Below are 69,426 nucleotides of genomic sequence, written 5' to 3'. Positions count from 1 at the left end.
TCGCATCATGGTCGGCCAATAATACCCTTGAACGACTAACTTCCGGGCGAGCGTGTGGGCGCCCTGGTGCGCGGCACAAATGCCTCTATGAGCTTCGTCCATTATTTTCTCAGGCCTCAGGTCTAAGCAGGCACTTTAGTAAGGGTCCTCCGAACGACTGTTTATATAGCTGCCCGTCGATGATCTGGAAGGAAGGGGCTTTTCGCCGAACTCTAGCGGCGATTCCTTGGTCACTTGGTAACTCGCCCGTCTCCTTGAATCGCCGGATGTCTTCCATCCAAAACATCTCAGGGTTTTTCTCCCGATCCCATTCCTCGATATTTACTTGCTGGACTTCCAGTGGTGTCTCTTCAACACTCGGCCGATTTAACTCCTCCTTCCGGCAAATTCTTATCAGGTGGTCCGGTACCCCTTCCAGGGCAATTTTGGACAATATGTCGGCTTCCACGTTGTCCGCTCGGGAGATGTACTCTATCTCGTAAGCCCCGAACTCTTTTAACATTTCAACTGCGCGCTCTTTGTATAATACCATCCTTGCATTCTTAGTCCTCACACGTACCCTGAGATCTGTCCGACTACCAGTTTGGAGTCAGTCTTGATTCGCAGCCGCTCGACTCCCAGGGCCTTGGCGAGTCGGAGGTCGTTTAATAACTGCTTCATACTCGGCCTCGTTATTTGATGTCGAGAACAAGTATCTCAGAGCGTAATATAGCCGGAATCCTTCCGGAGTGATGAGCATGACACTGCCTCCACAGTGCTGTCGACTCGATGCTCCATCCGCGTGCATTTCCCACCACTCGCCCGGGCAGCTCTCCGGGGCGCGTTCCTTTTCTTCCTTACTTGCTGTACATTCGACCAGGAAGTCGGCCAAGGCTTGACCTTTAATGGAAGGCCGGGGTTGGTATTCAATCCCATACTGAGTCAACTCTACGGCCCATTTTACAAGTCGGCCGGAGGACAAGGGGTTTCTTAGCACACTCCCGAGCGGCTGGTCTGTCAGGACTCGGACGGTATGGGCTTGGAAATAAGGCGCCAGCTTGCGCACGGTGACTACCAATGCATACACAATCTTTTCCAGAGCGGTGTACCGCGTCTCAGCGGCCTTCAGCGAGCGACTTACGTAATAAACCGGGTGCTGGACTCGGTCCTCCTCTCGGACCAATACCGAACTCACTGCTTTGGCCGAGGCGGCGAGATACAGGAATAAGGGCTCGCCCACCTGGGGGGTAGACAGCACTGGGGGCGTTGAAAGGTACTGTTTCAACTCCTCGAACGATTGTTGGCATTCGGCAGTCCAAGCGAATCCCTCCTTCTTCTTCATGGCTTCGAAGAAAGGCACGGTCTTATCTGCCGCTTTGCTCAGGAAGCGGCTAAGGGCGGCCAACCGACCAGTCAATCGTTGTAGGTCCTTGACGGTGGTAGGAGGCTGCATGTCGATGATGGCCTGTACTTTCTCCGGATTAGGCTCAATGCCTCGTTTGGTGACCATGTAGCCCAAGAATTTTCCACCTTGGACGGCGAACGCACACTTTTTGGGGTTCAGCCGAATGTTGTACTTTATCATTACCTTGAAGCAGTCGGCCAAGTCCTCCGCATGCTTGTCCTCCTCCCGGCTCTTGACGAGCATATCGTCGACGTACGCGGCCATCGATTTCCCAAGCAGGTGTTGGAACAGCCGGGCGACCATTCGGGTGTACGTAACCCTGGCATTTTTAAGTCCGAAGGGCATGACTCGGTAACAATAAACTCCGTCCTGTGTCAGGAAGGCGGTCTTCTCCTCATCCGCCGGGTGCATAAATATTTGGTGATACCCTCTGAAGGCGTCCATGAAACTCAGTAGTGCCGACCCGGCCGTCTCGTCGACTAACTGGTCGATCCGAGGTAGGGGAAACGGGTCTTTCGAGCAAGCCTTATTAAGATCGGTGTAATCCACGCACATTCGCCACGCCGGGGGCTTGGGTACGAGGACCACATTTGCCAACCACTCCGGGTACTTAACCTCGCGGACGTGCCCGGCCGCTAGCAGCGTGCTAACTTCCTTCTTCACAAATTCCCTTCGGTCGTTGGTCAGGTATCGTTTCTTCTGTACGACTGGTCGGTGCTCTGGATCCACGGCGAGTCGGTGTGATATAACCGACCGATCGACGTCGGGCATATCCTCCGGGCCCCAGGCGAAAACCAATCGATGTTCCTGGAGCACTCTCACGATTTCCCCCTTTAGTTTCTCAGGAAGGCCGACCCCAATTCTCACCCGCCTACTAGGCTGTGCGGGGTCAATCTCGACTTCCTCTAGCTCGACGGCCGGCTCGGGGCGAGGTATCACCGTTTTCCTAGGGGGCCTCTCGGTAATCTCGTGGACCTGCATCTCACGTTTGCCCATCCCTCTACATGCTTGTAAATAACAGTCGCGGGCGGCCTTGCGATTGCAACGTACCGTTCCTATTCCGTTCGGCGTGCGAAACTTCAAGCACAGGTGTTCGATCGAGATTAGGGCTCCGAGGTCCTCCAAACCCGGACGGCCGAGTATGGCGTTATGTGAGCAGGCCAGATTTACCACGATAAACTTCATGCTTAACTTCTGTACATCCGGGTAACTACCAATCTCCACGGGAAGGGTGATCGACCCTTCTGCCTCCACCGAGTCCCCGGTGAAGCCGGCGAGAGGGGTTTTGACAGGATTCAGCTGCTCTCGGGTTAGCCCCATTTTGATGAAGGTTTCCAGGTATAGCACATTGACGCTACTCCCGGTGTCCACCAGGATTCAGCGAACGACTACACCATTGACGTCCATAGCAATGACCAACGCATCTCGATGCGGGGTCTCTCCGGCGGGCAGGTCCCTATCAGTGAACACGATGGGTTCTCGGCATACCTTTTTGGAGCTCTCTTCGCGACCGTAAACCGTCCCGACATACAATTGCCGAGCCCAGGCTTTTCGGGTGTTTGCCGAGTCGCCGCCCTCTGGTCCGCCGACTATCATGTTGATAACCGGCTTCTGGCGCCATTGGGCTTCGTCCTCTTCGGAAGCCGGCTGCTTACCTCGGCTGTTCTCTGCGTCAGCGGCAAGTCCCTCATCTCCTCGACTGGCCGACATTCGCCTCCATTGATTAGGGGGTGGGGTCCCTTGCTGGATAATCCCCTCCATGATCTTCTTTAGATAGAAGCATTCCTCCGTGCTGTGAGTATAAGATTTATGATAACGACAGTACTTAGAAGCCTTACCAGTCTCCTCACTTGTTACGCGGTCGTCGATCGGTGGAGGCGGAGGTGGGGCGACTGCTTGTATTTCGTGGACCGGCCGCTCCAGAACCGGTCGATAGGCGTGGACGATGGGGCGGTCGTACGGTCGCCTAACTTCGGGTCGCCGGGCCACATCCGAACGCCTTTCCTTCGTCTCGGCCCGCGTCCTTTTCCCGCTGGCGGACCCGCCGACCTCGCGTTGTCGTTTATGCTTCATGGCCTGCTCCGTGTTGGCTCTCTTGTTGGCCATCTGGATAGCTTCCGCATACGTTGCCGGGCGATTGTCCCTTAAGTCTCGGTACAGCTGGCCGGATCGCAAAGACTCGATGAAGAAAGTGAGTGCCGTTTGGTCCTCCACTTCCTCTATCGACTGGATCTCCTTTTGCCAGCGGGCTAAATAGGCTTTTAAAGACTCGCCCTCGTCCTGGTGGATGTCGCCTAAGTGCGTCAGGTCCTTCTGTGGCTTGATGTTGGCGGCGTAGTGGCTCATGAAGCGATCTGCCAGCTCCTCGAAACTGTGAATTGTCCCTGGGGGTTGCGCCACGAGCCACCTCTGCGCGGACCCCTTTAGCGTGGGTAAGAAGGCGCGGCAAATGACCGGGTCCCGTACCCCTAAAACTTGCATCTTAGCTTGGTAGCTCAGTAGGTGTTCTCGCGGGTCGCCCGACCCGTCGAACGTGGCTTGCTCCGGGAACTTGAAGTCGCCCGGTATCTTGAAGGCCATGATCTCGGCCGAGAAGGGTAACGCGGTCAGCAGCGTTCGGCCGGGGGCTTTGGCTTTTCCTTCCACCTGTTCTTTTAGATTTCGTACTTCCTGGACTAGAGTTGCCACCTCGACCCTCTCTTGGGCGCGGTTTCCTGTCGATTCCGTGCTCTCGCCGACCTCTGACTCGTCAGGTTGATCATGGTCGTGGGCGGGCTGCTCTAAGCGGCGAGCCACCGTCCGGGCTTTCCTTGCACGGTTACGCTCATGCGCGCTCTGCCGACCGTGAGTTTCTAACGGGGCGCGAAGGGGTTCCCTTCGTCCCAGCCGTTCTCTCGCCGACCGTCGTTCCACACCCGGACCCAACCGAGAATGAACGGACTGGGCCGGTTGACTCTCAGTCCGGCGGGCGGATTGTCGATTGTCTGGCCTCCGCGACGGTTGGGGGTCTCGTTGCGGTATCCGAGTAGCGGATTGCTCCCGCATTCCCCGACTCGCCTCGGCGAAAGCGCGTCCAATCGCTTGTAGCTGATCCGGGGTGAGCTGCACCGCGGCTGGTTGTGGATTTATCCGCGGAGTCGGCGGCGGTGTCGCGTCGTTTTCCCGGCTTCGGGCGTTTCTTCGATTCAACTGATCTCTTAGGTCGGCTCCTAGCCCGTTATCGTGTTGACTCGACTGTTCTTGGCTTCCTGTCATGGTAAAGCCTCTCAATCTCTCGCAACTAGGGCTCTTCTCGACGTTCTCTCGGACTCGCTTTGCTCAAAAGGCACGCGACTCTTTGTTTCGATCCCCACAGACGGCGCCAGTGATGGTTTCTGGGTTTTCGGGCCCAAGGAGGTCCAACACAACCTTTCAGCTGGAGGATACACCTTTCACAAAAAGTTTAATTTCAATGAAATGCGATGTTAATAAAGCCTTGTATTCCTCCTCTGGGTTCTCGAATCTCCCTCTTACAAGGGTAGAGGAGCCCTTTTATAGTGGCTCCTCCCTCGCTGACTTAAAGGCCCATAATAGCCGACTTCAAGGCTGCTTTCAAGGTGCCGAGCCGTTGAGTGACGTTACGGGGTCTACCAACGGCTCTTTCTAGCTCGTAACCGGCGGACCGAGTCCGGCCTTTAATGCCTCAACGGCTCCTTGTCTTAACTTCTTCGGAGGCTCCCTCAACGGCTCTCTGCATTAAGTCTTTCCTTGGGCTGGGCCCGGACCGACTCCTCGTCTCCGGCCCATGCTCAGGTTGGGTCGTCCTTCATAGCCCTGGCCTGGGCCTTCCATTTGGGCCTGGGCCGACTCCTGGACTCGGCCCACACACTCTCCAGGCCTGCCTCGTGTCAGCCCATTCTTCTCTCTGGTCTTTCCTCTTTGGGCCCTCTTTTCTTGGGCCGGCGTTCTCACCCCATCACATATATGTGCAACGTATGCAACATCTTCGGAAAATTAAGAGGTATGAAGATCCCGGATATCAAGCAAATATAGGAGGAAAATATATGCATTATGTACACGGACGAATACAAGGAGCCTAAAAACAAAGATAATTAATAAAGTGTGAAATTGAGTATGTAAATTAAGCATACGGGGCCATTAGTGGTGAAGTGGCGGACTCTAGGCACGAAAAGAAATAGTGTATAAAAGGTCCATAATGCTAGGTGCACAGATGCTGGTATACAAATTAAGAAGGGAGGCAGAAGCATGATGGAAATATTAAGGCATGAATGTATACATGGAAATGTCTAGTGAGGGGAAAGCATGCCGATTTGCGAGGCCGACTCCTATAGTCTGACCGAGTAGGTCCGCCCATTCGCGCTGGGCCGACCACTCCGTGTCGGGCATTGGATTATCCGTCCAATCAGCTTCAAGGCCGACTCCTAGAGTCTGACCTAGTAGGTCCGCCCATTCGCGCTGGGCCGACCACTCCGTGTCGGGCATTGGATTGTCCGCCCAATCAGCTTCAAGGCCGACTCCTAGAGTCTGACCGAGTAGGTCCGCTCATTCGCGCTGGGCCGACCACTCCGTGTCGGACATCGGATTGTCCGCCCATCTAGATTCAAGGTCAACCACCGAGCGCCCGGACCTTGGGCGGTTGACCCATCTGGTTATACGGATAGAAGATGAAGAAGGAGGAAAATTGCAAACATACAAAAAGTACCAACGATCTCTCCATGGCCAGTGAAAATAATAAAAATAGAAGGGGTACATATGTTGCATACAATATGGGAGCACGACTCGGCATGGAAATTTAGTGGCAGAAAATACATTCCAAAAGGTTGCACATGGAATTTCTCATCTACAAGGGGCTATATAAAGGGAAGGAAAAGTAAAGCTACAACCGAGAGTCGCTTGAGTTAGTAAAAGAACCAAGAGTCCGAGAAGTTTACTTGGAAAAGAAGAATCATAGCCAGGACTCGCCTCGAGCAGGGACTCGGCGAGAGAAAAAGAAAAGATAGAAAACAAGGGTCCAGACCCTTAGACGTTTCCGAGAAAAAGCCTACAGGAGTCGCCTCGACTGAGGGACTCGGCGAGAAAGTAAAGAAACGACGGGGCACTGACCCTAAACTGTTTCTAAGATAGAAAAAGCCTAAAGGGTCGCCTCGACTAAGGGACTCGGCGAGAAAAGATAGGAAACAAGGGCCCAGACCCTTAGACGTTTCCGAGAAAAAGCCTACAGGAGTCGCCTCGACTGAGGGACTCGGCGAGAAAGTAAAGAAACGACGGGGCATTGACCCTAAACTGTTTCTAAGATAGAAAAAGCCTAAAGGGTCGCCTCGACTGAGGGACTCGGCGAGAAAAGATAGGAAACAAGGGCCTAGACCCTTAGACGTTTCCGAGAAAAAGCCTACAGGAGTCGCCTCGACTGAGGGACTCGGCGAGAAAGTAAAGAAACGACGGGGCACTGACCCTAAACTGTTTCTAAGATAGAAAAAGCCTAAAGGGTCGCCTCGACTGAGGGACTCGGCGAGAAAAGATAGGAAACAAGGGCTCAGACCCTTAAACGTTTCCGAGAAAAAGCCTACATGAGTCGCCTTGACTGAGGGACTCGGTGAGAAAGTACAGAAACGACGGGGCACTGACCCTAAACTGTTTCTAAGATAAAAAAAGCCTAAAGGGTCGCCTCGACTGAGGGACTCGGCGAGAGAAGAAAAGAGAAAAGAATCAAGGGTTCCGACCCTAAGACGTTTCTAGAGAAAAAAGAAAATATGCCAGGGTTCCGACCCTTAGACATTTCTTAGAGGGAAAAGAAGCTACCACCGAAGAGTCACCTCGACTGAGGGGCTCGGCGAATAAAGAAGGAATTGAGGGTCCGAGCCCTTAGAAGTTTGTTAGAGAAACGTTACAGCCAAAATTCACTTCGACGGCTAAAGAAAAAAAAGGGGCTCGAAGTCAGAGGGTCACATCCACTGAGGCAGTCGGTCATATGGCAAACGAAGAGAAGTCATGAGGATGGAGTCGTGTGGAATCTTGAATAAAAGAGTCGGCAAAAACCGAGGGGGCTAATAAAGGGAATTTTGAGGCAAGACAATATACTTTTCCATGCCCTGCTAAGCGCGAGACATAGAAAAGTGAGGGACTAGTTGATGGGGTGTGAACCCCGTGGGCTCAGGGCCCAAGAAGAAAATAGATAAAGCCCAAACGAAGAAGAGAAGCCCAAGAAGAAAATGGAGCAAGCCCAAAAAGATACGAGCCAAACCGAGGAGTCGGCTCGACCCAGAAGTCGGCACGGGTAGGAAGTCGGCCTAAACTAGCCGTTAGCCCATTTACTACCTTATTATTACCCCACTTATTACCACTAGTCAATTATCTAATTATTATTATTATTATCCATAACCCCCACTTAAACCCTTACTTACTACCCTAATTATCACACATCAATAACCTACTAAATGGTCCAACGGACACTTTTGGGATGGGCTAGCTATAAAAAGGAGGGGAAGACAAGAAGAAAGGGGGCATTTCACTCATTCATCTACATGTGGGAGGACTCTCCCAAATACTACCACTCACTATTCTTTCATCACCAAGAAGGCTCCATCACTCTCCCAAAGAGGATGCACTCGTCCACAACCACTCTCCACTCATCCAAGCAAGAAGATCACATGAAGAAGACTCCATATGGGAAGACCCCACCACTCTTCCACGCGTCAAGAAGCATACTCCATCTCCATGTACAAAGTATAGCTCTCTCCTTATACAATATTTCCATATCTCTATATACAAAATAGCCATACAACATGTACAAAGACACCTACAAAATACATAGTGGAGTTAGGCTTGGCACCGCCCAAAAAGGCCCGTGGTTTTCCTTTCGGTTTCCACGTACAAAAACATTGAGTTATATTTTTCTACTTATTTTTCTATAAGCCGCATGTGAAAGGTGAATCCACCGACCAAGGTTGTGTTGGACCTCCCTAGGCCCGAAAATCCTAAAACCAACAATTTATGTTAGGCATTCTGGAATCTCAATCCCATATTTTTCTTCCTCTTCTTGAATATCATATTCTTCTTCAGATTCTATTCCAGGTTAATGTTAGGACTTATTGAAACTATGGATTAATGGTGTTTTAGATTATTCTCCTGTAAAAAAAAAAAAAAAAAAAAAAAAAAAAAAAAAAAAGGATAGAACTAAAATTCTTAAATCCCTAATTAATTTCCCTATTATAGCCTATGTATCTGTGATATGTTGCTCCTCCAAGCTCTGTCAAATCCAATAGTCAACAACGAAGCCAAGCCCAAGCCCAACGAGTTTACGACGCCGCCCTCCCCTGCGAATCTGCAAAGAAGACGACAACGAGCGAAGAAGCTACAAGCCGCCGACGTCGACGCTGACCTTGACCCCTCACCTGCGAATTTGCAAAGAGGACGACAACGGACAATGAAGTTACAAGACGATGACGCCGTCGCCGACGCTTCCCCCCTTCCCTGCGAATCTGAAAAAAAAAAAAAAAAAAACGACAATGGACGACGAAGCTACAAGCTGCCGACACCGACCCCTCCGCTGCGAATCTGCAAAGAGGACGACAACAGACGACGATGGTACAAGCCGACGACGCCGACGCCGACGCCTCCCCCCTCCGCTGCGAATCTGTAAAGAAGACGAAAACGGACGCCGAAGCTAGAAACCGACGATGTCGACGCCTCAAGAAGAAAGCCGTGTGAGGTGCAGTGACTGTGAATTTTGATTTTTTGGATTGGTAATTTGTTATTGAGAATTTGACTTTAAGAATTGAATTGTTAAAAATGTAGAAATTATGATATACGGACTACTTTATTTGGGATCTGGTCTGTGTATATTCAACCAACCTCAAGAAGAGGAAACTCAGTAGAGGAAATGACCATTTTACCCCTTAACTTAACATCTATCTAACTTCAAGTTAACGGAAGGACTAATGGTGGAACAATTCTAATAGTCGAGGGTTTATTTTGTCCAAATTAAAAGATGAGGACTAAATTTGAAAAATCACAATAGTCAGAGGACTATTACTGGAATTAACTCTAAACCTCATATTAAACCCCTTATCCCTCTTCCGTTTTCTCAAACAAAACACCACCTCCCAATAATCACCCTATTTACTACCCATAAACACCCTACTTATTGCCATAAAATTAAATACCCACTAGCCATATTGACCTATAAAAGTTAAAGTAAGGATCAAAAGTAAAGGAAGCTTCATTCTTCCATTCTTACACGAGGGGGTTGCTACATTTGAGAGAAAAAGAAGACAGCTTCATCCTTAGATAGCAAAAACAATATACACGAGAGCCTCCATTTTTTACCACCAGAAAGCTCCTTACGAAATAGCCATACAACATGTACAAATCATAAAGCAAAATAGTAAATGATTTTTCCTTTCAGTTTCCATATACAAATCACAAATCATACAACTTGGCACCACCCAAAAAAACTCGCGATTTTTCCTTTCGATTTCCATGTAAAAATAATTGTGTCAAATTCTTTCTGTATTTATTTTTTATATTATATTTTCCGGTGATTCACCAACTTTCCCGGTTGTGTTGACTCTCGGTAGGCTTCCCAAAAGTCTAGAAACCAACTGTATGTATGGTTGTAAATATCTTCAGAGATGTATACTAATAGTTTATATTTTTGATGAGTTCTTTTTGGTATAATATTCCTCTGGTAGATGATGTAGTTGCGGTAACTAACGATACGATGTTGTTTGGTTTTACACTAAGCCTTGGAATGGATTTGAGTGTGGTGAAACCAATACATCAGAAGCCTGCCACAACCTTGCATTTTCTGTTAAACTGAACCCAAACTTGGAAGAAATAGAAATCTCGTTGCAATCTGCGAAGAATTTCCCGCTTTCATTTGCAAGCCTCGGATCAGTTGCAACATAACAAGTTGTCGATGCAGCCTATGAAAGCCATCATTATTAGGTAGTTAAATCCAAACACAAATAAAACAAAACAATGTAAAAATCATGTCACACATTACTTCAAATAAAATTTTACTATTCGAGAATAATTTTGTAATGTTTGTGTTACACCACAAGTTAGAAATTAAATATACAATAATATTTACCTGAGGGATCGTCTTCAAAAGCTTAGAAGCCAAAAAGAATGCTAAATCTACATGAAATAAAAATTTTAAATTCAATAAGAATTATAAGACAAAATTAACATGTGCTCAAAGTTAAAGTCTTAATAAAAATTTACTTGTATTTATATTGTATATATCAATTGAAATTTACGTACCGGTGAGGAACCCTTCACGTTCGCGATTGAGTCTAGTTTTCACAACCCCAGGGTGAACACAGTTCACCGTCACGTTTGCCTCCATTTGCTACAACATTATCAACGCAAAGGGGACATCCAAAAGGCCCAAAACATTAAAATTTCCATGTGCCCAGAAAAAATGTGGTTCTCAAAATAAAAAAGCAGCAAATTAAGGATACCCTACATTGTCGTAAGTCATAACTAGTACTACTCACTTTATTACAAATTTACAATGTAGTATATGTCCAGAACTTGGAACGTACATTATGTTGTGAGCACGTGCCCACCTTGCAAGTTGGGCATAATTCCATATCCATAATTTTTATACCGTAGATAAGTAGATTCATAATTTCTATACTGTAGATTCACATAATTTTCATACTGTAGATTCATAATTTCTAAACCGTAAATTCATTATTTAGTTCTCTGATTTGTGAAAACAAAGTTCAACTATTGGAATCGAAAGTATAAATTTCATGAATCTACAGTGTTGGTTTTAGGGTTTTTGGCCCCAGGGAGGTCCAACACAACCGTGGTTGGTGGATTCACCTTTCAAATATAGAAGTCAAAAAGTAATAGCTACAAGTGTATATGTATTCTTGGCCTGTTTCCACCGCTCCTTTTACAGGGTCCCCCTTTGGAAAATTAAAAGCTTTTACAATTAAGGGTCATAATAGACCTTCATTAACGAGGAAGCCGTTACTGGGCCTGCCCCAACGGCTTGTTTGACCGGGCCTTTTAATAGGTCTCTTAAATGCTAACGGCTACTTCTGGACTGACCTCCCACTCGCGCTGACCTCATGCTCGCTTGCCCAGAAGTCTGCTCGAGTCAGAGGACGGAGCGAGCATGAGGTCGGCGCGAGTGGGAGGTCAGCCCAGAAGTAGCCGTTAGCATTTAAAAGACCTATTAAAAAGGCCCGGGCAAACAAGCCGTTGGGGAGGCCCAGTAACGGCAGCCCAACGACTTCCTCGTTAATGAAGGTCCATATGGCCCTTAATTGTAAAAGCTTTCACTATTCTGTCGGATTGTTTGTACAAGTTATATGGCTATTTTGTATATAGAAATATTGTATAGGGAAAGAGCTATACTTTGTATATAGAGAGGGAGTCTTCCTCTTGATCTTCTTGTTGGGAGAATGGTAGAGTCTTCTTGCTTAGATGAGTGGAGAGTGGTTGTGGAAGAGTGCATTCTCTTTGGGAGAGTGATGGAGTCTTCTGGTGGGTGAGAGAATAGTAGGTGGTCTTCTCTTGTTGTGTTGTGGAATGGAGCCTTCTTGGGAGAGTGGTTGTGGAAGAGTGATATGTCTTTCTATGGGAGAAAGAATAGTAAGTAGGGGAATAGTGCTTGAGGGAGTGAATATGTGGTCTTCTCCGGCCATGTAGGTGAATGAGATGCCCCTCTCCTTGTGCTCTTCTTCTCCTTCTTATAGCTAGCCAACCAAATAGTGTCCCTTGGACCATTTAGTAGGGTATTGATGGGTATTGATTTGGTCATTAGTGGGTTGGTTATAGAAATTAGAAATAAGATAATCAATGGGGTAATAATTTTGGGGGTTAAGATGAGGTAGATAAATAGGGTAGTAAATAGGTTTCATGGGTGATAATGTAAGAATAACGGCTAGTCAATTTGGATTTTAGTAGGTAATTTGACCGGGTCTAGGTGGGCCAATCGGGGCTAAGTGGTCCAACTGGGGTCAAATATCGAGTAGCCATCATACAGTATAGAACTTATGAATTTACAGTATAAAAATTATGAATATGGAACTATACCCACCTTGCAAGATAGGCACGTGCTCACAGCATAATTTGCCCCAGAACTTGTGACCTCCTATTTAAGACAGTGTCACAAAAATTCTGCCTAGGCACCAATTAATTGACACCTAGCCACTAGCCGCTAGCCGACCGCCCAGCGTATCATCATAATCAGTAGTCTAAGTAACTTAATAATCCTAAATTGTTTTGAACAAAATAACCCTAAATTGTTCAAACTATGTGGTTAACATTTAATATTTTAACATTAACTATTAAAGTATTAAATAATTTATAATTATTATGGCTTAAAAATTAAACAAATTTTTAAAAACTAAAAAATAAAATAAAAAATACACGAACGACCGCCTAGGCACATTCAAAGAGCGTCTACTGATCTTTTTCAATTATGATTTAAGAAAGTCACATAAATATAATTGAGCAACAAACTCCTTGGCAAAGTGATAACTAATATTTATTTACGCAGTTTATGAAATCTGGGAAAATCAGAAACTTACTTTAAGCCTCTGAGCAAGTTCTTTGGTGTGCAGAAAGGTAGCCAGCTTCGATAGAGCGTACGCACGTGTCGGGTCGTAGAGACTGCCCCAAATGCCACAATCAAAGAAGTCACATTTCTCGGGGAAAAGATAGTCAAACATAAAAGCCCATTTCTTCTCGCCATTTAACTCACTTTAATACTCTCAGCTTTTTCCTTAATTGCAGCTGAATTTTATTTGTATTATATATAATAGTAAAAATTTGTCCAAAAAAATATATATAATAGTAAAAAAAAAAAGTTTAATCAATTATGACTTTGTTTGATAAATCTAATCAAAAAACTAGTTGAAATTTAAAAGCTGAATGATAGTTAATAAGTTAATTAATTAAAATTAAAGTATTTAAAAAATTAGTTATTGAATAAACTATGAGGTGTAAAAAACATAAAAATATAAACTGAAATATTATAATTTTGATTAATGAAAATTAAATGATACGGAGTATCATTTTTATAAATTAATAAGAATTGAAAAAGGTTAAAAATTTTAAAAGTTAATAACTTTTTTTTTTGAATGCTACTAGCTCTATTACATTGTAGTATCTGTTCATTTTAAAAGTTAATAACTTAATTCAAAATAAGCTACTAATCTCAATTTATAATTTATTTGCTCTTAAAATAAACTCTAGTCTATGTCATACTCTTCCGTCATTCCTATCAACTTATCTAAAATATTTTTGAATTAAGTAAAATTTTGCTCAATTTTATCCTGATATAAATAAGATAACTAAATTCAATAAAATAAATTTTAAGCATCAAAAATAAATTTACAATCATTATTGGGATAAATAAATTAAATTGTATATAACTGATCGATTCATAAAAATTTTGTATGATAAAAGGATCATTTTGGATGAATTATGGACTAGTCAGTTGGATATTAAGTCTTCAAAATTAAAAGCAAAATTAGAAGAAATTAAAATTAAATCACCTTGGGTCCTTGCTTACATCTCGGAAGTAAGCGATAATGTCGTCGGGAAACCAGTTGTAGATGCCGGAGGACACATTCACGATTCTCCCTTGAATGCCGGATGATTTCGCCGTCTCCGTCATCTTGCCGAGCAGTAGCTTCGTTAGTAGGAAATGGCCTAGATAGTTAGTGGCGAAACTCATCTCGATGCCGTCCTCTGAAACTGAATGCTTGTACGCGAATTTTCCAGCATTGTTTCTAAATCAGAACAATTTTCGATCGAGACGGAGGAGATCAGAGAAATAGTATTTGAGTTTTAACGACGGACGAGAAGTCGATAATGCATTGACGTACATGAGGAGATTGAGAGGCAGATGGAGAGATTCGAACTCTGCAACAAACCTCCGTACAGAAGCGAGAGAACTAAGATCGAGCGGCATCACGACGATCTCCGCGCCCGGCGACTCCGACAGAATACGAGCCTTCGTCTCCTCGGCGGCCTTCACGCTCCGAGCCGGAAGCACCAGGCGTGCTCCGCGCTTGGCCAACACACGAGCCGTCTCCGCTCCGATTCCCGACGTCGCACCTGCACGTACACACGCAACGACACGTCATCATCAGCAACCGTTTCCTGACTTTTCTCCGACGATAGAAACCTCCGCTCTACCTACCAGTGATGATGGCGGTGACGGAGCACAGACGAGGACTCATCTCGGTAACCTCCTCGGCGGTCGATTTGGAGCCGAAGCCGCTGGGGCCGGCGGAGCCGATAAGGTATTTGACTGTTTCGAGCATATTTTCTTTCAATTCAGCGGAAAAACGGTCCTCACTCGTCAGAGATATTATGCTATTGGTTATTAATTATTGATGGTGACGGCATAGAGTAGCGATGATAGCAACAGAGCAAAACCCTACAAGTCAACTTGGAATAGCCCCACACTGTGGGGATGATTATGCGCAGTTTGACACTATATTTTTGCAGTGAATCGAAGAACAGAGGCTTAAAAAGGGGAAACAGTAGGGCGGCCTGCCCCTCTTCACAGCGCTTTGTACTGTTACAGAGATAAAACTGTAGCTTGCTTCCGGCGCACAGAGATCACGACTGAGACGGGCCTCTTTTTGTTACGGGAGAGCGGAGATATAGTTTGAATTTGGTTGAGGGTTGTCTCGTTGCGAGATTACGATGTTTCGTTCTTAATTTAGGTGATTTTTTAATTTTGTCATATTTTTGCTTTGATTTTTCTGATTTTGTCATTCCTTATTTCCTTATATAATATATTTCCATATAAAGACAAATTTACCTTTAAAAACTTTTAATTTTCCAAAAATGGGGATGATTATGCGCAGTTCGAGCCTCCAAAAATAAATTTAAGAATGGTCCTTTGATTATTGACATTTATCAATATTTATATTATTTGACTTTAAATTGGATCATAAATAGTTTAATATGATCATAAATATTACGGAGTAATTTTTTTTTTTCAAAATAGTCTCTCGACTACTGCTCATTCTCAATTTCACATTTCGACTTTCAATTGCACCAAATGTGGTCCATCAACTTTCAAAAACTCACCCAATTTAGTCCTCTGTTAAATTTTTCTTCTACTCAGTGTTAAAATTAAGGGCATTTTCGTCCGTTTACCTATTATTATATGCCTAATATACGTTGAGAAGCCATTTTGGGAATAGTCGATGGACCATTTTGAAAAAAAATTCTTTTATTTATTTCATTTTTGTTTATTTTCATTTTTAAACTCAATTAAATTAAAATTTCTATAGATTTTTTTCCGTACAAATATAATAGATAAAATCCCACAATCCAACCTCAGAATTTTAAACTTTCTCTACAATTTTTTTTTTTTTAAACATACAAAGTTTTCCTCTATCCCTATCAAATTTTACAATAAGTTTCTTAACTTTCATAAATACTCATATACTTTTTATTTTTCTCTTTTTTTTTTTTTTGTTCAATAAGCAATCAATCATTATGTATCACAATAAATATTATTTTTATCGTTGAAATTAACATTTTTATTTTCATTTTTACATACCTTGGTAAAAAAGTTTTGCTTTCTAAATTAAGTTTATAAATATTCATATATAAAATACAAACAAACTTCAAAATAATAAGAACATGTAATTTTGGTAAAGGATCGGGCTTTAGGTTTATGATTGTTTGTTGTTGGGAATTCCATTGGTGAAAACAAATAATAATCCTATAAAATAAGATTATTATTTTCTGTAGTAGGAGGGAAGGAAAGATGAAGAGATTGGCTAGTGTTTGGTGTAGGGTTTTTAGCAAGAGTCAAGTGATCACTTTTTCCTTAAAACCTTATTTGCTATCTCCCACAAGTGCTAGGAGCGTTGTAGCCTAGGCTTCCCAGGAAAAAACTTGCTACGATTCAATGTTTGAGCACCCAAATAAGGAATCCGGCGAACTAGAGCAAGATTTGAGGCTAAAAAAATTATACTTTATTGTTGTGTATAAAATTCTACTGCCCAACTCCTTATATAGGAGTGAGAGATTAAATAACTTTTAATAGGCACTTAAGGGCACCCCTCCATCTTCCTGTAACAGCAACCATTAACAAGGGTTTCAATTCAAAAATTAAAATTGAAATTAATTCAAAAAATTAACTCCGTAATAGTTGAATTGACTCCAGCTTTCGGGTAGGAGCCGGCGCGCACATGAGATTAGGCTTAAGCTAAGCCTTTTCGATCTCATTTTAGAATTTGATTTACACCCCCCAACCCCCTCCTGCGTGTGAGAGAAAGCATCTATGTTATACAATTCAATAAACCTTAAAAGAGATCTTGTATAAATAGTGGGACAAATCCTCTTCCCAAATCAATGTGGGACAAAAGTTCACTTTTTCCCTTCATTTTTTCCAACTCAATGGGTCTACTTTGAGAATCAATATCTCATTCACCCATTATTCGTTTTGAGCGTACAATATATCAATCTCTTTGTCTCACTACGAAGAATACGAATCCACTTTGACCCGACCTAAATCGGAAGTGGACCCCACTGATAATTGTACCACAAAATAGCCACTTAACATGTAATTTTAAGCTATTTTTCCAACAATCCCCACATGAATTAAAAATTGATTTTTAGGGTATTTTAAAATCGGAACAACTGTGTTCAAATGGTCGATCCCTGCATAGGATAGGTAGGGGGTACCGCACCGTTTGAACCTTCCCTTATGAAGATATGTTTACTCTACTGGCTGTACAGTAGAACACGATGTATTTGAACCGACTGCCGTTTGTGTAGACGATGACATATCTCACACAGAAACCTCCCAACCATGCTCTGTTCTCATGAGTGTGCCCATTTTGGCCGTGGGTCACTGTTCCTGGTTCTGCGAGAGTTTCTAAAGAATTGTTGCCCATTAATTCTCCTTTGAAGCGACCCTCACTTCTCTCTTACATAGGTGATTCTTTCTCGAGTATCCCGCATACTCACACATGTCAACCGACATTCGAATCATTAAAGCATCAACATGCTAGCCTCGTGCGGGAGTCACTGTTTTTTAACGAGGAGTGGTAGGGAGTCCGAGACCTCCCACAATGACGCGCTCTGTTCCATAATTTAGATGTCCCATTGAACCTAGGTGCCAGCTAGGTTGGGTATCCACTATAGAACTTTTTAGTCCAAGGGCATTAGACCCATTCCTCGTGCCAACTTCTCCACAACTTCTTTGCCTAACCCTTTGGTCAGCGGATCCGCTATATTGTCTTTTGACTTTACGTAGTCAATCGAGACAACACCAGTTGTGAGCAGTTGTCTAATGGTATTATGTCTCCGACGCATATGTCTAGACTTACCATTATACATATGACTCTGTACTCTCCCAATTGTGGCTTGACTGTCGCAATTCACACATATTGGAGCTACTGGTCTTTCCCAATTAGGAATATCCTCTAGAAAATGGCGTAGCCATTCAGCCTCTTCATAACCTGTGTCCAAGGCTATTAGCTCAGATTCCATCGTGGATCTAGCTATCACAGTTTGCTTAGAGGATTTCTATGCAACGGCTACACCGACTAGTGTAAACACGTGTCACTCGTGGACTTAGAGTCCTTAATATCAGATATCCAGTTCGCGTCGCTATACCCTTCAAGTACAGTGAGATATCTCCCGTAGTGCAGTCCAAGATCACGAGTATACCTCAAGTATCTCATAACCTTTACTATTGCCTTCCAGTGCATAGCTGTAACACCCCCGATTTCCATACCGATTTAAAACTTAATCAAGCAGATAATCTAACCATAAAAGCATACACAGCGGAAGACTAGATATGAAATAGATGGAAAGCGTAGAGTGTTATGCCACGCCCACACTATGGTGAACGCACAGGCGTAAACAACATCAACATAATCTGTCTACAAAGGTAAGGTCAAACGACAACAAGTCTAAAATCCAGCATAGGCACACAGGCCAAAACAACTACTAGGTATAAGAGATCTATGCTAGCCATCACTAGACTGCGCTCGTCTTTACTCGGAACCTGAAAGAAACACATAAATATATGGGACGACGCCCGGTCAGCGAATGATGCTGGTAACCCACCAATACATGTGAAATATCATACATAGATAGGATATATATACAAAATCATTTGCGAAACAGAATATAGTATATATAAGTTCAAAGCCAAGATATAAGTCAATCACAAGACTCAATACACTCACAACGAAGACAAGGGAACACATCCCAAGACCACATGAAGTACTACGACACACAAGAACGGCTCAAGATGTATTATGCCATCACTCAGTAGAATAACACCCGACATGCATAACACAAGAGAATAAGAGACACACAATGGCAACACATGCCTTCGTGACATCACTCGTCACGAATATAGAATTACACAACAATGGCCACACATGCCTTCGTGACATCACCCATCACGAATTGAGATGCCTTCCTTATGCCCGGTTCCAACCTTATGGCTACCCCCCACCTTATGTCTAATTCCAACCTTTACCTCCAGGACCCCTGTACACCAAGTCCAACCTTTTCCCTCCGAGGACCGTCGTCCCCATCCACCAACAAATTTCACCAATTCATAGTACACGAGGGTACCGATCACACACATGGCAACACATGCCTCCCAAGAAAATACGTGAACCCATCACTCGGGTCACATCCTCCATAATCACGTCATGGACACCACGAGGACCACTGCCGTACCTTAGTGACTAATGTCCCATACCATTAATCATGCAATCCAGGTACAGCCACACACACCACACCACAATAGGAATCAATCAATGGATCACAACGAAGATATGAAACCATACTCAACAAGGAAAGGACCACAATCCGACAAGAACGATGATTAACACAAGTCATCATCCACAATAGGAAGGGACAAACAACACACACACTAGCATTTAAACACCGAACTAGCATGCTTATCAAACGGGTAAACCAAACATCATTCCGAAGAACACACAAGACTCATCATGGTTCAACGAATCACAAGGTTGAACACTTAGCATGATTCAAGACACCAAAACCTACATGGAATCCTACCATATAGTTCTAGACATACGAAACATCAAGAAGACGCTCAAATAGTTCCACAAAAGAACATCGGGAAGTCAAAAGACCAAATACCGAGTCAAAAGAATCACGGGGAACAAATCCACGCCCAAGCCACACATGTACCCCGCGGGTGGGGCCACGGGTGGACCCCCACCCGTGGTTCCGCCCGCGGGAACCAACATCTCCCGTAATCCGAATTGAGGTACTGGTCTTTCCTAATTAGGAATATCCTCTAGAAAATGGCGTAGCCATTCAGCCTCTTCACAACCTTTGTCCAAGGCTATCAGCTCAGATTCCATCGTGGATCTATCTATCACAGTTTGCTTAAAGGATTTCCATGCAACATCTGCACCGCCTAGTGTAAACACGTAGCCACTCGTGGACTTAGAGTCCTTAATATCAGATATCCAGTTCGCGTCGCTATACCCTTCAAGTATAATGGGATATCTCTCGTAGTGCAGTCCAAGATCACGAGTATACCTCAAGTATCTCATAACCTTTACTATTGCCTTCCAGTGCATAGCACCGGGGTTACTCGTATATCTACTGAGTTTAGTAACCGCAAAGGCAATATCCGGAACTAGTACAGCTCATAATGGACCCCTATTTTTAAACGAAAAGCCATATATATATATATATATATATATATATATATATATATATATATATATATATATATATATATATATATATATATATATATATATATAATGGCTCAAATAATGAAAATCTATAAAAAAAAAAAAAAAAAAAAAAAACACGTCTTGAGAAGAAAAAAGCGAAGTGTAAAAATGACGCACCTTAAGTGTAAGAAAGACGCACCTTAAGTATTAGAATGACACACCTTAAGTGTTAAAATGGCGCTCCTTCAGTGTTAAAAATGGCGCACCTTAAGTGTTTTAAAGACACACCTTAAGTGGTAGAATGACGCACCTTAAGTTTCAACAATAACGTACCTTATGTTCTCAAGTGTAGAACTGACGCAACTTAAGTGGTAAAATGACGCACCTTAAGTATTAAAACGGCGCACCAACCTTAAGCACAAAAAATACGCATCTTAAGTTTCAACAATACGCAAAATAACCAAATTGCCACCGCGTTTTTTTTTTAAAAAATTCGTGTTCATCCTTGACGTTGATTTTTGCAAGATCAATGCCTATCATCTCACCGCATGTTTAACCTCGACACCTCCTCCGCATTTGATCTCTCTCTCTCTCTCTCTCTCTCTCTCTCTCTCTCTATATATATATATATATATATATATATATATATATATATATATATATATATATATATATATATATATATATATATATATATTAGACACCGAAAATTTGAACCCGACAAATGGACTAACTGAATTGTTATTGGGCCGATATTGAGATTGATTATTGGACCAATTTAATTAATTGGGCCATAATAATTAAATTAATTTAATGAATCCAATTAGATTTGATTTGGACTATTGAATTAATTAATTAATTTCTCCAAGCCCACTTCATATTTGAATTTGAATTATAATTATAATTTAAATATAATATTAATTTTATTATATTTGAATTAAATAATTATAATTTAGTTTGAATTTGAATTAGGTTATAAAATAGTGAACCTAGACTTGATTTTGGGCAAGGTTCATTTTCCTAAATAATTAATTAATTGATTAATTAATCAAAAAGGGGAGGTTGTTGAGGAATGTTGGTTAGACTTCTAGTATAAATAGACAGAGATTTTGTACCTGCACATTGAATTATACACACGCTGTACACGGAATTTTTGAATATATACAAAGTTTACTTTTTTTGTGTTTATATATATATATATATATATATATATATATATATATATATATATATATATATATATATATATATATATATATATAGAGAGAGAGAGAGAGAGAGAGTGTGTGTGTGTGTGTGTGTGTGTGTGTTCATGTGAAAACAGAGTCCTAGGTAAAAAGTGACGACTAACTTGATCCGTGCATCTGAATAGATTAATAGTTGAGGGTTGCTGAAAAAGAAAGGGAAAAAGGGTGGAGTTAGAGCAACATATCAGTTGGAGATATTAAGGGGTTATTGTAAGAGTGATTAGGAAAGAGAATGTGGGATGAGAGAGAAAAAAAAAAACCAAAACTAATTTTTTATGAAAAAATAATATAAAATGCATGGTCAGGCGCGCCTGACGCGCCCGTGTGGGCGGCTGCTGTGCGCGAAACGCGCACAACAGCCAATGCTTCTATGATATTTCTCTTCCCTTGGGAAGAGAAATATCTCAAACCCTTGTAGGGATGACTTTTCCTTTCTCTCTCTTGACTCTCTCTCTCCCCTGTAGGCAAACATTTCTCGTGTACCGTGAATGCTTCTCTGATGGAGATGCTCTTAGTTTTGTAAATATTGCAGAAAATTTGTAATAATTATAAAATTGACACATATCTAAAAAAAAAAACTAAACCACAAATCATTGATGATTTCTAATGGACGGCTGAAATCAGTTCTCACTTTTTACATGGGTCGTTCTCATTTGAGCACACCCATATTTATAATAAATAAATTAAAATATGGTCAAAGCGGGCTGTGTGGACGGACATAAAGTTGATTGGTGTGGTTCATCCCCTTTAATGCCAGCGAGTTTGGTGGACCAATTGTTATAGCGTAGACCTTGGTCCTAAACGACGTAGTTTTGAATTTTAATTTTGACATTCAATTCACGTTACATGTTTTTTTTTTTTTTACTATAAAGATGTGTATGTGTCTTGTGTTATGCGTTTCTGTGTCTCATGTTAGCAATTCTGTACCTTAAGCGTATGAATTCTGTACCTGAAATAAAGTAAATATAACATGTGCTTTTGTGTCTTGTGCTAAGCATTTTTGTGTCTTGTGTTTTGCATTTTTGTGTCTTTTGTTATGCAATTCTGTACCTTAGGAATATTGATTATGTACCTGAACTAAAGTAAATATAAAATATATGTATGTGTCTTGTGTTATGCGTTTCTATGTCTCATGATATGTAATTTTGTACCTTAAGCGTATGAATTTTGTACCTGAAATAGATTAGTAGTTGTGTAACACACAACATATTGTTTGTCTTATTTTACGAATTTATGTATTGTATTATGAAACTATGTGCCTATAGGACATATATTATCTAAATAAATCATATTTGAGAAAAAGTAAATATATAACATGTGTATGTGTCTTGTGTTGTTAGTTTTTGTGTCTCGTGTTATGACATTCTTTATGTGACACCCCAAAAATCCACACTCCAAACCATGAATTAATTGAGTAATTAATTCTATTTCTCTTGAGGAATTGATTCCTAAAATCCTGATTTTTGATACTCAAGGACTAGTATTTGACTAGTCAATCTTTAAGTGGTGTTGTACCTTGTGCTTTGAGAGGAGTTCCCTTGTTCCTTACACTTTCTAGGAGTTAGTAAGGGTATCCTTGTCTTTTCACCAAGAGCTAGTTTTGTAACCTAAACCTAGAAGACTTCTTCATTTTTCATTCCTTACATTTCCTAGAAAATATCTCTACCTTCTCTCTAGAATAGAAGAGTAGCTTGTTCTTCAAGCCAAAAGAAGCCTTTGTCAAGATTCCAAGTTTTGCTTCCAAGATTCAATCTTTCCTCTATTTTGGCATCTAGAAGGGTAAGATCTAAGCTTGTCTAGTCTTTTTGGTTCCATCTTAGTTGTCTTTTTCCTAAAGGTTGGATCTTTATGATCTTTTGGTTTGATCTTGAAGTGGGTTTGGCTAGTGAGCTTAGTGGAGAGCTTGTTGTGGTGTAAGAAGAGTCTTCTGGTCTTCAAGAGGTAACCCATGCTCTACAAAACCTATTTTGCTTACCTATATATAATTTCTTGGCTTCTATTTGTGTTTTGCTATGAAATGTGAGTGTTTATGCATTTATCTTGTGATATTGCATATCTAGAGCTTGTGTTTAGGATTCCTTTGTGCCATTGTTTGGCATCTTCCTTGATTCAAGTCATTTTGTTGTGTTTGGTGAGATTTGGCATGTTTTGGACTTGAATTTGTGTTTGGAGAAGAAAATCCCCGAAGGGATTTGTTGTGGAACAGGAGTGTTCTCGCGGGCGGAACGGCGGGCGGGGCACCACCCGCCGGCCTACCCGCGGGTACATAGCCTGTGGGAATATGTTCCCGCGGGCGGAACCACGGGTGGGGCGCTACCCGTGGGTCTACCCGCGGGTACAAGGTTGGTGTTGTGATGGGATTTGTTCCTCGTGATTTGTTTGTCTCGGTCTTTGATCTTTTGGCCTCCCGATGTTCTTTTGTGGAACTATTTGAGCGTCTTCTTGATGTTTCGTAGGTCTAGAGCTTTATGGTAGGTATCCATGTAGGATCTTTGGTGTTGTGAATCGTGCTAAGTGTTCAACATTGTGTTTCGTTGAACCGTGTGGTGTCTTGTGTGTTCCTCGGAACTATCTTGAGTTTTCCCGTTGTTGAGCTTGCTAGTTATTATCCTAATGCTAGCGTCGTTGTTGTCGTTGGGTGGTGACCCGTCTCTTGATTGAGTATGTTTCATACCTCTTTTGCAATCCGTTGCTTGTTTCGTGTGAGTGGTGGTGCGTGTGTGGCTTTACCTGGATTGCACGATTAGTGGTATGGGACGCTAGTCACCAAGGTATTGCAACGGTCCTCGTGGTGGCCGTGACGTGATTATGGAGTTGTGGCTGAGTCCACGTGTTTGGGGGATAACATTGTGTTATCCGGGCATGTGTTGCCGTGAATTGGTGGGTTTTCGTTGGTGGTTATAGGTGGGGGACGACGGTCCCGGCGGAATAAGGTTGGACTTGGCTGTACAGGGGTTTTCTGGAGGTAATGGTTGGCTTTGAAGGTATAAGGTTGGGGGTAGCCATAAGGTTGGAACAGGGCATAAGGAAGGCATATCAACTCGTGATGTGTGATGTCACGAGGGCTTGTGAAGCCGTTGTTGTGTGATCTTCTCTCGTGACGTGTGTAGTCACGGAGTCTTGTGGTGTTTTGGCATGTGTTGTCGTTGGGTGAGTCTTTATCCTTGTGTGTGGTTAACCTTTGTGGTTGGGATGTGTTCCCGGTGTTATCCTTGCGAGTGGTGAGTCTTGTGTTGTCCTTTGATCTTGGCTTTTGACTTATATATATGTATTCCGTTTCAAAAATGGTTTTCATATTATATATCTACCTATTTATGATACTTAACGGTATTGGTGGGTTACCAGCATCTTTCGCTGACCGGGCGTCGTCCCGATGTTTATCTTTGTATCTTTCAGGTGATGCGTAGTCGAGCGCGATGTCTAGAGCCGGTAGCTTAGCACCTGTATCTTTAGACAGTGTTTTTGAGGCCTGTGTGCCAATGTCTTTAGATTGTTCTAGTTTGTTGTTTTTGGGATAGTGATACACTTGCAGATTGTCGCCGTAGCGTATGCCAAGTGTGGTATACGTGGCATAACACCCCGTTTTGGATTCCTTTTTATCCAGTTATCTTTCTATCTTCCGCTGTGCTAGTGTTTTGTTGTTAATCAGCATGTGTTAAGACTTGTTTTTAGGTCTTGTTGTTTTGGGGGTGTTACACTTTACCATAAGAGTATTGATACTGTACCTAGAATAAATTAAAATTTGTGTTGAAACATAATAAACGGGAAACTACTGAATTTGTTAAAGTTTAAATATCAAAACGATGTCATTTTGATCCAGGGTCCATGCACAATGTTATGTGACCTTGGTCCACGATATAAATTGTCTTGGGTGGACCGATCTAACTCACTGAGTTATTTTATTGCATGTTAATCCGTCGTGTTAGACTGACAATCTAATTCTTTGAATTAGAGTTAATACCTCAAATGGTCCTCCCAGTATTGGGGTCTTACCAACTATGGTTCCCCAACTTTAAAATGACTAGAAGGCGTCCTCCTAGTTGCAAAAAATAACCACCCGTAGTCCTCTGTTAGATTTTATGTCAAAATGGTGTTAAGTTGGAGGGTAAATTTATCCTTTTACTTGACTTTCTTCCTTATTGCCTTCTAAAATGATAGAATTAAAGGGTAAAGCAGTTCAAAATTTATTACAGTGAGCAATATTGAGGCATCGACAGAGAGCAGAGAAGGAAGAAGAATAATGTTTTAGTAGATGAGGTGGCAATAGCTGATGTGGCATCTGAGTTGGGCATATCTGTCAACACTCCCCGTAAGCTGGCGCGTAGATGGAAGGGAGCCCTAGCTTGGATACAAGTCTCTGAAATGGCAAGGGCTACAAAGGCTTAGTTAGAATGTCAGTTGTTTGGTTTTCAGTAGACACATGTAGTAGCTTAATGATCCGTTTGTGAATTTTCTACCTGATCAAATGACAATCTATTTCTATATGTTTTGTGCGCTCATGAAACACGGGATTTCAGCAATAGCAATAGCCGATTGACTGTCTGAGAACAACACAACTGGCCATTCCGTTTTTACTTCTAATGTCTCAAGTAGGAACAACAACCATTGCACTTCACAAGCAGCAAGTGCCATAGCCCTATATTCATCGTCGGAAGATGATTTAGAGATTGTTCCCTATTTCTTGGACTTCCACGATATCAAGGCATTCCCTGAAAATACAAAAATCTGTGACTGATCTCCTGGTGTCAGGGCAAGCTGCCTAATCTGAGTCAGCAAAGCCTGTCAGTTTGAGGTTTAAAGTGGCTGGGAAGAACAAGCCTTGACCAGGACAACCCTTGATATACCTTAAAACTCTATGAGCTGCGTGCAAGTGTAAGGTAGTAGGTTTATCCAGAAACTGTGAGAGTTGCTGCACAACAAAGCATATATATGGCTTGGTAATGGTCAGATACAAGAGTTTCCCTATGAGTCTTATGTACTCAGTGTTGTCTTCCAACAGTGTGCCTTCATCTTTGGTCAGTTTGGTAGTTTGCACCATAGGACACTTCATAGGCTTATTGTCCACAAAGCCTGTTTCAGCTAGTAAATCTAAGGCATATTTCCTTTGAGTGATAGATATTCCCCTTTTGTTTCTAGCTACTTCAAGCCCAAGGAAAAATCGTAGGTTCCCCAAATCTTTAATCTGAAAAATAGCATGGAGATGATCCTTGATGGCTTGAATTTGAGTCCCATCACTGCTAGCCAAAATGACATCATCCACATATACCAATAGAGCAATAAAGTTGTCACCAGAACCCATTGTGAATAGGGAATTATCACAAACAGCTTGTTTGAAACCCATAGTAATCAGTTCTGTAGTGAGTTTGACATTCCACTGCCTGCTAGCCTGTTTCAAACCATAGAGAGACTTAGTTAACTTATACACTTGACCAGAATGTTATGGGATAAAGCCTTGTGGGAGAGTCATGTACACTTCTTCATGGACATCACCATGCCAAAATGCATTATTGACATCAAGTTGATGCAACTGCCACCCTTTTGTTGCTGCTACTGTAAGTAAAGTTCTTATGGAACTTGTTTTAGCCACAGAACTGAAAGTGTCTATTTAGTCCAAACCACAGGACTGTGTGTACCCTTTTGCCACTAGCCTGGCTTTGCATCTTTCAATAGTTCCATCTGACTTGTGCTTCACTTTATAAACCCACTTGCACCCTATAGCCTGCTTGGAGGGTGGAAGGGTTGTTAGTTCCCATGTTTTGTTGGCTTGCAAGGCATCTATCTCAGCTTGCGTTGCATTCTTCCAACACTCATGGTTAATAGCTTCGTTATATGATCTAGGTTCCTGAATGTTCAAGATATTCACACCAAAAGTTTTAAATTTAGGTGCCAACCCATCATAAGATAAAACAGCAGATAGTGTATGAGGAGAGGTCCTAGTAGTAGGAAGATTGCAGCTGTAATCCTTGAGGTATGCTGGTTTGGAAACTTGCCTACTGGACCTCCTTGGCTGCTGCTGCTCATGTGGTGTCTCATAGGGCTCCCCTGTGTCAATCAAGTCCTGATTGTTTGGTGAAGTGGTGGGAGGAGGCACTCTACGCAGAAAGGCATCTTCAATGAAAGTGGCAGCAGGCAGGATAATTTCAGGATGAGCAACCTGATTACTTGAGTTGTTGGTTGCCCTGTAAGGAAGGACATTTTCGTAGAATACTACATCCCTTGATATAAACACCTCTCTTGTCCTTAAGTCATAAAGTTTGTATCATTTCACTCTATTAGGATATCCCAGAAAAACACACTTTCTGGCTTTGGAGGCAAATTTAGGCTTGTGACCATTCATCATGAGAGCATAGGCTAGGCATCCAAAGGTTCTAAGATGACTGAGCTTAGGAGGTTTCTTGAACAAGACCTAATAGGAAATTTTTCCTTACAGACCTCAGGGGGAAACTTGTTAATGATGTAAACAGCATGCAAAATAAAATCCCCCCAAAAACAACCTGGAAAACCTTCTTGAAACTTGATAGCTCTAGCTACTGCCAAAATATGACCATGTTTTCTTTCAACTACACTGTTTTGCTGTGGGGTGTAGACACGAGTGGTCTGGTGAATTATTCCCTTTTCTTGATAAAACTTGTCCATCTCGAAATCCTTCCCATTGTCTGTTCTTATACACTTTATTTTGCTTCCAAATTGTGTTAAGACAAGAGCACAAAAGGCTTGGACTAGGATTCTCACCTCATCTTTCCTCTTCATCAAATATACCCATGTCAACCTGCTGAAATCATCTACAATAGTTAAGAAGTACTGGTGGCCATGTATGGTATGAACATGATAAGGCCCCCAGATATCAACATGTACAAGATCAAAACAGGCATTAGAAACAGTAGAACTAACTAGGAAGGGCAACCTTTTTTGCTTAGCAAAGTGACAAACATCACAGGCAAACTCTTTATTCAATTTCAAATATGAATTTGACAATTGTAATGTTTTCAGTTTTGAGTAGGAGGCATGTCCCAATCCGGCATGCCATAAGCTACCAGAGTTGCAAGTATTGACCTCAATTTTTTCTATTAAACTAGAAGAACCAGGTAAAATGAGCTTGATCAAGTGATAAAGGCCATTCTGCAATTTAGCCATGCTAATCCTCTTCCCAAGGGCTTGATCCTGTATAAGACACAAGTCAGAATATAGCAACAATGTGCACTTAGAACCCTTGATCAACTCACTAACAGATACCAAGTTATAATGAAATGCAGGAACACAGAACACATTCTAGAGAATTAAATCATCTAAGAAGTGGACTGTCCCTATACTTGTGATTTCAGCTCTAGTGCCATTTGGCATTTCAACATGCATACCTTGAACCTTCCTTGCTTCAGTTAATATATATGATTGGCATACAATATGATTAGTGGCACCACTATCCAATATCCAAGTTATCCTGTTGACATTAGAGGGTTTATAACACATACCTTCCAGTGGATTAGGAATAAAATTTGCAGAAATGAGATTGGCTTGTGGTGATGTTCCCATGTCCAGAGGGGAACCCTAAGTAACAGCCTCTCTTTGCACCAATTGTTTGAACATATGATATTCATCATGTGTTAAGGAAATAACACTGTTTGTAGGAGCAGCAACTTGAAGTTGATTGATAGCTATTGAGCTTTTATTTATTGGTTTCCAACCAGGTGGATATCCATGTTTCTTGTAGTACTTTTCAACTGTGTGGCCTGTGTATCCACAGTAACTACATACAGGCCTCTTGTTCCCATTATAATAGGTTTTCTTAGGAGCAGAATTACCCTCTACACCTTGGCTAAGGAACACACTGCCTCCATTTATGTTTTCTCCAATCTGAGGCAATTGTGAACCCATTCCAGTGTTATATCTCCTTTCTTGTTGTTGTACAGATGAAAGTGGTTTCATCATCATGATCTGAGATTTTGGACTGAATCGTACTGTTCATTAAGCCCTCTTAAGAAAACAAACAAATTGTCATTCTCCAGATAATTTTCCAGTTTGTCTAGCAATCCACAATCACACCTTCGAGCACATTTACATGTAGGTAATGGCCTAACAACTTGCAACTCATCCCACAACACCTTCAATTTCGCAAAATAGGCACTCACACTTAAATCACCTTGTCTCACTTGATGAATTTCAGCGTGTAGAGCTGAAATTTTGAATATATCAGCCTCACTGAATCTGGCCTTTAAGGTTTTCCAGATTCTCTCCGTCGTTCCTAGCCAAAGGATTGTCTGTGCAATCTCCGTTGAAACTGAACGCATTATCCATGTTGAGACCATATTATTACACCTCTTCGAGTAGGGGAACTTCACATCCGGCACAGAGATTGTACCGTCTACAAAACCTAATTTGTTCTTCGAAAGTAAACTCATCTTCATGGCTCTAGTCCATGGATGATAATTGTGGTCAACTAATACAGTAGATGCCAAAATAAGGGAAGGATTCTCACTTGGATGAAGGTAGAAGGGACTCGCTGAGTCATTAGGATCGAAAATCGCACTCGCACCGTTTGTCGGAGCCTGACCGGTCAGAATCGCGACAGCTGGAGGTACCGTCAGAGGAACTCCAGGAGGTATGATGCTGCTCGTTGCTGTCGTCCACGCCATTTACACTTTTAGCATTAGCTCTGATACCATATTACAGTGAGCAATATGGAGGTATCGACAGAGAGTAGAGAAGGAAGAAGAATACTGTTTTATTGAGAGAGAAGGACTTTTTAACTAACTGCTACAGACTTGAAGGAAAGGGAATTATATATAGAGGTTAGAAAGTCAACAAATCAAGAACTATCTAAAATTGCCTAACTAGTAGCTGAGGTGGCAGAAGCTGAGGTGGCAGTAGCTGAGGTGGCATCTGAGTTGGGCATATCGGTCAACAAAATTGGAAAGACATGACTACGAAAATGATTGCAGTTAATATAGCTCTTCAAATAAAATGGAAAATTTTCAGCTTATACCAGAAATTCAAGTTGACCAACTCAATTAACTTAAACTACAAAAAGAAAATGTTGAAGAAAAATATAAAAGGTGGCAAGTTTTCTATAAGCATTGTTAGGCCCTGTTTGGTAAAATAGTTAGCTTATCAGTCAATGTTGGCTTATTTGACCACTATTAATTGTTTGACTTAGTTAAAAAATCAATATAAGTGTTTGATTAATTAGCTTTTGTAACTCCAAAATGCTAAAATTCAAAAAACTGTTCAAAGTAACTTTTTTCAATTAGCTTTTTGAGAAAAGAAATTATACCAAACAACTAATTTACCAAACACTTTTCTTCAATAAGCTAATGTTGTCAACTAGTTATACCATCTAATTAACCCAATCAGCTAACAGCTATAAGCTAATAGCCATTTACCAAACAGAGCCTTAATCTCCTGATAAGAAGAATCCCTCGAAACAGACAAAACCTCGTAAGGTTCTCTCCTCAGCGCCGATGTATACGACCCCTCTATTTTTGAATTACCCATCTGAAGCTCACCGTCCCCTCTAAAACCCTTCCCCCGAAAAAACGCACCTTTAAATACTTGAATGAGAGTCCTACTTTTTCCCTGTCTGCAAATCCACAAGCACAAAGAACTTTATCAAAGATTATTTCGCGAAATTCAGAGCTTTGTATCGTGCTTACTTATCCCCCTCTCAGGATTAATGCGAATTGTTGAATAATTAACAGATCATCTAATTTCAAGAAACAAAAGACAAAACGAATACGAGTAAAGATCTAACAGAGAAATACAAAAAACAGATTGGTCTAATAGAGAGAGAAGAGGCTGACCCTTCACTTCTTTCTTTCTTCGCTTCGCGCCTCTGCCGAGAGGGGTGGGTGTGAAAGTCAAGTAAAATAACAAATTTGTCCTCCCACTTAATGTCCTTTTGACAGAAAAATTAACGGAGGATCACAGTTGGTTATTTTTTGCAACTAGGAAGACGTCTGGTCGTTTTAAAATTGGGAAACCACAGTTGGTAATACCTCAATACTAAGAGGATCATTGGAGGTATTAACTCCTTTGAATTATTCCGAATTTCCAATTCCTGTCAATTCGTGATTGCTATGCTAGACAATTGTGGAGCGGTTATCGAATGACTTAACCAAATTAAAATCTTGACCAATTCAAGCAATTATTGGAATCCATTTTGGAGGTGTGAAGTAGGCATGCATGCATGCAAGTTATGGCATGCATGCATGCAAGTTATGGCATGCATTAGCCAGTGTCTTCCACTGCACTTTAGTGTTGTGCTTAAATAGTCTGACCGCATGCATGCATGGATTACATGTCTGGTTTCACATTGAATTTTGTGAGTTCCCATGAATACCAAATCGAGGAATATATATGAAAAGAATTTTATTATACGGACTCATAAATTTTACTCTTTAAATTTTATTGTTTGATGTTACGGGCATTGATAAACTACTCTTTTTTATATGAATATCAATACAAGTGTTTATATTAAAATTTTAGAGTTAATTTCAGTAATGGTTCTCTGACTATGTTGATTTTCCACAATTAGTCCTTGACTTTTAATTTGGACAATTTAGACACTTGACTTTTGAAATCTTTCCAATGTTGGTCCTTCCGTTAGTTGAAGGTTAAGTGGATGTTAGTTTGAGGGGTAAAGTAGTCATTTCACTTGCTTAGAGTATAATTCACCTTTCTTGGTGGCCGCACTGTTTTCCGGCGTGTCTGCAACAATCGTCCTCCACCAAAAAACATGTTTGCCGCCATGTTTCTAGAGTCCAATCTGAGAAAGCAGATGGGCGACGCAAGCCGCGCAGGTCGCGTCTTGCAGTTGGCCGTCAACGGCGAAGCTTTGGGCATAGTTAATCCAATTCACACAACATAACTCACTCTTCTTTCAGAGCCAGCCTTCGAACCTGACTGCCAACACTTCCATTGAGGTCCACCAAGCTGGATGGACCAACAGATTCCCAGCACCTCGATCACTGCCAACGTAAAGCACCAGCAGCTTGTGCAAACCATACCTCCCAAGTTCAATTTTCATGTTAAAGGTCCCAGACAGATCATGCAATTCCAGAGGTCCACCACCTTTGATTCAAAGCTAGATGTTCCAACCCCCATCATTCAATTAATTTTCATTCAGATACCGATCGAGCCATGCTTCCTCCACGCCCAGGCCACCTACACAATCTCCCTCCTAGCCATTCTTGATTTGATCTTAGTTGACAACCCAGCTTGGTTCCACGACCAAGACAACCCCTACTTCCTTCAAAATAATACACGCTTTAATTTCCATGGCATCCTCATCCGCATCCTCATGATTTTGCCCATTCCATACAACTGTCGTATATGATTTTATCTCCTTCAATACACGTTGATCATCAGCATTGTGCCAGCGGGGACATGGTAGCCACCGAACGGTGCACTCATCTGAGGACTCGGATCGTGTGGGACTAACAGCAGTGAACATTCTCATTATTTCGTTCAGTACGCAGTGCAGGTTACCCAAATCCGATTCCTGGATTAATCGCTTCAGTCAGGTCAAATCATCGATTTCCTTCAAGATTTGTGGGTGGTTTAGCAGAAGTGATAGTTCCCACTCCACGATGTCTCTGTTCCTGCTGCTAACATAACCTGTGCAGAAGTGCAAGCTAGTGTAAGACTATATTGAAAATAGGAATTTAAACATTAGATTTAAGATGAGATAAGATACTCTGATCGATCCTGGTAATATTCATGTTCGTTTTCTTAGAATATAATGTCAGCAGCACTTGAACAAATGATTTCTTCTTCCCAATATCCCCAGTACTGATGTTTTCTGCAATTTGTTTCCGCCAGTCTTCGATCAAGTCCTGCATGAAAGCGTTTCTATTCCGTTGCACCTTCACAAACCTCTTCGCCAGTCTTCACAGACATGCCCCGCGACCAAGGAAGGTGAATTATACTCTAAGCACGTGAAATGACTACTTTATCCCTTAAACTAATATTCACTTAACGGAAACACCAATATTGGAAAGATTTCAAAAGTCAAGTGTCTAAATTGTCCAAATTAAAAGTCAATGACCAATTGTGAAAAATTAACATAGTCGGATGACCATTGCTGGAATTAACTCTAAAATTTTATGTGGAAAAGTAAAATTTCAGAATATAAAATGAGAGTATATGAAAATGTCAAGAATTTTGATCACATATTCACATGCATGGGGATCCGTAGCCTTTGACTTAAACTTTTGTTTTGAAAAAAAGAAAGAGCCTTTGACTTAAACTTAGATTCCAAAAAGTGAAATAATGCCCGATGACATCAGATCCCACCCCGGCCTTCAAACCATCTTGCATTATTCCCAACAAACTATCAAAATCGTATGACATAAAAAATACCACACATTGTATGACTTGTCAAAATTGTGTATTAATACTTCAAAAAAAAAAAAAAAATGTTGTTGTAACCGTATTTATGATTAATGAATTGTTGTTATTTCAAAAAAAAAATAAAAATTACTAGTATTAATACTTAGAATTAATTTCACTTTTGATCTCACAATTTTTGAGGTCTTATCACATTTAATGTATAACTGTAAATTTTTTCAATTTTAGTGCCTAATTTTGTAATTTTAATCCTTTTGGCCAAATTGACGGTAAAATATTTTCGAATTTTATATTTTAGGGGCAAAATAGTCATCACAAGGAAACATCTTAAATATCTAAACAAAAGAAAAATCATATTAAGATAAAAAGAAGGATTTGCCAATCGTCGATGCTATAAATCCCATAGATCTGTGTCTAGTGAGTAGTTTTTGCCTATCTTCTCTATTATTCTCATCGATCAAACACTTATAGATATGATTTTACAGTGATTTTGTTTAGATATTGAAGATGTTTCATTGGGATGACGATTATATTTTACCCCTAAAAATATAAAATTCGGCAACATTTCACTGTCAATTTGGCTGAAAGGACCAAAACTGATAAAAATAACAAAGTTAGGCACCAAAATTGAAATTTTTTAAAGTTGTGTACCAAAGGTGATAGAACCTCAAAAGTCGTGGGATCAAAAGTAAAATTAGTTATAATACTTATTATAGTAATATAAGTATTAAGTGAGATTTCTTATTCACTGGATCGATACCGTGGACTAAATAAAAATTTGACCAAAAAAAAAAGAGTGAAATTGATAATATCATACAAATATAAGTAAAATTATTGCCAATTAATTATTTGATTGATAATAAAATACGACACATTGTATGACTTATCAAAATTGTTAAATTAATTAATTTATTTATTTATTTAATTCTGTGATGTGACTATAGGTTTATAATATCAATTTAACCTTTTGAATGTTTTGATGATTGTCATTTATCATATAGTAATTTTTTATTTTTTTTTTTTTGGAGTGAAGAGAAAAAATTTGTAGTTACTATTAGAGTGTGTGCACTAGATAAATCATATTTAGATAAATCTTACCTTGTGACTCTAATAGGCAAAAGTTCACAAGTAGATAAATCTACTTAGGTGCTACACTCATAAACAATGCATTTTGATGCAATAAAGTCAAATACAGGTAAATGACCTGCTATCATAGGTTATTGAAGATCCGACCATTTTCTGACAAATTTTCCAATGTATTTTTAGGCAAAAAAGTGACTGGCGTTCATCGAGCGGTTGCCAGTGTATTTTCAGGCAAAAAAGTGACCGGCGACCGTCGAGCGGTCGCTAGTCACGAACTCCGGTGACCACTGTGGTCACTGGAGTTCACGAGCGGTGACCAACAGTCGCCGATCACTTTTTTGCCTGAAAATATGTCAGAAAATTGCCGGATCTTCAATGACCTATGGTAACAGATCATTTACCTGTATTTGGGTTTCATTGCATCAAAATGTGCATTGTTTATGAGTTTAATTGCACCTTTAAAAAGTTAAAAGGACTAATTGACTCTTTATCAAATGTTTGAGGGCTTATTTGACCCTTTTCCCAATACATTATAGTTTCCATGTACAATTGTAAATGCAATCGAGGTGATGACAGGATCACTAGAGCTATATGCTTATATATCTACTCCACGTCTCCACTATACGATTTTTTTTTCAAGTATTGTTGTGAAAGAACGGGTGAGTAAGAAATTCAACGTAGCATCTTCAAGTTGTTGATTTTCTCGAAATTTATTTCCTCAGTTTTGAAGAACTTATTTTCCATTGAAATAAATTCTCTAAAATCTATTTTTTTTTTTTTCAAATTTGAAGAAAAAAAATTATTTTTCCTGTGTGAACCAAATAAGCCATAAATTCATCATACACCACATTTAAGTAGCTAGCCCAGGCAATTAGAAACAGCAAGAGAAAAGAGAATTGGTTAAAAATCTCAAGAAGTACCATTTGTTTCATGTAAATGGAAATATCTTGCTCGAGTATTCTTCCTTTCAACAAAAACAAGCAAAGTGGGTGAAATCTCTTCACTTGAAATTCCGGACACAGAAGATTTACGCTAAACTCATCCCTCACCTAGTATCCTATGCGCCTCAACACGTACGTACTCTTCATCATCGTCTGTCTACAGCTCATCATGAGCATCATCGTCTTCTGATGATGATCCACCACCTGGGGCACCACCTGATCTTTGGTACACAGCCGAAATAATTGGATTGCAAACCGCCTCCACTTCTTTAAGCTTCTCATCAAAGTCCTCTTTTTCGGCATTCTGGTTGTCGTCTAACCACTCGAGGGCCTCCTTCACAGCTGTCTCGATCTTCTCCTTCTCTTCAGATTCAAGCTTATCAGCAAGCTTGTCCTTGTCATTGATTTGGTTCTTCATGTTGTACACATAGGTTTCCAGACTGTTACGGGCATCGATCCTCTCCTTTACTTTCTTGTCTTCCTCAGCAAACTCTTCTGCCTCGCGAACCATGCGTTCGATCTCCTCTTGACTCAGGCGGCCCTTGTCATTGGTGATGGTTATCTTCTCTGATTTACCAGTGCCTTTGTCTTCAGCTTTAACATTCAAGATACCATTTGCATCAACCTCAAATGTGACTTCAATTTGAGGGGTTCCCCTGTTCAAGTAGAATCACACTCGAATCACGGATCACTAACAGAAGCTGAAATAATAATTCTTCTAATGTTTAGCCAATTGCACAAACCTTGGAGCAGGAGGAATTCCAGTAAGATCAAACTTTCCAAGCAGTCTGTTGTCCTTGGTAAGACTTCTTTCACCTTCGTAAACCTGTCAAAAAATTAGGAACAAGTGAAACTACAAGCATACAGAAGAACACAAATATCCATTGATGTTGAGAAAAATGGCATTACAAATATCTGTTTATTCATTGTGTATTACCTGAATGGAGACGGTGGTCTGTTGGTCTTGGTAAGTAGTGAAAACTTGGGATTTCTTGGTTGGAATCACAGTGTTCCTAGGAATCAATTTGGTCATCACTCCACCGACAGTTTCAATACCAAGGGTAAGTGGAGCCACATCCAACAGAAGAATATCTACAATTGGTAAACAATATGTAAATCTCATAACATCAACTCTTATCATGATCACACACGATAATGGTTAAAATATGTGATGATTTCAAGTAAAGAGTACCTTTTGTTTCATCACCACCTTCTCCGCTTAGAATACCACCTTGTACAGCAGCACCAAATGCAACTGCCTCATCTGGGTTCACACCCTTGTTAGGCTCCTTACCATCAAAGTAATCCTTCAGGAGCTGTTGAACCTTTGGAATTCTGGTGCTTCCACCAACAAGAACAATCTCATCAATTTGGTTCTTCTCCAATCCAGCATCTTCCATAGCTTTCTTCACAGGTCCCATTGTCTTCCTGAAGAGATCATTGTTCAACTCCTCAAAGCGAGCACGAGTCAATGGCTCAGAGAAATCAACACCATCAAAGAGTGATTCGATTTCAACTCGGACCTGGTGCTGACTGCTCAATGCCCTCTTGGCACGCTCACTCTCTCTTCTAAGCTTTCCAAGAGCCCTGTTATCCTTGCTAATGTCCTTTCCATACTTCTTCTTGATCAGCTTGATAAAGTACTCCATGATCCTTTGATCAAAATCCTCACCTGCAAGAACAAAGGAGTTCCAACACACAATTTTAGCCAGATTACTTTCACAAGCATTAAATCTTTCTCATTGATGAGAAGATTGATAACCAAGTAAGGTTCTCATTGATGAGAATATTGATAACTAAATAAGGCTGTTAACATCCCAACATCACAATCCCATCTAATTTCACAGCTTAGACTATGCCATTACTATTGGACAAGAAAGAAGTAGTGCAGGGGTGTGCGCTTCCCTTCCAAGACTCCATAGAGGGATAGAAGGAAGCACAAGTAGAGAATAAGTATTACTCTAGTATTAACACTATTATCTTCAGAATAAATGGCCCATAATTGGTGAACCGCAAATAGCATGAACATAATTCCAGACACTACTTACAAGAGGCAATTATTTATTCAAACAAGAAATGAATCCAATGCGGTGTAAGATCCTCACCTCCGAGATGGGTGTCACCATTAGTGGAAAGAACCTCGAAGACACCATTATCAATGGTCAAGATACTGACATCAAATGTTCCACCACCAAGATCAAATACGAGGATGTTTTTCTCACCACCTTTCTTGTCCAGTCCATAGGCAATGGCAGCAGCAGTTGGTTCATTAATAATTCTTGCAACATTAAGTCCAGCAATAATACCAGCATCCTTGGTAGCTTGCCTTTGAGCATCATTGAAGTATGCTGCAGGATATTTAGTAGATGTAAGCCAAAATTTAATAAGTTGAAGCAATTAACATGTTATAATGTGTGATAAAATTGATCAAGTCATAGCTTAAAGAGTTGTAATATATACCAGGCACAGTAACAACAGCATCCTTAATTTTCTTCCCAAGGAATGCTTCAGCTGTCTCCTTCATCTTTGTTAGAATCATGGCACTGATTTCCTCAGGGCTGAAGACTTTAACTTCCCCATCTCTGATTTTGACTTGTATATAAGGCTTGCCATCCTTGTTAATAATCTTGTAAGGAACAAGCTTCATATCCCTCTGGACTTCCTTATCCTCAAACCTGTCAACAGTGCATAGCAACTATAAGTATACTTCCAACACAAGCAAAAAGGATAAGGCTTTTCAACATATTACAAAACTGGACATTACTTTCTTCCAATAAGCCTCTTAACATCAAAGATAGTCCTTTCATGGTTGACAGCTGCCTGGTTCTTTGCAGCCTCACCAATCAATCTTTCTGTGTCAGTGAATGCCACCCATGATGGTGTAATACGATTTCCTTGATCATTTGCTATGATTTCAACATGACCATTCTTGTAAACACCAACACAGGAGTAAGTTGTTCCAAGATCAATTCCAATAACAGTTCCTAATTTTGTTGCCTCCTCCTTTGCGATAGAAATTGCAGATAGACATCCTATTATATAAACGAGCCAGTCAGCATAAACTCATTTCAGCTCCATTCAAATTCAAATCCACATGGCATAAGTTTTTCACAAGTTTGTGAGTAATAACTAATAAGAGGACTTAAGAATGATTGAATGAAATCAGCAAACCACATGAACACACAAACTTTGATTTATAAAGAAGACTATTTTAGATAGAGCTTTGTGATTCATGCATGAGTAAAATTGTCTGAGCCTCAGCAAATGAAAGAACTTGAAATGTCCAGAAATTACGAGTAAGCTGTAAAAAATTCCCAGGGCAATTCAATTATCACCTGAAGTCTGTAAGTATATAGCCGGGTTCAAATAAACTGGAGATCCATTTAAATTCAGAGAATTAGAAACAGCCCGCAACTGATTAAGATATTGTGTGATACAGAGGCTGTTCTTTATGGTCTGGATTTCTGTTTACAACTTGACTATGCAAGTCCATAGCTGGGTATAAACCGAAACTATAAAGTGTTGGAGCTATAGAAGAAGGCTACTCCACATTCTGTTTGACTTTTAAAATAAAGTCAATGAATTGTCTTCAAAGTCTCACGTACTCGTGGTAACACAGATGACTTAAATTAAGGATGAAACTATCACCCAGATTTAGACAATCTAATCTAATCTAATCAAACAAACAAATTTAGAAAGTTACAGATCTAGATCTACTCCGCTAATCTCCATATCACATCATTATAAGCTATAAATAAATACACAGATCTATTCGGCAAGCTTGCAGCAGCTCAATGAGCAAAACAGAAACAACAATTCTTACCAATGAAGACGATCGCTAGCACGACGACCGAACCACCTCGCCTCCAATAGCCTCCCACGGCCATGGTTTACCTGTCACTTCCTCTCTTCACCTACAAATCCTACAATGTATGCAAATCATCCGTATGTGAAAAAAACCAGAGATCTATTCTCTATAATGATAATATAAAGTTCGAATAGAAAAAGCATTAAAGCACGAAATGAAACAATCGAATCATGCAGATGGATCCGCTTCAACAATCAAGCAAGTTAATACACGATTATGAATCTTACATCTGTAATATCACAGTATAAACAAAGCTCATACCTTTAATCGAAGACTGAGAGATAACTAGACGCTCCAAAAGCGAGCTCGAGAAGCGTCGACTGTGTTATAAGGGTGGCGACTGGCGACGTTAAGGGAGATCGGGTTTTGGGGAGGTTGAAGCGAGAGTGTAGACTGAGCAGTGATTCTCAGTTGGTACGTCCACCTGAAGATAATGGAGCTACACACTAGATTTTGACACGTTTTAGTCTTTTAAAGGAATCGATTTTCGAGGCACCTTCTAGAGCCAGTTAATGAATTGAATAAAATTTTTATTTTTCTAAAAATAGAAAATGAAAAATAAAAACAAAAATAAACATGTTCACAATTATCTTTCTAGAAAAGTATAGAATGCTCTAGTGTTTTTTTTTTAAATTAATCTAAACCATATGAATAATTCAATTGATTTCTAAGTGGTAGATTATGAATAAGGGTAAGGTCATTCAAACTACATACCTAGAGTTTTTTTCTAAAATAGTCCCTAGATTATCGCTCATTCTCAATTTTGCATTTCGACTTTCAATTGCACCCAATGTGGTCCCTTGATTTTTAAAAACTACCCCAAATTGGTCTTCTGTTACCTTTTGCGTCAATTGACCGTTAATATTACGGGTATTTTCGTCCATTCACCCATCTGAGCTCTTGTACTCGTATGGCCGCGTCACGTCTCAGCTATGGAGCTTTCCCAGCGTGATCTCTGTCCTTCCAGATAAAGTTCGACAACTTCACACCACTCACACACCTTAGTTTTTAGGCTTGGCTGAATTTTTTGGCCTCTGGCCAAACTCTGATTACGCCGATGATGTTATAGTGGGGGTTCTGGACACCGGAATCTGGCCGGAGAGGCCTAGCTTTTCCGAAGAGGGGCTATCATCAGTTCCTTCCGGCTGGAAGGGTAAATGCGAGGTTGGTCCTGATTTTCTGGAGGCTTCATGTAATCGGAAAATCATCGACGATTTTCGTTGGATGCGAGGTTGGTCGCGACTCCGGTTTCGTTGACCACCGCCACCCGTCGATCGAGGCCTTGCATGAGCAATCGGAGTCCACCGTTGGAGTCAGGGATGCTAGGGATGTTGATCACCATCGCCAATTTGTTGATCGCCCACCTTTTGGGCAAGATTAGTGGCTTGTGGCAGGCGGAGACGTTGCAAAACCAAGGCTCCATATTCTCAGGTTTAAACTACTCTTGGCCAAGGTTCATCATCTGACTCTATGGTGCAAGGTAAAACCTTTATTCCTCAAGATTCTAGGATAGTTTCTGGCAGATTGGAGACTCCACGTACTAAGTATAAAGCCACTCAACCCTGTAAAGTACTATAGATATAGATTTGGAAAACATTTGGCAATCACACGTAATCTCAAGTATGAACATACTCATTTACAACACTTAGCCAACAATCTCAATACATGCTCATAAACAACTCTATATGCTTGCAACATATACTTCATATAATCAAGTTCTTCTCAAATACTCAACTTAATCACAAATCTCATGCTTTGAACAGATAACTCTAAACATAGCTCAAACTGATATATAAAGAGATAACTTCAACTCAACAAGTAAGATCATGTTATCATGTCAACTCATAAGCAACAACAAAAACTATACTTCTCATCATTCTCTAAATGCAAAACGTGCAAGTCATGTAACAAGATATGTCATGATGCTATAAGTATATATATACTTTCGCTCTTATGTAAAAAGAACAATTTATGTGGAGGTTTCTGTTGAGCCTCTTGACTCACTTTTATCTTCTTTCTTTCTTTCTCTCTTACTTTCTGTTGAGTCACTTGACTCACTTTTCTCTTCTTTCTTACTTGCTTTCTTTCTTCTTTCTCAATCTTTCTCATTATTCTCTTTTCTCTTCTTTGTGTGAGGTATGTACTCCGTCGTAGCAAAGCCCTAGCGAATGGTGCAACTCTTGCAGCCGCCACATCCGTATCAACGGAACCTCTAACTCGTGGGGAAGGTAGGACATTCACGAATCGTGAATGGACCTATATGGGATCGGCAATCCAGCCGGCTTAGTACTCAACTCGCCCACAGAACCGGTATTGGTGGTTCTTAATCTTTCTTTCTTTCTTTCTTTCTCTGTAGAATCAGGTATCGTACTTTCAGTGTGCACACCCCCTAACAGGGATTCCAAGCCCAGCGAGTAGTATCCAACCTAGTAACTCGGGAATATCGACCTTGTTACTTCTAAATATATGTCGGTCCTCTATGATCGTTTCTTTCCTTTCTCATAACTTCTTTCTTCTCTTTTCTTCCGAAACGACATAGTCCTAACGGTCTTCCAAAACACTATTTTCCTCACAATAGATAGCATATAGATATAACTCATGCAACCTCTTTCTCATACAATAAACTCTAACATATGCAAGCTTTGCAATGCACATAAATCTCAACTTGTTCTCTTTCTCACATTTTGGAAATCAAATATCATGCAATCTTCTCAATGCAACTAGATAGTGATTTTCCAAAATAGATATAAGTTTTTGAAATAGAACTTAGGCTTTACTTAGAGCCATTTATGCACTTTAAACCTTTAAATATGCTAACATGCTTTTTACTGTGAAATACGCTCTAAATCTCATTCACTGTGAAACAAGGAAATAATGCATTGTTTATGTCAACTCTCAATAACTTAGCAAAACTTCTTAATAAATATTATCAAGTATTTAGATATACTTCTCAATCAAATAACAATACTCAAATGCTACAATCTCATTTACTGATATAAGTTCACAGATAACAAACAACAGAGCATTCATCTTCAAACTTTCTAACTGTTTAACATGCTTTCTAACTCCAAAACAAACGAAATGAACTTCTACTAGTGTGTCGTAACGAGTCCGAGTGTTCGAGCCTCAAGGGCCCACGAGTCCCGGTCTGAACGACACGTAGTTGAGTCACAGAGGGCCCGACCAGAACAATCTTTGGCCTGGCGGAGCTTGGTGGCGGGGCTTGTGAAGCCCCGCCACTTGGCTCCGCCAAGCAGCGGCGCTTGGCAACGGATCCAACTGGGATCCGTTGCCTTGGTCCGTGGCTTCACGGCTCTAGCCAGCGGACCTTGCCAAGGTCCGTTGGCTAAATCCGTTGGGATTACTGGTGCACCATCTGTGTGCACCAAACCCAAACTTCTTCACCTGTAGGCAACAACAAATCAACAACAACACTTCCAAACCTCAATAAATCAATCATAAATCATCAACAACACACAAATAGCTTAAAAGTAAACATTATCTAGCATTTCTAAACATCTATTTCACACTTATAACATTTAACAAAGCCAAAACTAGTTTGGGAGTCCATGATTTATACCTCGTGCTTCTTCTTCTTCTTGTGTGGATCTCCCTTTCCTCTCAACTCAACTACTACCTCCTTCACCACCTATTCTCCTCAAACAAACAACACATACAAAGCTTAAAGAGAGAATCTCAAAGTTTGAAGGCAAAGGATGAAAGAACTAGAAGGGAAGATGAAATGAATGGATGAGAATGGAAGCTAGAATTCTTACTATGATGTTCTTCTTCAATCTACAGAGCTCAAAGAGTGGAGAGGCCAAAAGAAAGGGATCAGATGAAGGCAATGGAATAGTGGAGATTTTATAGGGTCCAAAACCCTAGGTAGAACGACTCAAATGATTGGTTGAGGTTAAAAGGGTAATTTTTTGCTTGCTTCTAAAATATCAGACAAAGGCTTGAAGAAATATCAAGGTTCACCTTGTATCATGGACCAAGGTCTCAAAAATGATTTTAGACAACTTGGGGTCAAAAATAGATTTTTTGAAAATAGTTTTTAGTTAAAACACTTGTTTCAGGTTTCACAGGTTCCTCTCAGGTTTCACTCAGATTGACCTTTTGGGTCAAAACTTGGTACATAAATGTACCCGAAACTTAGGATTTTCAAAATAGGATACTTCTTGGTGTTGAATTTATTTAAAAACTCGATTTAAAAATATTTAATTCATACACCGTTTTCGAAATAATTTTGGAAGAGTGAAAATAAATATTTTAGAATTTTGTAAAATAGAATTTAAGAAAATTATTTATGGGTTGTCACAGTAGCACCGCCTTGCACATGTCGAGCGTGCCGGAGATTCGGGGATCCTTGGCCGCGGCTTCCTCCTTGAAAATCAAAGCTCCATGATTCACGATGTTGATGAACAAAATCGTCAAATTGGGTGGAATGGACCAAAATAGCCCCAACTTAACGGCTGTTTGATGCAAAATGTAACGGAGGATCAATTTGAAGTAATTTTTAAAAGTCAATGGACCACATTAGGTGCAATTAAAAGTCAAAATATAAAATTGAGAATGAACGACAGTCGAGAGACTATTTTGAGAAAAAACTCACTATATATTAATCTATTAGTCTCTCTATAAACATACTGTATTGAAAATGATAAACTTTGTCAGTCTTATCAATTTATAGGCCCTGGGCACCATGAAAAAAATACTTCATGTATAAAGTTAACATATATAAAGGATGAATAGGTCACAAATTTCAAGAAATTAATGCATTTGTCATTTGCCTTTTTTGAATTGATGATGGATATAAGAGAAGTCCATGTAGGTGGAGCCAGGGACGGATCTAGAAATCTTCTCCAGTGGGAGCGAAAGAATAAAACAAATGAAATATTTTTTTAAAAATAAACACTTAAAGATCGAATCATAAATATTGTTGACTAGAGATGAAAAATCAAAATACATCAAGATAAAAAGTATTTAAAACAAAATATAAAACATAAGTAATTAGATAATATAGTTTGAATGGAAAACACATTATAAATCACTCATCTCACTATTTTTTTTTTTGAATTTAGGGAAAATGGCACTTTTTCCCCCTGTGTTATATACTTATAGCACTTTTTCCCCCTATATTATTTAAGTGGCAATTTTCCCCCCTGATATATTAAATGGACATATTTACCCTTAAAATAAATATTTCCTTTATTTTACTTCTCCAACAAATTATAACCACAATTTGAAAAAATAAAATACATTAATTGTTGAATTTAGAATACTTTAAAAATAAAAAAAATAAAATTTTAAAATAATGTTTGAACCAACAGTTCAAATTGGATCCGAAATTGTGAAACAACGATTCAAAATAAAAACCAAATCGCGATTATATATACTTATATGTGAGAGTCAATATAAATGCGAAAAAAACATACACTATTTGCAAATATTATAATTCTAATTTTAAGCTATTGCTAGTAGTTGTTCCGATTTGAACCTCTGGTTCACGGTTCAGAATCTATTTTTTTCCACTTCACAATTTTAATAAACGGAAACCCAAATATTGGGTTATGTTATGAATCATAACCGAATTTTTTTTTATTTGATTGCTATAGTGTTCGGTTCAGTTCGAACCGAACCGTGGCCATCCCTACGTATAAACAACAATTTGTTGAACAAGAGAAATAAATAAAATATGTATTTAAGGGTAAAAATGTCTATTTAATATTATCAGGAGGAAAAACCGTCACTTTTATAATAATTGAGGGGGCAAATGTGGATGCATGAATAACTCAGGGGGAAAAAGTGCTATAAGCATATAACATAGGGGGAAAAAGTGCCATTTTCCCTTGAATTTATTACCAAAATGGTCCCTCGATTATAACGAAATTACCAATTTAGTCCTCGACAATTTTTTTTAACCAATTAAGTCATCAAATTTGAAAATGTTAACCATTTTGGTCATCCGTTCATTTAGGTGTTAGAAATCTGTTTAAGTGGAGGGTATTAATGGAATTTTACTTGATGAACGGGCTGCCCATACTGTCCACGCACTGTGTTTACAGGCAAGGGGAGAAATCCCCAATTTGTTTAACCTAAAACATAGAGCTTCCAATTTTAACACTCTGGTTATGGAACAACCTAGAAACAGGAAATCATGGAAGAGCTACACAACTTCACTAACTCCAAGGCCTGGAAGTGGTGATATCTCCTCCACGGCAAGGAGAAGAATAGCCGCCCGGTGGTTGGAAGAGACGATGTTTTCAAGCGAATTCTTTTTTTTTTTTTTTTTAGAATTACTAAGAGCATTATTACTTCAAAGATCTGTGCAATCTGAGTTCAAAGTTGTAATATAGGACAAACAAATACATTGCAAAGATTGAATTTTTACACTTATTTGTGGTGTTGACAGATGTGGGAGATTGGATGATTGAATGGGTCTTTTCATGCGCAGATCTGTTGAGGCACAAATTGTTCATGGGTCTTCTCAATTTACTTCAAAGATGATTAGTAAATTGAGAGAAAGAAACCCATTCATTCATCCAATCTCAACAGATGATCAGTAAATTGAGAGAAAGAAACCCCAATTTTTTTTTAAAATCATTGTTTATTTGCAGGGGAATTTGGGGTGGGCGTTGATGCAGCAAACAACTACATAGAAGCAGAAGATGCATACAGAAGGGCTTTAGCGATAGCGCCGGACAACAACATGTGTAATCTGGGGATTTTCTTGATGCAGCAAGGGAGAGTGGGGGAGGCTAAAGAGACTCCCCCGCATAAAACCGGCAATGGCGGACGGCCCCAGAGGCGTAGATTATCACCTCAAAGCCTACGAGAGAGCGCAGCAGATGCTTCAGGATCTGGAATCTGTCACCATGGTTTAGGTTGTCGGGTCCGACCAACAGCGTAAGGCTTTCGAATCTTTCTTTGGCTCTTCCGCAATCTGGAAACCTCAGCCACGACAACATCAGCGTTCCCGACGACAGCAAATCCCCACCACCATGAAGTGCGAAATTCCATCAATGCCCTCTAATTTAACGGACTTTTAACGCCTGACCGGATAGAGGATCAAAATGGTTAACATTTTCAAAGTCGAGGACTTAATTGGGTAAGGAAAATTGTCGAGAATCAAATTGGTAATTTTACTATAGTCGAGGGACCATTTCGGTAATAATTTTTTTTTTTTTTTTTTTTAAAGTCACAATGTTACAAATAAAAAATTCAATTAGAATTCTCACTATTAATATTTAAAAATGTCAAAAACAAAATTTCACTCATCTCACTATTAATATTAAAAAAAAAAACACAATATTACAAATAAAAAATTCAATTAGAATTCTCACTATTGATATTTAAAAAATCAAAAACAAAATTAAGTAACGAAAGATTCAAACCTTTTACCAATTTATACTCTGTGCAAGTAAAGGCCTTACTATCTAAACTAAATTAACCTATATTTAAATTTTGGTATATAAAATATATATACAATATATATGGGGTGGGGGAGTGGGGGCAGCTGCCCCCACTACCCCGCTCCACTGTGGCTCTACCACTGCGTAGAGCCTAAGGAGCAAGGTTCAAGAGCGGAAGCCGCTCGGGGCGGGATGCAAAGGATCGAGTGGGGCATGAAGGACCGAAGAACAAGGACTAAGACAAAGTGCAAAGGACCCCAAGGGTCGGCAATAGCCATGGCAGGATCTGTTGTGCTTTAATCTAGTCTAAAGGGCTGCCTCATATTTAGGAGATTTGTTAATGACACTAGTTTGTATAATTAGCTTTCTCTTGTTTAGGAGACAATCATGTTCAATCATTACACAACTTGTAATACACAAATACTAATCTAAAAGATCTTCTAGCAAAACCATTGTCTTATTTATCCATTGTCTTTATTATCTTATTCTTTCTTTCTATATGAAATTAGGGTCCGTTTGTAAATCTACAGGAAAATGACTTCTGGAAATTGAGTCTTTTTCTGGAAAATATTTTCTTTTTTCGTGTTTGGGAGCACAGCAGAAAACTGTCTTTGTGTGTTCGGTTCATTTTCTGAAAATGAGGTATAATTGTATAATTAAACATTTTATATAATTAATTATTTTATTTAAAATAAAAAATATTTATAATAACAATTACTTTTTTGAAAACAAATAATTGTAATTATTAAAAAGTTAATTTTTTTTTTTTAAAAAAAGACGGAAGAAACCAGAGAGAACTTCTCTCTGGTTTCCCTTCCTCCATGCTTCTCTTTTTTTTTAAGGTTTTCGGCGGATACCAGAACACTGGTGTTCTGGTTTCCGCCTGAAACATTGATGGTCATTTGGCGGAAAATCACTTCCACCAAAATTTGGTGGAAGTCATTTTTCGCCAGATTGGCTTGGTTTTCCCTAGTCAACGGAAAACGACATCTCATTCGACGCATCGAGCGAGCCGCTTGACGCGTTGAACTTTTCCAGTAGCTGTTCGCCTAATTGAAGACACAGGCTCGACGAGTCGAGCAGGCGAGTGGCCCAGTCGCGGTTTTGGCCTGTTTTACGCGGAAATTTCCTATTCTCTCCGAGTTTTGTTCCTGCTATAAAATCCCGCCTTTCCTCAACCCTAGAGATTAGTTCAGAGTTCTTTGGAGACAAGAAAGAAGAGAAGCGAGAGTAACAAGTTGTCTTGGGAAGCAAGAAGAAAGCTAGAGAGATTTGGGAGAATCACTTGGTTCATTCTTGTACTCTCTTTGATTGCTTGTAAAACTCTTTATTATAATTGCTATTTATAATTTAGCCATGCTTGGCTAAATTTCATTAGAGATTCTTGGTTAAAAAATGTTTATGAACCTATATGCCTGTGCTCTCAGATTCTTAATATATTGATGCTTGGGTTTTTAACTTGTGTTGCAATTGTGCTTATATTGTTGTTGCTAGTAGTTTAGGGCCCGAATTACTTGTTTCATAGCTTTATTTATGTCATAACGGGAGTTAGGTATAATTGAGAGTACAAACAATTGCACTTAACTGTTGCACCTTGGGAGATGGTATATATGTTAGGGAGTTTTATTCTTGATTATTGCACATTATTATGAATGCTTGTTCTTATATTATTGGATGTTTATATCACGGGAATGAATATGCACTAGAGTTAGAGGTTATGGGAGTAATTCTATATCACCTTTGCATTCTCACACTCGTTTGAACCCAGTTTTAATATTGTTCATAAGATTGGCACTAGGTGATTAAACACTTGAATGGTAGGAATCTCATCCTCTCCCTATTGTTTTTACAAACTTGAACTTTTCTTTGTTTTAATTATTTTTATGCAGTCACCCATGATAAATCCTAAGATTAGCTTCACAAGGATAATTAATTGCTAGTGCTTAATATACCTCACTTCCCTATGGATCGATAACACGATACTCCGGGAATTATTTGTTTGTCAAATTATACTGCACTCACACATAAATATGAAATTTTTTATGAAATTGGAGCATGGGTTTTGCAATCTTTCAATCCACTTGAAGAATTGAAATCAAGGTTAGTGTTCTACACTCAATATATGGAGTTTTTTTTTACAAATTAAATAGTGACTTTGAAGATTAAAACTTTTGAAAATTTATTCTTAATTCTCCTTCAATCTAGGTTTTTTTTTTTTTTTTTTCTAAAAATAAATTTTGATTGAATCTCTAATCCTGCAAATGGGAATACATAGCACTTGATGAGTATACAGAGCACTCTTATTTCTCATTTTTTTTAATGCTCTGTACTTCTTAAAGAAAAGTTAGTTTGTGTCTATATAGGCAGTAGGATCACCAAAATTGAGAAAAAATTTCGGCAACATTTTTTGCCAAAATTTGATTCTATATTTATGGATTAAAATACTCTATTTTGTTTTTTTTTTTTGAATGCTACTCTATTTTGTTTATTTTGTGGTCAATAGAATGCTTAGTATATATAGCGTGGTTGTAGGGAGCATTTCTTTGATTTCTTTATTACAGTACTTCACAGAGAGGTTTTCTGTAATTCTTTTTAAAAAAGTTGTTGTCTGCTAATGGAGTTTATATATGAAGAGAGTTCTAATGATGTTCACAATGTGAAATTAAGCACGAAATGTTCCAAGGATAAGAGAAATATTATTTTTGAAACTTTGTTAAAACACAGTGATAATGAAAAAGTAAATTATGAGTTAGTTAAAGATGTTGCAAGTATGTACTATGTTTCTATGAGAATTGTTAGCCGAATATGGAAATTAAAAAAGGATTGCTTGTGTTACAAATGGTCTTCCAGTTGATATTTGTCTAAATTTGTCAAGTAAAGTTCGAAGGAAAATGATTGAGATCAATCTCAAAGATGTTTCAAGAATCCCGTTGAATCATTGCATGCACAAAATTTCGATCTATGGCTAGTGCACTAAACATGTAAAAAAATAAGCCTTCGCTGGAGAGTTAAAGAGTGATCTGAAATCCCGCTCAAATGCTACCAAGTCTATGTTAACAGAGGAAAACCAAAAAGGTACGATTACAGTTCTGCACATCTATGATTGATTCAAGTTCATCTCATAATAATCCATATTTCATAGATATGTACGACCATATTCATATAGATGAATCATGTTTTTCCCTCTCAATAACTTCTCAAAAATATTACATGTTACTTGAGGAAAATGAATTATTATATCATACTTGTAAAAGTAAAAAGTTTATAACAAAAGTTATGTTTTTTTGTGCTCGCCCTCGGTTTGATTTAGAAAGAAATGAAATGGTTGATGGAAAAATTTGGATGTTTCCATTTGTTTATAAAGAACCAACTAAGCGTAGAACTAAGAACCGAGAAACTGGAACCTTAGAAACTAAGGCCATTGAATATGTAAATAAAGAAGTTACAAAAAAAAAATGATTGATTGATTATGTATTGCCTATTGGAAAAATATCATAAAATAACATTTTAAGTGGCTATTTTGTGGGAAAAATATTAGTAGGGTCCACTTCGATTTTGGTCGAGTCAAAGTGGATTCGGTTTCTTCGTAGTGAGACGAAGAGATTGATATATTGTACGCTCAAAACGGATAATGGGTGAATGAGAAATTGATTATCAAAGTAGACCCATTTGAGTTGGAAATAAAAGATGGAAAAGCTTTAAAGAAGCTTTTGTCCCACATTGGTTTTGGAAATGGGTTTGCACCACTATTTATATAAGAGCCTTTTAAAGCTTATTGAATTGTATAGTATAGAGGTTCTTTCTCGTATGTCTATAATCCCTTTGTCCTGTATAAGTTGTGCAAGAGCAGTTGATTTTTTGGTACAACTCTCCTTTTCTTCTCTACATACCTCGGTACAACAAATCGAAATCGAAACCCTTCTTCTCTACATACCTCGGTAAACTTTCTTCTAGCTCTACATACCTCGGTAACCCTTCTTCTCGACATACCTCTTCTCTACATACCTCGGTAAACCTTCTTCTAGCTCTACATACCTCGGTAACCCTTCTTCTCGACATACCTCGGTACAACAAAATCGAAACCCTGCTCTTCTTTTCTTCTCTACCTACCTTCTGTGTTCTTCCAAGGCTCTAGTTCACCTGGTTCTAAGTTTGAGTGCTCAAAACTTAGAACTGTAGTACGTTTTATCCTGAGAAACCTAGACTGCAACGCTCCTGACACCTTTAGGAGACAGCAAATAAGGTTTTAAGGAGAGAGTGCAACTCGACTCGTACTTACAACCTAGCCATAAAAATCCTTTCGCCCATGTGGTTGTTTTATTCTAGAAATTCCCAAAAATTTCAAATTTTCTAAGAAAATAATAATCCTTTTCCGTAGGATTATTATTGAGTTTTCGACCTTATTTGCCAACATTGCCTGCAATACGAGCAAAATGACCTCCGAGTAGTTCAAAGAATATATATATTCAACTAGATAATGCAAGTCCACATATTAGTATGAATAATGTTGAAGTTCTGGAAGCTGCAAAGAAAGATGGCTTTGATATTCACTTAACTTATCAGCCTCCACACCTCCAAATTAAATAATCCAGGCATGCATGTGGATGAACTAGTTACTAGTATTCATAAAGCATTTGATTAGATCTCAGTAGAAAGTCTTAGTAATATTTTTCTGACATTGCAAGTATGCATGGTTGAAGTTAGAGTTAATTATCAAGATGATCCCTTAACTATAACAAAATTATCAATTTGGTCATTAATTATTTTTTGATCAATTAAGTCCTTCAGTGGATGAATATTTGGTGGCGTAAATGGCAGATAGGAGGATGAAGGGGGAAGAAATTGGGTAAATATATTCAGTGGTATTTAAAATTCCAAAAATGTCCATGGTCTAAACAATGTTTAACGTGATTAAATGACAGAATGACTAAATTGACTAATGTAAGAAAGATTGAGGGATCGAATCTGTCTAAATTGAAAACTAGGGACTACATTACAAATGCATTAATAATTGAGGGACCAAAAGTGCGATTCTCATCTGCGATAAATAGTTTATATACTTGTAAATAAATTGGAAGCACATAATAAAATGATTACTATAGATACAAAATATGTTAACTGCAGGTATAGAATATATTAATTGCAGACATATAATCAAACACATAAACAGTTAGCTGCATGTACAGAATATATAACTCCCGACACATAATCTTAAAGTTATTTTGAACCAGTGTCCATAATGCAAGGTAGAACTTAGTCCATGTTATAATTTGTCAAACTTGTTAAACGGCTAAGTGCTCCCTTTTGTTTATTCCACTCAACAGCGTTCTGTTCGATCTGGTACTGACCGGGGTTTCCTTTAATTTGTCACAATCCTCTCCCTAGATGTCTGCTGGAATTGAAGCACTGTACTAATGGATAAAGATCCAGATTTCTGGAGTGCCGAATGCATTTCCTTAGGATGGTATTCTAAGACTAACTTTTAACTACTTGCAGCAAATTAAAGAAGTTGACATTCTTAGCTTTCATGATGGTGAAAATTCTGAACCCGTTTGGATAATTCTAGCCATCTCTTTTTAGCTAGCTAGCTAGAATGGACAAGAAACCTGCTTATTGGATATTGGCCTGGAATTGGGTGTCTTACTCGTCTTGCCAGAAAAATGTCATATGTCAACTTCTTTGAGCTAAGTAGGTTTTGAGACGGCTGATTTGCCTATTTCATCTTCATCACCAGCAGCTAACATGTCAGCAATGTATTACCTCATATATCAACTTTTTCTTTTTTTAAATAAGATTAATTAGATTAGAATAAATGTCCTTTGAAAAAAAAAAAAAGAATATATAGCTCTCTGTTATATATATAACTAAAAAAGCAAGATAGCAAGCTAAGGACAAGTTGCTTTCAGGTTTCAAGTTTAGTCATACTAATTCTAAGTCCCAGAACTCTTTATTTATACACTCTGCACACAAGGAGTCTTTATGAGTAAGGACTTTAAGGCCATCTGCATCCATGATTTCTTCCAAATTGCAAAGCTGATGTGGAATTCTTTTTTTTTTTTTAGACATTACGTGTAGCAACTCTGACAGGTCAAATTGCATGTCTTGCAATTTGATTGTCAGAATTGCAAATACAATTCTGGTGAAAAATAATTTTTTTAATAAGTTGATGTGATAGAGGGTTATTTTTAAAAGAGTGAGGTGAGAAAATTGCATGAATGAAGATTGAATAGTTATTAATTGTAAATTTTGTGATGTGACATTTTAAAAGCGAAAGAAAATTGCATGAGTGTAGATAACCTAACCTACTAAGTAGTTTTAAGTTTCATCATGCTATAATAACATCCATGATGTTGAAGTACAGATGTAGAAGAAGTGGGGAAGACAAAAGAACTTACAAAGATGATGCATGGCTGCCTAACTTATGAGTGGAAAGTTGAACCTTGGAGCTCATTTTCCTCCATCCTTTTTCTGCTAGTACGGTGCAACAGGCACACACTTATGATTCACTGAACTGGATGGGTACATTTTAGACCCCCTATGAAAGTAATTAACCTTATATATAATGCAAAGTTCAGTTTATCAAAGTAAGGTGTTCTCACAGTGGTGTGGGTATAGTGGGTAGTTCTTCAGTTGCTTCAATTCCCTAGCTAGCTAGCTGGCATCAAGAGAAGGTGTGGGTATAGTGGTATACAGTGCTTACAATTATTCTTGAATCTTGAATTGATAGTGGGTAGTTCTTCAGTTGTATTATATTCTTTGAGAACTCAGTCAAAAGTAATGACTTTCTGCCCAACCACAAATGAAAGAGATCAGATAATAATTAAGTCAACTATGCATAGGAAAATTTGAATGGGATTCCATAACAAACAGTGCATCCCACAGCCCACAGCTTCCTATTAGCCACATATATAGATATCAAACAATTTTTCAGGCAGTTGGTTTCTAGGCGGTAGATTGTGGACAATGAAACATGATCGAGCTCTAGTATCTCTAATGTGAGAGTTACACCTAATATGGTGAACTCTTTGTGAACACCAGATAATGGTCCTCCCAAGTTACTGTAATTTATCTCTCCTCTTAGGGTAAAGAAATTTCGTCTTTTGTAGGTCAGTGATCAGCCACTACAGTTTTTAATAAAACCTTCTTGAATTGGCATAGTTAGAGATGGAATTGCATAGTTGGGTTGTGCCTACCAAAACGGAGAGGTCTTCGTAATTATGCAATGGTTGAAATCTTTAGCCAGTGGCCCCAGGGAAGAAGACAATACATGACTGCTAAATAAGAAGTTTGGTCTGTTTTCAACGCCTAGAAAAAATAATGGTCCTGTTTGGTAAAATAGTTAGTCTATCGGTTAATTTTGACTTATTTGATCATTATTAGCTATTTGATTTGATTAAATAATTAGTGTTTGATTAATTAACTTTTTGTAATAACTTATTTGCTTCAAAATATTAATAATCAAAAAACTGTTCAAAATAGTTTTTTCAATTATTTTTTTTAAAAAATCATTTTATATGTAATCACTATCAACAAATAGTTAAATTACTGAACATTTTTTTACTAAACAGCTAATCAGCTAACAGCTATTTACCAAACATTCTCAATGTGATTCCAGGCTGCAGTGATCTGAGTTGATGGGTACTGCAGAAATTTGCAGATTAAAGTCTTCAATTGAAACAGCCACTATATATTTTATACAGTACAGCCGCACTGAGAATTAAAACAGTACGTGTTAGGCTAAAACACTGCTATAAAAGGCTGCAGGCACAAATTATAGCATTCAACCCGCCAGCCCAATTGCAACCCAGAAAGCTAATAAGCTAAGCTTTGAGTGGCAACATATTACAGCATGAAGCTGCAGCTTCTTAACACCAACACTACCTTTCTTGTTTCTCTGCTCCTAGTACTTATTATTGTCTCGTCTCCAGGTCCAAATTAAATTGTTGTACATATTATATTCTTGTATTTATATATGTTGAACTCAATACATAGGATTACAACCTTCTCTGATCTTTCTGTATATAGGCTGCAGCCATGGCATAAGAGATGTTCCTGTGGCGTCTATCACCCAAAACAAGGTGTGTCTATCATGCCCTAACTGTATGACACACAGTTAAGCTCGTACCATATTCAGACTAATTCCCGTCCGAATCGTACCGGCCCAATTAAGGGGCAAAGTACTGGTTAGATTGAATTTTTTTTTTTTTTTTTTTATGGGAGGGTGTTTAAACTCCCGACATCTCTTAAGGGATAAGAGTACACGGTCACTCACGCCAACCAAGCTAGTTGCTATCAATTCTTTATCCCTTAGTAACATGTATATAGTGACTGTGAATTTCTCTCGTCACTAGACAAAAAATACATGAGTGTATGAGCTACAAAATGTGATATCGTATCGGATTCACACCTGATGCAGGTGTTGTATGTTGATGCAAAGGATTACACTGAAGGGGGACCAAATCAAGCTCACACCCCTCCAGGGAAAGGGAGCAAGGGATGAAACAGTACAGTGTCTGGATGGTCTGTTCAATCTCAGCTCATTCCCAAGCTAGCCTAGCTTCTTCCTTTTACTTTCTCATCCCATGATGTTATGACAACAATATGGAGAAAAAAAAAAAGTGGGACTGGAAAGTATTTCTCCTTTAAGTTGTACCTAATTTGCACTTTGTTGGTCACCCACATTATGTCATTATGTGTGTTGAAACTTGAGAGGCAAAAGTAAATCTAACTTCCTCTTCTATCAAAGTATTTTAATTTATGATGACGATGATTATTATCCTATTGATTTTGTGTTTTTTTTTTGCTTCTCTCTTACCTCTTTCACAATTTTTTTTGAAAGGAAAAGAACTAGATTTATTAAAATAAGTGTTCAATACAAGAAGGAATCACTGAAAGCCAACACATAGGATCAGGTTGTGAACGAGTAGCTCTAGTAAGAGTATTAGCTAGCAAACTTGTTCGCTGATCTCAGAATAAAACGAATAGACACTGATTCAAAATGTCGTTTTAGAGTTATTATTATCTCTTACCTCTTTCACAATTATTATGTCACATCTTGCTATAAATTCAATTTGATAAAATAATTATATCAATAATAATGAAATTGGATTATTTAAATCACATCACTTACATTGAATTTAACTTTCAAGTGAAAATTTTTGTAACACTCTTCCAATCACAGTTCCTCCAAATGACTCTTTAGAAAATATAATAATATATAATCTATCTTGTAAACACATCTTACATATGAGAAATCATGTATTTATGTCTTTATATGTTTTTAAATATATACTAGTGATGAACATGCATAATACATAAAATATCGTATTTAACAAATAAATTGGTTATTACACCCCCAATATATACATACATACACTCATTAAGTCAAAACTTCATTTTGAATTGGTTAACTATGCATAATTTAGATTATTTTACTTTATTGTTGTTTTTTATCAGCTAAGATCACAAAGTGAATTTTATGCCAAGCACATCGCGAGTGTGTGTGTGTAAATAAAAGAAAATCAAAACTTGTAAATTATAGTAAGATATAAAAATCATAGGAGTCTTTTGGCCATGTTTGGTAAAATCGTAAAATAGTTAACCTATGAATTTATTTTGACTTATTTGACTACTTGCTGTTTGATTTGGTTAAACAATTAATATAAATGTTCATTAATTAATTTTTTGCAATATCTTATTACTCAAAAACATTAAAATTCAATAAGTTGCTCAAATCAACTATTTGATAAAATCGTTTTATATGTAATAAACTATCCAAAAACTAATTTACTAGTTAACCCCACTAATCTAATCAATTAACAATTATTTATTAAACACCTCTTTGTCAAAATTAAACGAGGCCATACCATATTGGCTCTTTTGAGTCTTTTCCAATCAAATAATGGAGCATTATTATAGAGGGAGGATTAGAGATTTAGAGGGGGGTGTTAGACCAACCTCATCTCGACCGTCAGATTGCGTTTAACGGCAACCTTCCCACATCCAACGCACCACACAGCTTGCACTCTTCTCACGGAAACTCCGGTCTAATCATATCGTATCCAATTATCCATCATACCCAAACCGAAAAAACCCGAATATTGCGAACAGCCCGGATTACCTGTCGCCACCTAATTGGTTGTGGTTAAACTATCATTGCTATCCAGGTCATCACCTGGCCCACTAGATTCGGGTCAGAGATTGAACCGGTCCGATCTTAATGCAAAGATCAGGTGTCGTCGACGGTCCACTGACCGCTGGTCCCCAGTCTCGTCTTCAGCTGAACTTCATCTTCCTCCCTCTCTCTCTCTCTCTCTCTATCTCCTAAGCTCTAAACTGTTCTTCAACAGTAGAGAATGGTGGCCTGTTGTAGTCTATAATTCAGTCTCTTAATCTCTCATTAATTACTTATTGGTAACGCTTTTTGGCGATTGTATAATACAGGATATCGGTTTGATAAATTCGATCGGTTTTCTTAGGGGAAAGAGGGATTTTTTTGTTTTGTTTTGTTTTTGTTTTTCTGTTGTGAATTGAGGAAATGCCGGGAATAGTTTCAGTTAAAACGCCGCCGGAAGCTACGCCATTGAGAATCACAGTTCCAGACGAGAGTCAAGGCCAGATCGGAGCTAATTCGAGTAGATCCGAGAATGTTAACACGAAGCCCAGCTCGCCAGCTCCACGGCGTCCTCCCTCTCCTTCCCCGTCCACCTCACGAGCCAAGCCGTCGCCGGATCGGGGCTCCGGAAAGAAGAAATCGCCGCCGGAGAAGGCTGTTATCGACGAATCGTCGCTTGACAACCCGGATCTCGGGCCATTCCTGTTGAAGCTCGCTCGGGACACGATTGCGTCCGGTGAGGGTCCGAATAAGGCCCTGGATTATGCACTCCGAGCCGCCAAGTCCTTTGAGAGGTGCGCAGTCGATGGCCAGCCTAGCCTCGACCTGGCAATGAGTCTGCACGTTTTGGCTGCTATTTACTGTAGCTTGGGCAGGTTTGAGGAAGCTCTTCCGGTGCTTGAAAGAGCCATTACAGTGCCGGATACGTCAAGAGGTGCAGATCACGCGCTTGCAGCATTTTCAGGGCATATGCAGCTGGGAGATACTCATTCCATGCTCGGTCAGCTGGATCGATCGATTGAGTGTTATAATGAAGGCCTGAAAGTACAGATGGATGCTTTAGGAGATACTGATCCGAGAGTTGCTGAGACTTGCAGGTAAATTATTTTATTTCCTTTTCTTTTTACTACATTTTTAGGAAATTAAAATTTGCATCAAGCTTATAGTGTTTGTTTAATGAAAGTAAGATATTTTTGTTGACCTTTATCATATTATTAGTTGTCATTAGGATTCTCTAGAAGTCTGGATGTTGTGCGAAAAAAAATGTGGCATGAATCTAAATAATGCTAAGAGAGTTACCAGAGATAGTGTAGCTTATGATCCGTAAACATGGAGTTTTACTACATGTACTCCCAACTCTTACTCCCTCAAATTTACTCCCTATGTGGCGGCTTTAGGGCTATAGATTATTTTCTTCATGTGTCTACATCAATATAAGATTTTAAGTGTGGGAGTAAAAGTTGGAAGTAGAGGATGAGAGTAAATGTAGTATTTTCCGTAAACATGGGTCACAGACTCACAGATTGATGGGAAATATCATCACTAAAACTTAATGCTAATTCACTGTGTTCTGAAGCAACTTTCTGGTAAATTTACTACTGGTATTATAATAATTATTAGGCCAAAAAAGCCAAACCTTTTACTATTACCAATTCTGGTCAGAACTTTTATTTTTTACATTTCACACTAAATTTTGTTTTTTTTTTGTTTGCAATTTTAGTTAATTCCCTATTTTTGATGAAAATGAACTTGATCAGGCTTCATAATACTATTATTCTCTACCCTAGTGTTTCTAAAGATCTTCCTTCAATCAATTTGTTTTTCATTACCATGACAAACAAAACCCTAAGTTGGGTTGTGGGATCTATTGTAGCTATAGTGACTGGAAGCTTGTTCTTAATGCTTTCGATGGTTATTATGATTGAGGTAACATTCAGAATGTTGCCTTGCGACTTAAAATCTATTGATAAACTTATGATGGTAACTATAGTAACTTGAGCTGCGATTAGGTTTTTTCTCTTTGTTGGTGGCGATGAGTTGATGCTAAAGTTTTTAAGAATTTCTTTTGGGGTTAGAAAAGAGATTCTTAAAATTATAATGTTAGAAAATGAAAATATAAATCAGGTTGGCCCAAGTTTGACAAATTTTGGAGAATGGACGAAAATTGGAACCAAAAAAATCAAATTGTGTAAGAATCACAGAAGTTAGAAGTTTTGGCTAAACTTTCAATTGGTTGGAAATATTTGGTATTTTTGGTTAATAGGCGAATTATTATTTGTATATTTGTTGTCCTTTTGTGGAAGAAAGTCTATTTTCTCTTATCATGTTTGTGGAGCTAGCACCTGTTTTGGTGAATGATAGAATTAGCAGAAAAAGTATTATTCATATATATTTTGGAGAACATTTTATCTTAGCAGTTTAGAGTAGAAGTTTGCACTGAGTTATTGCTCAGTTTATCAAATAAGGGAGCCAATTTTGGTACTCTGTCCCATTCTTTGACTTTTACTGCTCTCTGGATCAAATTACCAACTTTGGGCTTAAGCATAGATAATGATAAATTTAATATTTGAAAATAAAAATGATAATATTATTATCTATTTTGGTATATGGAGACCAGGGATTGAAATTGTTACCTTCCTACCTAGAATCAGTGTTTCAAAATCTTAAGAGAAATATGTTTGCCACCTTTGCTGAAATTAGGTTACATAAACAATTGAGAAGCAACCAGTCAAATTTAGATTGGAACAAAGGGAGTAACTTCTAAGTGCAAGTCTCATGAATCTAGGTATAGCCGTATAGGGTAACTGGTTGTCTTTCAGATATGAAATTGATCTCCTTATTGTGGACTTAATCTGCTATTATAAGCATTTCTCGTTACTGAAAATTTTGTGTGCATAAGTGTATAACAGACGGTTCTCCTAAAATTTATAATTTGGCTGCAGTTACATCTTTTTGGCTGCCCATAATTTGACATGACTTGTCTGACATTTGCAGATACCTGGCTGAGGCACATGTCCAAGCAATGCAATTTGATGAGGCTGAGAATTTGTGTAAGAGAACACTGGAAATACATAGAGTGCACAGCCCACCAGCATCTCTTGAAGAAGCTGCTGATCGGCGGTTAATGGCTCTCATATGTGAGGCTAAAGGTGATTATGAATCAGCACTTGAACACCTTGTGCTTGCCAGCATGGCAATGATTGCCAATGGACAAGAAAATGAGGTTGCTGCTATTGATGTTAGCATTGGTAACATCTACTTGTCACTATCTCGCTTTGATGAGGCCGTTTTCTCCTACCAGAAGGCGCTTACTGTTTTCAAATCATCAAAGGGTGATAACCATCCTTCAGTTGCCTCTGTTTTTGTGAGGCTTGCTGACTTGTACTACAAGACAGGAAAGTTAAGGGAGTCCCGATCATACTGTGAAAATGCACTGAGGATCTATGCGAAACCTGTGCCTGGAACAACTTCAGAAGAGATTGCAAGTGGAATGACAGAAATTTCTGCCATATATGAATTGTTTAATGAACCCGAGGAAGCACTAAAGCTCTTGGTGAAGGCTCTGAAGTTGTTGGAGGATAAACCAGGGCAGCAAAGCACAATTGCTGGGATAGAGGCACGGATGGGTGTCATGTTTTATATGGTTGGAAGGTATGATGAAGCACGAAGCTCCTTTGAGAGTGCCGTGGCAAAACTTAGAGCCAGTGGAGAGAGGAAATCAGCTTTCTTTGGAGTGGTGTTGAACCAAATGGGGTTGTCATGCGTACAGTTGTTCAAAATAGACGAGGCTGCTGAATTGTTTGAAGAAGCAAGAGAAATCTTAGAACATGAGTGTGGCCCTTGCCATCAAGATACACTTGGTGTATACAGTAATCTCGCTGCAACTTATGATGCAATGGGAAGGTAATATTGGCATATTGCAGTCAATACTCATTAGTACGTTCTTCATCCCTCCCTGCCCCAACTGGTTGTGTTTCTTTGATCTTATTATTATGCTCGACTGTTTGAATGAATGTACAGAGTTGAAGATGCAATTGAGATTTTGGAGTACGTTCTTAAATTGCGAGAGGAGAAGCTTGGAACAGCAAATCCGGACTTTGATGATGAGAAGAAAAGGCTGGCTGAGCTCCTAAAAGAAGCAGGCAAGTCAAGAAACAAAAAGGCAAAATCACTGGAAAACCTCATCGACCCAAATTCGAAGAGGACAAAGAAAGAGTCATCAAAGAAGTGGTCAGCCTTCGGCTTTAGAAGTTAAGCCAATTTGTCATGGGTTATCCACTACCATTAGCTTCAACAGAAGCATATTCTGTAGCCTAGAAGATGGTGTATAGTTAATCCGTAATCTGGTGGTGAGTCTTCTGCCTGTTTCTTGGCTGGTTTGGGTTGGCATTGAATTTGATTTTGATTTTGATTAATTGTTTAATTGTTATTTGTTTGAGATCTTGAAAGATGCTCAGAGAAAAGACCGCTTATGCTGCCTGTGCCTGTGTTTAATTTCAATTTCTTTCTCCCTTTAATTCTTTTAGGAGCTAACCAAACTTTGAGTGAACAAAATCATTTGATATATATGCTCTTGCTGATCGTCTTTGTAGTTGATGATGATGATGCTATAAAATATGTCACCCCGTATTTGTTGTTGATACTTGTAGATATAATTCTTCCATTTTCTAATGTTGTTTTTACAAATAAAAAACAGTATTTGTTGACTGGTGTTTTATTACTACAGTGATTTATGCACTTTTTACCCATTTTTCCAACTTCCATTCGATAATCAAAATTAGTTGAAAAAGGTGGAGAAATAAAATTATAAAAACGAAGATTATATTTGTTTCCATACTTAAGTAACTTAACAGATTATAGTGTAGTATACAAGTCTTAGTAGTTAAGTACTCGTATTATTTAATGAAGTTATATTAGCTCGGGAACAAATATTGATATAAAAATTGGACAAATTTTAAAAAAACAAAACATTAAGAAAAAATCATTTGTCCAATTATCAGTACTTCAAAATCAAGTTTGCAAAACTTAAGTTAGCACTATAATTACTGAACGTCTATCAGCAAGGGGGCAATTTATATACGTAGCATTTAGGACCCTGAATCAAAACGACGTCATTTTAATATTTAAGTTTTAATAGATTCTGTAGTTTTTCGTTTTTCATGTTTCAACACAAATTTTAATTTATTTTAAGTACAGAATCAATACTTTTAAACTCACAATACAAGACATACACATGTTATATATTCACTTATTCTTAAATTTAATTTATAGATAATATATGTTCTATAGGCACATAAATGCAAGACATAAATTTGTAAAATAAGATATTCAATATGTTGTGCGTTTGACAAATACTAATCTATTTCAGGTACAGTATCCATACGCTTAAGGTATATAATTGAATAACATGAGACACAGAAACGCATAACACAAGACACATACACATGTTTTACAGTATAAAAAAAAATCTGCAACGTGAATTGAATAACAAACGATCGCCGTCAAAATTAAAATTCAAAACTACGTCGTTTAGGACCAAGGTCTATAGTGCTGGTCCACGGTATAACGATTGCACCAAGGGGTGTTTGGTTAGATGGAAAATGAAAAAGTTTTACTCAAATTTGAGGAAAATTAAATTTTCTTTGTGTTCATGATTTTTTTTTTCCACTGAAAAATGTTTTCTTCAAAAATGAGAAAAAAAATATTTCCATTCCCCCCTATTTATTTATTTATTTTTTTGTGAAAAATTAGTAGGATAATTTTCCACTCTAGAACTTTCTTTATTATTTTATTTTTATTATTATTATTATTATTATTATTATTATTATTATTATTATTATTATTATTATTATTATTATTATTGTTGTTGTTGTTGTTGTTGTTGTCGTCGTCGTCGTCGTCGTCATTATACTCATTATTCCTGACAATTTTAAATTCAACCAAACAATAAAATTAATTTTCGTAATAATTTATTTTTCACGAATCAAACAATGTATTTCTTTTTAGTAATTTCTTTTCCATGAAATTAACATGCCGCAAAATATCTTTATCGATGTCAATTTGGTCATATGTTTTTTCTTATCCCGTTAATTATATCACATAAAACATTATAATTACTGAACGCCTATCACAAAAATTGACCCTGAATTCCCAGTGAAAGCCTTGTTTCAGAATTAGACACAATGGGTACACTCTTATTGGGATCAAATTGATTAGAGCAACACCATGAGATTTGCTTTTTTGATTTTTTGGGTCAAAATTTTGCATAGGTGGGAGAGAGGGGAGGAGAGAAAACCCAAGGTGTTCTACAGGTGTGGCTGCCAAAGGGTGGCCGCCCTAAAATTTCTATTTTTTTTTTTTCTTTCCCTCTAAATTAAAGCTAAAGCTAACAAATTAAATCTGACAAAAACCTCATTTTGAGTTTTATCAATATGGTTGCTCTCGTTTCTAATTACACCTTCTCATATAATTTTATGTTGAGACGTTGTTACATATAAGCACTGTTTAAGCACTGTTTAATAAATGGTTGTTAGCTGTTTGTGTTAGAGAGAATGACTAGTTGATAACATTAGCTGATTGTAAAAAGATGTTTGGTAAATTAGCTATTAGCTGATAGCTGTTTGATATAATTTCTTCTTCTCAAAAACCTAATTGAAAAAATTGTTTTGAGCAACTTTTTAAATTTTAACATTTTGGAGCTACAAAAAGCTGATTAACTAAATATTTATATTGATTTTTAACAAGTCAAACAATCAATAGTGGTTAAATTGGTACTAAAACAATAGTCGTGGATGAAAATTGGTAGGAATTAAACATTTGGACCAAAACTGTAATTTTGCTAATACTCATAGGACCAAAATTGGTATTTGCTCTTAAATAATAGATCAAAATTGATTGATAAACTAACTATTTTACCAAACATGGCCTAATTTTTTTCACTATTTAACTAAAGATCATAAGCTCTCTTCAATACAAGCATTAATCTTGTCGTTTGCCAAGTTTAATTTGTAAAGATAGTTCAACAAATCGTTCATTTACCACAAACTCTAGTGTAATAGTGCACAACAAATTCACCCAAACAAATCGAATAAAGTTTGATAAATTTTTTTACCAAAAATGTTAGTGTATATGAAAATTTTGTTAACCTAATGAGAGAGCTAGACTGCTATTATTAGTTAAAAAATGCGTTACAAATTAACAACCTTTGTTAGCTTGTTAGGCCTAAAGGCTAAAAGTAGGTCCCAACTATTGCTTGCCCAAAACGGATTTTCACTTTATATGATTGTTATAAGGTTGCTTAGCGCATTGTTGGAAACTTGGACTCAATGATTTTCAGATTCTTACAACTTGAATAATAATACAAATTCCTTAAGAATGGTATGACCGTATGAGACTATTATTTGGATTTGGATGTTGGAATTTTTTAGCAAAAATGATATTTTAAGCAGTGGCGGATCCAGAAAAAATTGTCAGTGGGGGCAAAACATTATAGTTTGAAAAACAATGAAACACTTAAGAAATATAGTCATAAAATTATTGGATATAGACAAAAAATAAAACACATTAAAACTTTATAAAAATATTCATAACAAAATATGAAACATAATTAATTTAATAAAATAATTCAAATAAAAAACACATTATAAATTATACATCGTGTCAACACATTATAAAGAAACACTTATGTTGAAAGTAAGTGATTTAATGAAGCAATTAAAGAAACCCTTATGTTGAGCCATAATGAAACAGAAACAATTAGGAAGGGGATGAGATTAATGTTGAGAGAGGAAGGACTCGGACCACAGACGTTTCCCAAGCCCAGAAACGCCTTTGCCAACTCGTCCAACTTAACTATTGGTTACCTTTATCAGTTTTTAAATATTTATATGTAAAACATGTACTATATATACATATATACATACAAAGGCTATATATGGGGTGGGGGTGGGGTGAGTGGGGGCAGCTGCCCCCATGCTAAATCCGCCCATGATTTTAAGTGACTATTTTGTGGTACAAATATATGTGGGGTCCATTTCTAGTTTGGGTTCAGTCAAATTGGGTTATGGTTCTTTGAAGTGAGACGAAGAAATCAAAATATTGTACACTAAAAACGGATAATGGGTGAATGAGAAATTGATTTTCAAAGTAGACAATTTGAGTTGGAAAAACAGATGTGGAAAGGCTTGGAAGAAGTCTTTGTCTCACATTATTGGAGTGTGAAGTGGGTATGCACTACTATAATACAATTCCATTTTAAAATGAGTTTGAATTGTATAACATAAATGTTCTCTTTTGCGATCATTGTTCCTGGTAGCATTCCAACCATTGGAAAGAGGATGAAAAGTATAGTTGACTTTACAGCCATTGTGGTTTTCTCTCTTCTCCTCTCAAAATATCGTTTTTCTTGAAAGAAAATTCATGCTCTCATGTTAGTCTAGTCTCATGCTCTCATGTTGTTCTAATTACTTGATTTTTCCTTTCTCTCGTTCTTTCTTCCGCTAGGGATTATTTTTCAAAAATTTAAATTATGTTATTTATGTTAGATATACAATAGTCTAACTAATACTGAACAATAGTATACGAGAAACCTGACCTCGTATGATAGCGGAAGCGTAGCCGTGTTGATCTCCAGCCATAGTTGATGTTCCTGTTGTGTTGCCTCTTAACGGTAGACCGTTAGCCATGTTTTGCCTCAGACCTGACTCAGAACCGTAGATGGTGTATTGATGTCTACTGAGCGGTCTGAGTACCGTAACTGAATGTGCTATCTAAACCATAATCCTGCATCCCATCAATCCAGGTTATATTAGGCACAGAGTTTGGTTGACTAACAACTACTAGTTATTAAGTCCAACCAGACCACTTAATAAGCCTAGTCAACTTGCACCACTTAATTAAGGCCCTAATATATAATATATAATATATATATATATATTATTAAGGAAAATCTTACATTCTCCCACTTGGTGCAAGTACTAGCACAACCTTCATCAAAGAACAAAACACAAGAATCATAGTGACATGTCCTCTATTTAATCAGAGTAGTATCCATTATGATCACATGCATTTTAATTCTCCAACTTAGGTCCTTAATGAACAAACCCTATGTTTATTCTCGGTACCTTAAGGGATGTTTCTCAAAATACATTATGTGCACAACTGAAAGAGAAAACGCATCCAAATTGTACAAAAGAGTACACTGTATGATCTCTAAAACTTTATAAGCATGCCTTAAGTAGAGATCTCTTAATGTTAGCATAATGCTAACTATATTCCATGACTTCTTTATAAGTTAACTTTAAGTACTATCTCTAACAGCTAAGAGCTTGGAGTTGACACGTCTGTCACTCCCACTCATCAAAAAAAAGCCAAAAGATAGTCAAGTCACAGAAGCATTCCAATAACTTAAACAATAAACCAAATGTCTAAGTCCATAAATTTGGAATCTTAAACATACACCATAACTTCCCAAATAACTTCAATGTTCACTTTAAATGAACTGAACATAATGAGTCTTACTTATATGTCCCACAAAATTGTTTTGAGCCTTACAACAAAAATGGCCCAGGATAAATTTTGAAGAAAAGACTCTATTAATCACTGAAGAATTTATTAAATGACAGTGCACCACAAGTTAAATGTTTTTGTTCTAATAAATTCCTTGGTTACAACATTTTCATAAATATTTTGCACAACCAAATGTTCAATAATTTGAACTTATGAATTTATATGAACAAATACAAGATTAATACTTGTGGAATATTTTGGACTCATTGTTTGACATACAATCCAATTTAGGATGTATGAAGCCATTTAAATCCATAAACTTTAGTGGAGTATCTTAATGATCTTTTTCTAAATGATCACTCCCACTGATTAAAACATTCTTCAGCGAAATTAATAAAATGAACTTAATAACATACATACTCATAATTGATTTATTGACCAACTAACAAATGAAGACATAACTCCCCACCATTAGTTAGACATACTAAATAATCATTTTTTGGTTCCAATTAAAGTCCAACTAAAAAATGAAGATATATTTCCCCACCATAGTTGGACATACTAAAAGAAACAAAATACATCTTTCAAAACCAAGGTAGAATTTGGCTCAAAAGATACATATTAACATTATTGGAATCCAAGAGGTATGTCAAATCACGTAACTTACTATAGTTAGTCCGAAGAACCGAACAAGATTCGTGGATTAATTAATAGAAGTGACTAAATTTTGGGAAGTGACTGAATACATGTTTTGCCAATGCAAACCATGAAACTTAGAATTATAATTGAACTAAATTTATAATTTCTAAGAATTGTGACAAAATTATTATCTAATGGGTTGAAGGATTTATTGACATAAAACTTGCCTGTGGGCTAAAGTTTTAATTCTATTAAATCCAATTAAGAAACCCTTATGATAATATTTTCCACAATTACTAAAGAGCCAGAAGAATCTAGTGACATAAAACTTGCCTGTGGGCTAAAGTTTTACTCAATTAGATCCAACTGAAAAATTTATTTATGATGAAACCATTATCAAATGAGTTGAAGAATCAAATGACATAAAACTTGTCTGTAGGCTAAAGGTTTAGTCAATAAGATTCATTGCTATCATTATGCTATCATTATGATAAAAAACTTAAGAGATCATGTTCCTTTTCTTAATCCCTGTGGGCAAATTAAAAAATATGATCTAAAGTTTACATCATACAACTAAACTTCATGATAGAATTGAAAATTATTTACAAATAACCATAAAGTAAATAAATTGATTTATTTCTATCGTCACTGATAAAACTACTAAACTACATTCCGATACATAATTGCCTGTGGGCTAAATTATGACCGTAGTCCAGTATTTCATCCCGATTAATCATACAAACATAACGAAATTGCCTGTGGGCTAAATTTCATCATATTACATACAATTAATCACAAATGATATGTCTAAAACTTTATGTGATCAAAATAAACCGCTTAATATATAATTTTAACAGATTAAGGATGCTGTGGCTACTCCAAAACCAAATTAAAATTATAAGATCACTAGACAATTATCAAATTCTTGCCTAAACTTTATGTGATTAAAACTTAATAATCTTAGGTAGCTGAATATGCTGTAGCTATTCCTTAATTAACCAAGATTGAAAACTTAAGAGACTTCAGTAAATTAAAGATGCTTTGGCTATTCTTTAATGAACCGAAATAAAATCACATTGACAAGAAATACTTAAAAAAATTTGACAAACAAATTATACCAAATTGTGATGGGAAAATCTGAAATACTCCAAGGAAAGGTGGTTAGAGACTTAAGTCTCACTGAAAACCAATTCCTTAAATAGAGAATCAATTTAAGGAGACTAGTGGCACAAGATGTTCTTAAGTCATGGCCATTAAAAATAGTATGTCTCCCCGATTCATATATACTTAATGTATAACTGTTTGGGGGTATGAACCTAAAACTGTAGGGTATATACCAGAAAACTGTGGGGTTCACCTATGATTAAAGCTTAAATGGTGAACTAAAAGTAGCGGACTAAACGTGCTTAAATTCAGGCACTACCGCGACTAAAGTTTATGCGTAAGTCCAACTTAAATAGGAACTAATATAATTCCATCTCAAAGTATGCATTGCTAAAGGCATAATAAAATTGCATAATTTAAAAACATAATATTATGCGGTGGACAAATATGCATAAAATTAAACATTAAACTCATATATTCCAAATAAATTGCATAACTTAAAGTAATTTACAATATGAGATTTTAAAGTATAAACTTAATATTCAAACACCGATGAGTCCAAACCAAAAGAGACCCAACATTTTGAATAATAATATACTGGATATATACTTTAAAATTTTGTTAAACTGTGAGCCCATGACAAAATGTTTTAATGCATAAAGATCAAATTTATGAGAAATAACTGAGTTTACAAATTCAAACAATATCACACCAAAAGGATATGCTATAATTTGTAAATCAAAATCTCACAAACCCTAATTGCATAATTAAACTTAATATTATGCACTTAATGTGATCGAATGTATAAAACAATGTAGAAAGTATGAACCAACTAAAGAATATGAATTTAAACAAAATATTCATTTATTCATACTTAACCAAATATGGGCAATCATAATTCAAAGAACTAAATGAATTATGAAATTAATGGCAAAAGTCAATTGCCTAGCAAATATGTTTTTCCAAGATTACTAAATTGATTCAAAATCATTCTCCATAACCCAGTCGATAATAATATTATTATTATTAATGGCAAAATTGCAAATAACCAAAATAGCAATAAATAGCCATAACAATATTATCACATTAAGTAGGAGAC

At 38.2% G+C, this 69,426-nt stretch overlaps 3 protein-coding genes and 1 long non-coding RNA gene across 7 annotated transcripts; 2 read left to right on the top strand and 2 right to left on the bottom strand.

The window, feature by feature from the left end:
* Positions 1–10,017: 10,017 nt before the first annotated feature.
* On the bottom strand, positions 10,018–15,003 carry LOC109148145 (short-chain dehydrogenase TIC 32, chloroplastic-like). 2 transcript variants are annotated; one of them, XM_019295958.1, is made up of 8 exons: positions 14,800–15,003; positions 14,556–14,684; positions 14,239–14,470; positions 13,906–14,142; positions 12,937–13,018; positions 10,649–10,736; positions 10,476–10,522; positions 10,102–10,308 (listed from the first exon to the last, which is right to left on the bottom strand). In XM_019295958.1, exons 2-8 carry the CDS (start codon positions 14,677–14,679, stop codon positions 10,117–10,119), a joined length of 1,002 nt encoding a protein of 333 aa, XP_019151503.1. In that variant the 5' UTR covers positions 14,680–14,684; positions 14,800–15,003; the 3' UTR covers positions 10,102–10,116. The 2 variants fall into 2 exon arrangements, with proteins under 2 accessions (XP_019151502.1, XP_019151503.1); XM_019295957.1 differs by having other exon boundaries at positions 10,018–10,308; positions 14,556–15,003.
* A 20,632-nt stretch (positions 15,004–35,635) lies between these two features.
* Positions 35,636–39,988, bottom strand: LOC109148143 (luminal-binding protein). 3 transcript variants are annotated; one of them, XM_019295955.1, is made up of 9 exons: positions 39,810–39,988; positions 39,504–39,603; positions 38,445–38,712; positions 38,141–38,355; positions 37,786–38,028; positions 36,873–37,352; positions 36,618–36,772; positions 36,424–36,506; positions 35,832–36,336 (listed from the first exon to the last, which is right to left on the bottom strand). In XM_019295955.1, the coding sequence occupies exons 2-9, from the start codon at positions 39,565–39,567 to the stop codon at positions 35,838–35,840; spliced, it is 2,007 nt and encodes a 668-aa protein (XP_019151500.1). In that variant the 5' UTR covers positions 39,568–39,603; positions 39,810–39,988; the 3' UTR covers positions 35,832–35,837. The 3 variants fall into 3 exon arrangements, with proteins under 3 accessions (XP_019151501.1, XP_019151500.1, XP_019151499.1); XM_019295954.1 differs by having other exon boundaries at positions 39,504–39,594; positions 39,810–39,986; XM_019295956.1 differs by lacking the exon at positions 39,810–39,988 and having other exon boundaries at positions 35,636–36,336; positions 39,504–39,594.
* Positions 39,989–54,723: 14,735 nt separating this feature from the next.
* LOC109147882 lies at positions 54,724–55,744 on the top strand. Its single transcript, XR_002048720.1, has 3 exons — positions 54,724–54,891; positions 54,989–55,041; positions 55,380–55,744. It is a non-coding gene; the product is annotated as an uncharacterized LOC109147882 (long non-coding RNA).
* A 1,464-nt stretch (positions 55,745–57,208) lies between these two features.
* On the top strand, positions 57,209–61,715 carry LOC109148154 (protein KINESIN LIGHT CHAIN-RELATED 2). The gene is made up of 3 exons (XM_019295971.1): positions 57,209–58,174; positions 60,072–60,980; positions 61,098–61,715. The coding sequence occupies exons 1-3, from the start codon at positions 57,501–57,503 to the stop codon at positions 61,330–61,332; spliced, it is 1,818 nt and encodes a 605-aa protein (XP_019151516.1). The 5' UTR covers positions 57,209–57,500; the 3' UTR covers positions 61,333–61,715.
* The last annotated feature ends 7,711 nt before the right edge of the window (positions 61,716–69,426 follow it).

Source organism: Ipomoea nil, unplaced genomic scaffold, assembly GCF_001879475.1.
Source record: "Ipomoea nil cultivar Tokyo-kokei standard unplaced genomic scaffold, Asagao_1.1 scaffold2036, whole genome shotgun sequence".
Lineage (NCBI taxonomy): Eukaryota > Viridiplantae > Streptophyta > Magnoliopsida > Solanales > Convolvulaceae > Ipomoea > Ipomoea nil.
This window is presented reverse-complemented; position numbering and strand designations above follow the sequence as displayed.

What these genes read in the sequence shown, in the direction of transcription:
- LOC109148145 (XM_019295957.1), bottom strand. Translation starts at nt 14,679, where the DNA reads ATGCTCGAAACAGTCAAATACCTTATCGGCTCCGCCGGCCCCAGCGGC. An exon ending in AACTTGCTCAGAGGCTTAAA is followed by an intron (nt 10,737 to 12,936) that starts GTAAGTTTCTGA and finishes ATAATGTTGTAG; the next exon opens with CAAATGGAGGCAAACGTGAC. An exon ending in TTTTGAAGACGATCCCTCAG is followed by an intron (nt 10,309 to 10,475) that starts GTAAATATTATT and finishes TGGCTTTCATAG; the next exon opens with GCTGCATCGACAACTTGTTA.
- LOC109148143 (XM_019295955.1), bottom strand. Translation starts at nt 39,567, where the DNA reads ATGGCCGTGGGAGGCTATTGGAGGCGAGGTGGTTCGGTCGTCGTGCTA. An exon ending in TGCTGTTGTTACTGTGCCTG is followed by an intron (nt 38,029 to 38,140) that starts GTATATATTACA and finishes AATATCCTGCAG; the next exon opens with CATACTTCAATGATGCTCAA. An exon ending in AGGTGGTGATGAAACAAAAG is followed by an intron (nt 36,773 to 36,872) that starts GTACTCTTTACT and finishes TACCAATTGTAG; the next exon opens with ATATTCTTCTGTTGGATGTG.
- LOC109148154 (XM_019295971.1), top strand. Translation starts at nt 57,501, where the DNA reads ATGCCGGGAATAGTTTCAGTTAAAACGCCGCCGGAAGCTACGCCATTG. An exon ending in AGAGTTGCTGAGACTTGCAG is followed by an intron (nt 58,175 to 60,071) that starts GTAAATTATTTT and finishes TGACATTTGCAG; the next exon opens with ATACCTGGCTGAGGCACATG. An exon ending in ACTTATGATGCAATGGGAAG is followed by an intron (nt 60,981 to 61,097) that starts GTAATATTGGCA and finishes ATGAATGTACAG; the next exon opens with AGTTGAAGATGCAATTGAGA.